The 72089-nt window shown below is 42.9% G+C and overlaps 2 protein-coding genes across 2 annotated transcripts in view; both read right to left on the bottom strand.

The window, feature by feature from the left end:
• The window catches only part of LOC145400667 (uncharacterized), a 17664-nt gene extending 16151 nt beyond the window's left edge, over positions 1–1513 (bottom strand). The window contains exon 1 of the mRNA XM_080273101.1: positions 1394–1513. Coding sequence (XP_080129227.1) covers positions 1394–1463 — 70 coding nt within the window. The 5' untranslated portion in view covers positions 1464–1513. The remainder of the gene's footprint in view (positions 1–1393) is intronic.
• Positions 1514–24468: 22955 nt separating this feature from the next.
• Positions 24469–47409, bottom strand: LOC145400666 (uncharacterized). The gene is made up of 4 exons (XM_080273100.1): positions 47287–47409; positions 42505–42583; positions 40936–40995; positions 24469–24637 (listed from the first exon to the last, which is right to left on the bottom strand). The coding sequence occupies exons 1-4, from the start codon at positions 47354–47356 to the stop codon at positions 24502–24504; spliced, it is 345 nt and encodes a 114-aa protein (XP_080129226.1). The 5' UTR covers positions 47357–47409; the 3' UTR covers positions 24469–24501.
• Positions 47410–72089: the final 24680 nt, after the last annotated feature.

The following is a 72089-nucleotide window of genomic DNA, read 5'->3' as shown; positions in this document are numbered from 1 at the left end:
CCTCGTGTTTCGAGATCACTGACTACTGTTTTTTTCTTTTTTTTTCTTTTTTACGGAAGATGAGAAGAAAAACAAACTGACTGTAAAATTAATCCATACACCAGATTACAGGTGTCCTCCATTCATAAAAAATCTGTAGCAGTTGGACTTGAACAGCTGAAAGTTGAAGTTTGGGGGGAAACAATTCTGGGGAAGCAAGTTCCGAAAAGAAGCAGCTCGGAGAATAAAAAAACTCCGATAGGGAAAAGTTCTGCAATATGACAGTGTGACAGTATAGTTATGAGCGTTACCAGATGCCCATGTAGCACGGGGAAAGGCTTGAAGAGGTGGCCATTGTATGGATCCAATTTCATCTGAGGATTTACCATAAAAGTATCTGTAAAATAATGCAATGGAGGCAACATTCCTTCTTACTTGTAGGGGAGGTAGTCCATTTGTAACTGCATGGTTATCAGTTTTTCTTATATAACTTTGTTTTGAATTTTGTCCAGTTGTTTTAGTGAAGCCTTCTCACATCCACTCCACAAGGGTGAGCAATATTCGAGCTGAAAGTGCACATGAGTCTTGCACATTACAGCCAACTGCTCGTCAGTGAAGAAGTTACGGGTTTTGTACAGTAATTAATGTTTCAGTGAAACGGTTTTAGCAAGTGGTGTAATATGAGAAGTCCAACTGAGGATATTGTTAAGCGAAATACAGAAAATTTCAGTACGTTTAGAAGCAGGAATACCGATTGCACTGAAGGTAATATAGGAATCAGGCAATTGTCTGTCTATTAGTAAATTATAATTATCTGGTTTTCCTAGCATTAAATGAGATAAGATTGTTTTGTCTCCATTCATTGATCTTAAAAAAGTATTGATTTATGGAAACTGCCACACTGAGTTTTGAGTTAGAGATATCAAACTTTATGAATGAGTGTTTAAGTGTGAAGAAGCTACTGTAAAGCCTTCATATATCTGCATATGAATGCATGTGACTGTGGGTGATAGGCAAGATGTCTTTATTATATATTAGCAATAAGGTTGGAGTCAGAACTGGTCCTTGTGGCACGCCACCATTAATCGAGTTGAAACTGATTATAGATCACTTACTTTATCTCTTAAATTTCCTTCACTGAGATATGAGGAAATCGATGGAACAAAAAATGATAGGCTGTAGCAAGGGAGTTTGGATAGCAAGGAACGTTGCCATACTGTGTCAAAAGCCTTAGAAATATCAAAAGCTACTGCATGGGATTCTCCATGTAGTTCATTGGACTGATGAATGGTATGAGCCAAGAGATTGAGTATATCAATAGAGACTGAGTATATATATGTTTGGGTTGTACTACCGTACCTAAAAGACACACATTAACAGTCTTTTGGAATACTTAAAAAACAGAAATACTTACCTTGACAGAGAACTGAGGCTATCACAAGAAAGGAAAGTGTTACTATTACTCTTGCCTGGGACTTCATCATAGATCTCTATATTCTGAGCGCTGTTTGGGAGGAGCAGCTGTTGGTCCGGCTACCAACCGCACACTAAAGGATATGCGACTGACGGATGAGATTAAATAGGTGTACAAGACTATGGCTTTGCTGGCACGCTTTTGTTCTATTGTGTTGTCATTGTTAAGAGTATCAATAATGCCACATCCGGGACCACGAGCATGACATCACAGAAAATTTCATTTAACACACGAAACTCTGCCACACAACATCCTGCACTATATCATTCCATACGACACTGTGTCACGCCACTCAGCACTGTAACACACCACACCAACTTTATGCCACACCGATTCTGTGCCACACTGTAACACACACCACACCAACACTGTGTCACACTGACACTGTACCACACAGACATGTGACACACTGACACTGTACGACAAACCACAGCAAGACTGTACCACGCTGACATTGTGTAGTTTGGTCACTTTGCCACGTATCACACCGACGCTGTGCCACACTGACACTCTGCCACACTGATACTCTGCCACACCAACATTGTGTTACAGTGACACTATGCCACACCAACATTACGCTTCACTAACACAGGGCTACAAAAGCACTGTGCTGCAGTGACACTACCATATCAACACTGTGCCACACCAACACTATGTCACGGCGACACAGCGCTACTGATGTTGTGCCACACCGACACCGTGCCACACTGACACTGTGCCACACCGACACTGTGCCACACCGACACTGTGCCACACCGACACTGTGCCACACTGACACTGTGCCACACCGACACTGTGCCACACCAACACTTAGCCACACTGACACTGTGCCAAACTGACACTGTGCCACACCAACACTGAGCAACACTGACACTGTGCCAAACTGACACTGTGCCAAACTGACACTGTGCCACATCAACACTAAGCCACACTGACACTGTGCCACACTGACACTGTGCCACACTGACACTGTGCAACACCGACACTGTGCCACACTGACACCGTGCCACATCAACACTGAGCCACACTGACACTGTGCCACACTGATACTGTGCAACACCGACACTGTGCCACACTGACACTGTGCCACATCAACACTGAGCCACACTGACACTGTGCCACACTGACACTGTGCAACACCGACACTGTGCCACACTGACACTGTGCCACATCAACACTGAGCCACACTGACACTGTGCCACATCAACACTGAGCCACACTGACACTGTGCCACACTGACAATGTGAAACACCGACACTGAGCCACACTGACACTGTGCCACACTGACACTGTGCAACACCGACACTGTGCCACACTGACATTGTGATAATTATCAGAAAGTTATTCGTATTTAGTATGTGTGTGTGTGTGTGTGTGTGTGTGTAAGAGAGAGAGAGAGAGAGAGAGAGAGAGAGAGAGAGAGAGAGAGAGAAAGTACTTTGGTCATAAGAGTATAACAAGGGGACATTACAACAGAATCTCTCCACCACACCCAACAGCCTCCGACAATACGCTACAGGAAAAAGATGGAAACAGCACCTTGTAGGACTTGAAAAAATAAAATCTGTATATAGGAAAATGGTTCGTAAAAATACAAACTTTCTTCGCTCTGAACATGCATTTTTTTTTTTATTCTTACGTGTTCCGTATATAAACTTACTCCAGACGTGCATCTTCTAAATTTTATATTTACTTATGTTTTCTTCTCTCCGACCTGGATAGCAAATTTTCATCCCAGTTTGTTTGTTTGATTGTTTAATTGATTGTTAGCAGGGCTCTTTTAAAACTAAGAGAGCTTTGGACTAAATTTGGTGGGAAGATAGCCCACGTCTGATTAACTTTCGGGACAGATCCGGATCGTATTACAGATTATGGATCCAGGAAACAGTTTTTGCGAAATTCTAATCAGTGATGAGAAAACCTAACCTATTATAAGTTGCGGCGCGCGACTCTGAGGTTGTTGTTATCATGCCCTGGCAACATATCATTCAAAAGTGCGTCTGATTTCGTGTATAATATGAGACGCATGTGATTTATGTATATGTTCGTGTATAATAATATTCGTGTATAATATATTCGTGCACAATAACATGATTCCTGTATAATATGATACGAAATCGGAGGCACTTTTGAATGGTAGGATGCCAGGGTATGATAATGACAACCTCAGAGTCGTGCGCCACGACTATAGTGGTTTGGAAATTACGTTGCCCTTGTCGGAGAGGTGCGCTCCACTGAGTGCCCCTCTAGTTTTATTATATGTACAAGGAGAACAAAGAAACACGAATCCCACAAATACGGCTTCGTGTTCCTAGGGTATGGGCTACTGTTACAGGTGGACAATCTAGCCTCCTGCCTCCCAGGTCGGCCCAGGCAGAGCTCCTTGTCTGAGATGCGAATTTTCCTCAGTCAACACCGACAGCTGACAAATAATTTTCTAGCCCGCTCCTGAACGTATTTATGGATGTGCTTTTAACAACACATTCCGGAAGCATATTCCATTCACTGATGTCATCACTGGTGTGCAAATTTTTGGAAGTGTCTAGGTGAATTCGATGCCTTTATCATTTTAAGCTATATCCTCTGTAAGCATATCAGGGGCAAATGTGAAAATATTATCTACGTTTACATTGTCGAATCCCGTGGCTATCTTGAAGCATTGTATTGGCGTCCCCCTCAATGGACGCTTAGAGAGAGAGAGAGAGAGAGAGAGAGAGAGAGAGAGAGAGAGAGAGAGAGAGAGAGAGAGAGAGAGAGAGAGAGAACTTTGTGTTATGATATTTATAGTGTTTTTAGTATGGAGGAAATGGTAGTGATTACAGCGCACTGCGGGCCTATACTTATTGTACAGGGGCCCTTATGTTTGTGGGTATATTATATAATGAAATCCTCGGTGTACACTTGAAACATGTTATACGCTGGCACACTGCGCGATAAATTAGTTTCAGTGGCCCCCCAGATACCTGTGGGCCCTAAGCCTATGGCCTACATGGCCTATTGGTAAATCCGGCCCTGCGTGTATGGACAACACACACACACACACACACACACACACACACACACACACACACACACGAAGAAAGATTTTTTTTTTTTTTTTTTTTTTTTTAGGTTCTTTATTTACCATTCATTAGAAGCCCCAACACTCTGGGGAACACTGTCCCTGAAGGCCAAGCAGGGAGAGGTGCATGGGGAAAACAAAATCAGTATCACAGGACATAGAAGGTGCGGAAGGAATTATCATTACAAGCACAATAATGAACAAAGGCATACAATGATACATACATGGCACAGTAATTATCATTCCATGTTTTGACATGAGTGAAGTGGTACATAGATACACACGTATGTACATACATATGCTGAGAGAGGCACATATGCACACATACATATACGTATATATCTATACAAATATGTATATATTCATGCACATTAACAACAGACATACTGCATGTACAGGATAGGTACGTATTAAGATGCGGGTATGTGTACAGGCGTGCATACATACAGTATACATATCCAACATGCACACATATATGATATATTCATATATACATAGACAGGGAGACATATATATACATATACACCCTAAGTAGATACATATACATAGTCACATACACAGGTGGGTAGATAGAGAGAGAGAGAGAGAGAGAGAAAAAAAAAAACGATATGCATTATAAAATTACCTCTTAATTTAAAATCCCAGCACTAGGACACTACATGCACATGCACCTTATGTGTGCGCGTGTACGTGGACACACACACACACACACACACACACACACACACACACACACACCTAAATGTCCGATCATTGTCCTAGTGCCAGAGCATTACAATGAAAGGAAGTCGGGGTGAAGGATGAAAATGTCTTCGAGTGCATCAAGATGTGTGATGAAGTAGGTGCACAAAGAAGGAAACAAGAGTCCAGGGAGTCTGAAGGGGGCAATAACTGAACAGTTAACGATATGTTGGGATAATGCTTCATCCATTGGACTGTGGCAGAGTTTACATGGTCTGTTGGCGGTCGGTCGTCCGGTGATTTCCCCTGGGGAGTGATACCCCAGGCGAATACGGGCGACGGCCACATCACAGCGGCGGGTGTGGGTGGGGTGCTTGCCATAGGTGTGTCCCACGCCATGGTCGGTGTCATAGTGCTGGATGGTGACACTATTTATAGTGGGACGTTCAGCATCGATACGCAGGGCTAGGTCCCGATGGACTCCACCAGAAGGATTCTCCTGACAATTGTCGTGGACACAGGGAGGCAAATGGCAGCTAGGTGGAGGTTGCAGGCAGCTCGGGCTAGCCGAACTGCCTGGTGACTGGGTGAATTGCTTTTGTTTGTGCCCTAATAATGCATAACAGAAAATGCAATTCAATAACAGAGAACCTACCTTTCCTGGAATTTGGTAGGTAAACTATTGCAATGTCGAGGAATTAGGTAATGATACAAAGGTAAGGGTGGGAACATACTCCATGAGGCGCTTAGCCATGGTGCTTATCTCCGTAGCAGGCCTTTGAGCCTGTAGCGGGTTATTCACCCAATAACCTGGCATACAAGGCCACTGCAAACATCCAGGTCACCACACTTACAGTACCTCCCGTTAGGTATTGTAGTCATTTTACCTACAGAACCACAAAGGGTGGATGGACACCTTGTAATGTGACAACACTCTGTAGAGGTCATTTGTAAGTTCTGATTACGACATTTCCCTTCACTCTCTTATCGCCTAAAAATTGGGCACAAAAATATTTGTACCTGCGGTAATATCAAGGCTCCACGAATGTATCGGGCGTGAGATTGGATTCAAACATCCCACCATCCTTAACTCAAACACCCGCGAACCTGACGTCACTCTTCTTCCAGTATGACATCACGTTCCATTTTCCTCTCAGTTCCCTAAAATCCTTGTAAAAAAGAATTATTGACAATCGTAATCGATAACCCTTCTTCTCATATTAACTTCATACTGGCAAATTAGCTAAGGAAAAAGTTGGTAAACGGAATATTCCCTCGTCTCATCCATGTAGCGGGTTGCCCTCGCCTTTGTTTATAACACGACACGGAATAGAGCTGGGCAGGATCCATCTCACATTCATACTTCCAATGGATCCGTAGGTTATTTTTCCCTCCTAAACACGACACAGTTAGGTGCTGGAGGAAAAAAATGCGTATGGAAGGTGCTACTATGATCTCGGTAAAGAGACCCTAGGAGATCTTACGGTGGAGACACCATGTAATAACCAAACTGAAACTTAAAAAATTAATCACTGGTCTGGCCAGGATTTGATATCAGGCCCACATGCTTCATACGCGCTCACGTTACCATTGGGCCAAAGAGAGAATCCCCGCTTTGCCATTAAGCAACGCGGGCCTTTATACACCCCATTACATCAACTTTTTTCTCCACTTCGTGATTAATTTGGTCAGTTTCGAACACACGTGGTAGCGTAGCGCATTGGAGGCCACCATGGGGACAAGGCAGCAGAATATACTGGGGACGGTGCGGACAACACCAGAGAGCTCCCTCTCGGGATGTAAGGCTTTTATCAACAACATCATTGCCCTCAAGACCCTCGCCTCACATTCCACACCGCTGTAATAAACTGAAACTTTACAAATTAATCACTGATCTGGCCGGGATTTGAGCTCAGGGCCTTCACGCTTCATACGCGCACACGTTACCACTGAGCCAAAGATAGGTACCCCGCTTTGTGTCTCAGCAACGCGGGCTTTTATACACCCCATTACAACCATGCCTTATAGCTACCTTGCCACACCTACCTCAGCCCTGCCTCACGCACCCCCACTCACCCGTGTCTTGAGTATTCTTAGTATTATTCAGTAGTGGTGGTCCTAAGTAGGCAGGAGAAAGTGTGTACTTATAAGATTATAACCTAGACTTTTATAAGATATAATTTAAAGTTATTAGCTGTTATATTACCCTTTTTTCTTATGCATGCAATAACGGGAGTTAAGGGTGAGGGTTGTGCTTTTCCTTGGTATTCTGGTGACAGTCGGCACGAAAGAGAAAACGACCCGTCGTCACACCCCACCCCCGTTACACTGGTAGGCAACGGCGTGATTTTTCCTAGGAGTTAGGAATGAGTTGTATTCTAAATTATGAGTGTAATCCCGGACTAAACACGAACTCCTAACCGAAGAGTTTAGTGTCCACGTTACCATTTCTGTGTGTGTGTGTGTGTGTGTGTGTGTGTGTGTGTGTAATTCACCGGGTCACGTGATGGTTGCGATCATCAGCTTTTTACCCTCCCTGAAGAGAGCTGAGAGCTCATATTGTTGGATCAAAGGGCAAAGCCTTGACCCTCACAAACGCACGCACCCATCCTCTTGCTCAAGGAGGACAGTGACCACCCGCTTCGTCAGTGAAACTTCTCGCATCCCTTGCAAGGCGCAAACATCGGTCTTTTTATTTATTTTTTTTTATGTGTTTGACTTTGGGCATAGGCTTCATAGCCTGTTTCCAAGGTCCAGTAGTCCTCCTATATTCCATACACCTCTACATGTCACCACTTCGACGCTAACACCCACCGTCTATATTGAATACATGCTATGGCTGTCTCATGCAGGACTGGTGTATTGGTATTAGCGGGGGTATTTTTACATGTCGGCGAGTCTTCTGGTAGATCGGTAAAGTCTGTTTTTACGAAATTCAAATCCTTAACCTGTTCCCTGACCCACCTGGAATTTGAACCTGGGTCCGGCAGGACTGCCGGACTGCCATCTCTCTACCGATTGAGCCAGATGCTAAGGAATAGCGTTACGACTGGGCCAGCAAGCGGTGTGTGTGTGTAATTCACCGGGTCGGTCAGGATCACTTGATGGTCGTGATCGTCAGCTTTTACCCTCCCGGAAGGGAGCTGAGACCTCATATAGTCCGATCTAAGGGCAAGGCTGTGACCTTCACACACGCACACACCCGTCCCCTTGCTCAAGGGGGACAGTAACCACCCACTTCGTCAGTGAAACTTTTCGCAACCTGAGAGAGGCGCGAACTCCCGTCCACCAGTTGGCAAGCGAAAACGTTACCACTGCACCAGGTGATTGGCCGAGGAAGGATAAGCTAATTAAGCGCAAAATCCTTCAAGGCTTACCTAGTTATGTTCCGGATAAATTGACCTTCATTGGCAGTGATGTGTCTTTAGAAAGGTTCCTAAAAATAATCAACAAAGAACACCAGTTGGATCAGGCACGTCTAGCCAGTAGTAATGATAGTGTATATGAAGTGACGCAGTCAATGAGGCCTGAACCCACAGGTAGCAGAAGATTAGGAGCAGAAGTTACAAGCTTCCCCAAACCAACTATCATATCAAATGAAGACCATGGCTAGACTTCATAGACCCTTATGGTGTACGTACTGTAAGACATGGACACATGATCAACGTAACTGTCCAGTAAAACCTCCACATGGATCCTATTTTGATTGTTTGAGGACGAATTGTCGTAAGGGACAAAGTGACTGTCCGGGATGAGGCAATAAGACAAGGCAACTGGTTACTGAGAGGAAATCCCCTGCCATAACGCTCCTTGTGAATAACATGTCATGCCAAGCTCTGATAGACACAGCTAGTGAATTCACGTAATTAGTGAGACAGTCGCTGTTAAATGAAATGAGTTTACCAATATCTCAATGTAAAACTATACCACTTCTTTCAGGTATTACAGGAACATCACTCAAAATTCTGGGTACAATCTACCTTGACATTTTCATGGGGCCTTCCAAAGTTGCGAAGCATTTAGGAGCAGTGATTACGAATGGATACCTGAGTACAGATTTGTTACTGGGTGTTGCTCTCCTTGGAAGAGCCCCAGTGTCCTGGGATAACAGTCACAAGACCTTCCAGTGGGCTGACTTTACTTACACTGTTCATTTTGTTCACACTAACAGTGGTAGGCTGAGATTTGTTCGTGGAACCATGCCAAAGAAATGTAGCTGGGAATCCTCAAGAAGTAAGTACATCAGACTAGTAACCAGAATCGACCATCCTCCATATCAAACCTGTGTGTTGCCTGTACCAGTAGCAGAGAACCCCCATGACATTCTTGAGATTAACCCTGAGACTAAATGTCTCCAGCAAGAGGCACCCACGTGTGTTAGAGTTAACGAGAAAAGGGAAGTCTGTCTCCCCTTTCATAACCCGAGTAGGCCAAGAATCAGTCTAAAACCTGGCACCTTACTGGCCATTTATATCAAATTATCTAATAACCAAATCGAGGACACACCCTTCCAAGTCAGAAGTACCATAGTGAGCAATGCCATGCTTCCCAGTTGCGACACAGCTTCTGGTCCTAATTCCCGAGAAGAGAAATTGCAGGTCTTCATTAAAAAGTGCAAGTGACATTACTTAAATCATAGACAGTTGACTAATTTTCTCAAGCAGAATCATCAGGTGTTCACCCTTAGCGAAAATGAACTGGGAACCATGAAGTTTCCACCTTCTCACATTGGTATTTCCGACCCTGCACCAACCAGAAGTCCTCTATATAGATGTCCCGAGAATGCGAAGGCAATACCACAAATGTTGGGAGATATGTAGACAAAAGACATAAGTGAGCCATCTACTGCCACTTGGCTGAGTCCAATAGTCCTAGTACCAAAGCCTGATGAGAGTAAGAGCATGTGTTTGGACTATCGACAAATTAACATCAAGTTACGAACCGACTTACAACCGTTCCCTAGGTTAGATGAATTAGTAAAGCAGACAGCTGGAAACCATTTCTATGTAACCCTTGACATGAAGGATGCATATTACCAGATGGTGTTGGATGAAGAAAGTCGAGATGTTACCACTTTCAGTGATGGAATTTCGTTGTATCACTTCAAGAGACTCCATTTTTGGCTGAGTTGTAGTCCGGCAATATTTATCCGTCAGTTAAGATCAGTGTTAACCCCACTTATGAAGGAAGGCTGATAAAAGAATTATCTGGATGATATCATTTCATGGGCACCCACCTTTGATGAGCTCCTTAAGAGACTATCAATGTCATAAAGACTTTGTAGTTACTTGTAGAGAAGTATATTTTAGACTTGTGGTCGAGCGGCTTTTATATCTTGTAGTAGTTTCCCCACCAGATGTCATGTAGTGACGGGAGAGGTAAAGAATAGTATGGGACTATTTTTATTTGTCTTGGAAATATTAAACAGGTATAAGAGTATAATTCCCGGGTAGCTACCTCCCTGTCTCGCTATCTCTCTCTCTTTCTGTTCTAAGGCTAATCTCCGTCTCGACCTCTCTCTAGGGTCGCTTGTCTCCTTCTGTCTAGCCTGTTCGGTGGCTAATCTCCGTCTGAGCTCTCTTTCCTAAATTCTGGTATAGCAGGGGTGGACTAGATCTTTGTTCACGAGAGGACTGCTGACAGCTAACTGCATCATCTCCTTACTGGCCGCTGTCGTCAGCTTTCCTCAGTGTTAAGAGTGTGTAAGCATGCTTAGTACTGCTCGATTCTCGCAGACACAACACCTTCTCATCATTTGACTTCCTGCTTCTATCTGTCTCTCTATCTATCTATCTAGTATGATTTGCAATTATAATATGGAGACCTACCACATTGCTCGGCCGCGCGAAAATGGCGTACCATCGACATTTAAAAATTATAACATATTAATACATACTACATACACATTATAATGAACTTATAAGCTAATTAAGTGAAATACATAATATTGTAAAGTAACATAATTGTATGAATTGTATTTATCCGTCAGTTAGGATCAGTGTTAACCCCACTTATGAAAGAAGGCTGATAAAAGAATTATCTGGATGAAATCATTTCATGGGCACCCACCTTTGATGAGCTCCTTAAGAGACTATCAACCCTGTTTAAACATCTCATTAAAAATGGACTCAAGCTGAATTTCTCTAAATGTCAGTTTGCCCACAAACAAGTAAAGTTCTTAGGACACTAAGTATCAGAAGAGGGATGTAAGCCAGACCCTGAGAACGTTGAAGTGGTGGTTGCTATGAAGACTCCTAAAAATGTTAAAGATGTGAGGCAATTCTTGGGTATGGTTGAATGTTATAGAAAACATATCCCCCCCTTCGCTGAAATTGTTGTCCCATTAACTGAACTGACTAAAAAACATGCTCAGTTTCATTGGTCCCCGTCATGTAAGGAAGCCTTTCAACACCTTAAAAAGGGGGGGAAAGCTGTGTAATGGCGCCAGTAATCTGTAGTACGACGTTTCCCTTCACTCACTTGTCGCCTTAAACAGGCACAATTATATTTGTACTTACTTTCATACTAAGGCTCCATGAATGTAATGGGCGTGAGAGTGGATTCGAACTGCCCGCCATCCTTAACTCAGTTACCCGTGAACCTGACGTCACTGTTCTTCCCCTACGACATCACCTTCCGCTTTCCCCTCAATTCCCTCAAATCCTAGTAAAATTGAATTATTAGAAACAAGAGTGCGCGATGGCAATTGTATTCGATGACCCTTCCTTTCTTATTAAATCCATACTGCCAAATTAGCTCAGGAAAAAGTTAGTAAATCGAATTTTCCCTCGAGTCATTCCTATAGCGGCTTAATTCCCCTCGCCTTTGTTTATAACAGAACGTGGAGCAGAGCTGAGCACGGTCTCCCTCTCACACTCATACTTCTCATGGATCTGTAGGTTATTTTGCTCTTCTAATGAGGTTAGTACTTATATTCCTCACAGACACATTAAACGGAGCCTGAAGCAGCCTTAGCATAAACTGACAAGTGATTAACAACAGAAATGAAGTGAAAGGCATGTTGGAAGAAGCCTTTGTTCACAGGGGCAGAGTTACAGTACAAAATAATTCCTGTTTGCTAGCTTGTATCCCGTGATTACATTCCAACTGGTAAATAAATACAAGGTCGAGTGAGAAAACAGGTCTGATCATTTTGATTCGCCGCTCATCTTCGTGACGTCACACTACGTTTCTCGAGGGTTCAGAGAAAACAGGTAAAGTGGATGGGTAACTTATAAATTACCACAATTTGCTACTTCATGTTCTCGCCCTGGTCAGCATTGTAATATAACTATATTTGTGTTACTCTTACTATTGTTACTGAAGGCTCCCTAATTTATAGCTTCAGTACTGTAAACTTCATAAACTGAGTATATATGAACTTCGAATATCTGAATTCATCATTTATACCAGTCTTATCGTTTCTATCATAATGGTGATGAAACATTTTTGCTGTTCTTTCCTTTGTGTTAATGCTTTTCATCATCATCTTCGTCATCACTAGTAACATACCTCTTATCATCGTCATCATCACTGTCACTACCATAGCTCCCCCAGCTTCTATAAATTTCTTCATCACACACACATATTCCGACAAATAAGGCTGCATAGGACACTAGACACACAAAGCACCATCATCGTCATTACCATGATTACAGTTACCACTGTCACCATCATTATCACCATTATTATAATTACCATCACCATCATCACCAATGCATCACTACCATAATTCCCTCAGCTTCTGCAGTATACCTGTCTTACCGTTATCATCACCACCACCACAACCATCATCATTCATAATCATTACTTTGTCACTTCCATACAGTTATTGCAACACCTGTACCGGTCGTTTTCACTCACACACACAGTTCAAGCACATAAGGGAGGGAATGGAGGGCACTACAAAACACAGAGTGAACATTTCAAAACCTTACTTAAAACATAAGATAAACTTATAACTACAGTAGGCTGATTGGTCCATGCTAAACAGCTCCTGCAAGACTGTGACTACACTAGTAACACACCACCATACCACATCAGATATACCACACCGCACACCACCACATCACATCAGATATACCACACCACCACACCACATCAGATATACCACACCACACACCACCACACCACATCCGATATACCACACCACACACCACCACACCACATCCGATATACCACACCACACACCACATCAGATATACCACACCACACTCCACCACACCACATCAGATATACCACACCACACACCACCACACCACATCAGATATACCACACCACACACCACCACACCACATCCGATATACCACACCACATCAGATATACCACACCACACACCACCATACCACATCAGATATACCACACCGCACACCACCACACCACATCAGATATGCCACACCACACACCACTACACCACATAAGATATACCACACCACACACCACCACACAACATCAGATATACCACACCACACACCACCATACCACATCAGATATACCACACCGCACACCACCACACCACATCAGATATACCACACCACACACCACCACACCACATCAGATATACCACACTACACACCACCACACCACATCAGATATACCACACCACACACCACCACACCACATCAGATATGCAACACCACACACCACCACACCACATCAGATATACCACACCAGATACCACCACACACAACCACACCACATCAGATATACCACACCACACACACCACCACACCACATCAGATATACCACACCACACCACACACACCACCACACCACATCAGATATACCACACTACACACACCACCACACCACATCAGATATACCACACCACACACCACCACACCACATCAGGTATACCACACCACACACGCCACCATACCACATCAGATGTATCACCACACACACCACCACACTACATCAGATATCCCACACCACACACGCCACCACAGTATCACCATAATAGCATCATTTACCTTGTTTTCCCTGAACATGGAAGGGAAGAGAATCGAGGTACTCTTAAAATTTTACTTGGCTGTATTTTGATTTGACCCGAGAATTCAAAATTTCAAATGTGTCTAGACCATCTTATAAACTTTGTAAGGCCCCGTTTTTAAATTAATCTACACAAATACCGTAACTATATTTATTTTATTTTGGCAATCATTTCTTCAGTCAGTTATTGTAACCCTTATTGCTAATTATGACTGCACTCTGACAACCAGTCAGCTGCAAGGTTAACTTTCAGACTTGGTAAGTTGAATTGCTGACATTAATATTAATTCTATCACAAAGATAAATCCACCTTTCTCTTGAATTCCTCATCCTTTGGGAAACGATATAAATGTGTACCTCCATCTTCCCTATTTTTACGTTGCGAGGATGTGCACCCGTAAACTGCACAGGACACCAGTAGCCTAGCTTCGAGTGAAAAGTCAGGAGGAGCTGAGGATCTTCACCCAAGCGGAGTCTAAGTCCAACTAATCTCCTTAACCCTACTGGAGTGACGGGGTCAGGTGCCGCGTGACGTTATGCTCGGAGCGGTCCCATTTTTAGCCAGAAATGATCAGACCTTGTATCCCACTCTACCTTGAATAAATAGAGGTTAAAATCTTTACGTTTTCAAGGTCAAGTGGGAAGACGCTTGAAGTTTAAGGGGAAACTTACCTATTCTGAGTATAACTAGCTAATAAAAATTTCATTACTTACTATTTTTTTTTTTTTCAAACTAAAATGCGTGACTTAAAGAACAGTGCCCCATAAATATACCATAGTGCCCCCGACGACAGGACAAGCCAAACACAGCTCAGTATGCCCGAGGATGCGCCGACACCCCCATACGGACCCCACGGGGTAGCCGCCACCAGTCACAACCACTCCCGGCAACAGTGACATATGTTAGCCCGGGCCGCGCGCCCCTGTGTCACGCAGCCACCGCGCCGTCGCCGCCGTAGGAGAAAGACACTACCTTCACGGAGTGGAATTGTTGAGCCAGCTAGGGATGGAGTTGTCATAGGCACTCCAGACGGCGCCCCTCCGGTAGAGACGATCTATGGTCGCTTCCATTCTCGTGAGACGATCTATGGTCGCTCCGAAAGTGCTCCGGTAGAGACGGCCTATGGTCACTCCGAAAGTGCTCCGGTAGACGGCCTATGGTCGCTCCCATCCTCGTGAGACGATCTATGGTCGCTCCGAAAATGCTCCGGTAGAGACGGCCTATGGTCGCCCCCATCCTCGTGAGACGATCTATGGTCGCTCCGAAAGTGCTCCGGTAGAGACGGCCTATGGTCGCTCCCATCCTCATGAGACGATCTATGGTCGCTCCGAAAGTGCTCCGGTAGAAACGGCCTATGGTCGCTCCCATCCTCGTGAGATGATCTATGGTCGCTCCGAAAGTGCTCCGGTAGAGACGGCCTATGGTCGCTCCCATCCTCGTGAGACGATCTATGGTCGCTCCGGAAGTGCTCCGGTAGAGATGGCCTATGGTCGCTCCCATCCTCGTGAGACGATCTATGGTCGCTCCGAAAGTGCTCCGGTAGAGACGGCCTATGGTCGCTCCCATCCTCATGAGACGATCTATGGTCGCTCCAAAAGTGCTCCGGTAGAGACGGCCTATGGTCGCTCCTATCCTCGCGAGATGATCTATGGTCGCTCCAAAAGTGCTCTGGTAGAGACGGCCTATGGTCGCTCCCATCCTCGTGAGACGATCTATGGTCGCTCCGGAAGTGCTCCGGTAGAGACCGGTAGAGACGGCCTATGGTCGCTCCCATCCTCGTGAGACGATCTATGGTCGCTCCGGAAATGCTCCGGTAGAGATGGCCTATGGTCGCTCCCATCCTCGTGAGACGATCTATGGTCACTCCGAAAGTGCTCCGGTAGAGACGGCCTATGGTAGCTCCCATCCTCGTGAGACGATCTATGGTCGCTCTGAAAGTGCTCCAGTAGAGACGATCTATGATCGCTCCCATCCTCGTGAGATGATCTATTGTCGCTCCGAGGGTGTGCAGAAAGAGGTAAGGAGAGAGACGTCATTACGGCAGGAGACTAGAGCCCAGGCTTCCTGTCCCAGAGTTACCCAGACAGGCCTCACAGCCTCTCCTGGTCTCTGTTCCCTACGTCTGGCTCTAGAGCAGACGCACCTGACGGACCCCAGTGGAAGTCGCTGCCGCAGCCCTCCTCTGTCGGCGCCCCTAGACGCTGGAGACTGCAGCCCGCAGTCTCTCTCGGTTCTCCCCAGGACACCCGGGCGCGATCTCCCTGCGCCCCCATGACGCCGTAAGGCTCTCCCTACAGGCCGAGACTTATCACAGAGGTTCCTGGAGCTATTCAGCCCCAGTCCCGAGGGCCACACTCCTGAGCCCAGCCCGGAAGCCATGGGTAGCCCATGACGCGAGAGGATGCCCTTACGAGTTATCCCGTGCCCTCTTGGCACGCTTCGCATTGGCGGTGCCCCTAGCCCGGCAGGATCGCCGACGACATGTTCCTGCCTATCCCCCTGATGAATACGTGTGATACTACAGTATGAGTGATTTAGGTTAAGTGTGATTTCCCCTAGTATAAGTATTGTGCAGTGACTCCATATAGTGAATATCGGGACAAATAAGATCACAGTGAGAAGCTGAAGGACGAGTGTGTGGAACAAGATCTGATGAACTATGTTTTTGAGTGACGTCCCTTTTATACAATTAGTAAGCCTGTGCCTCTTGGAGATTCCCCTGTAATGACATACTCCTATTACTCTGAGTTCTAAAGGAATATTGTGAAAGGGAGTGTTAATGGTATTCTCTCCCTCCCTCACGCTACCCACAAATCTTGTTTATCACTCTCTCTCGCTCCAATATCCCGAGTAAGTGTGAATCAAGAATAACATCAATTACCAAAGTCCCTTGGCTAGTGGAAACCATATAAACTTCACGGCTAATATCTGCCACTCTCCAGTATTACCATAACTTTCCCCTAGCCGTCACAAGTCACTCCCCGCACCCTCCCCTATCTCCTCCTCGTGAGACTCACCCCCCCTCCCCCGCGCCTCCAGCGTGCCTATATTTACTGCACTCTTGATACACTAGGATTGATTGTGTTGTCATTACTATCAGAGAAGCAAGTATCTTGCGAGATACCCATATCCTAGATAAGGTTTTATATTGTTATGTATTGTGCTGTAATATCTGCTGACTTGTCCTGTGTCTGATTGTGGTAATATACGTGTAAGGGTTCTTGCCTAGAGTTTTTGTGTCCTGCCTCTCTTTATTGCACTAAGCTCCGGTCTCGAAAGAGGACCCCGCTCCACGTTAGGTGTAATAGGAACGAGAAGTCGAGCCTAATTTCACTTAGCATTACACAAACACCATAGTACGTACCCTTTGTTAATGGTGTAATTTGTACTTATTACTGTGAACTTAAGATCACATATAGTATTTTTCTAGCATGAATCAAATATAATCCAGGGCGCAGATGCTGGGAGAAGAAATGCCTAGGTAAGGTGGTACTATGATCTCGATAGAGAGACCCTAGGAGATGTTGCGGTGGAGACACCATGCCTTATAGTTACCTCGCCACACCTACTGTACCTCTGAGTCCTACCTCATGCACCCCACTCACCCGTGTTTTGAGTATTCTAACTAGTTTTCAGTAGTGATGGTCCTAAGTAAGCAGGAGAATGTGTGTATTTTATAAGATTATGATCTAGACTTTAATAAGATATAATTTAAGGTAATTAGCTGTTATATTACCCTTTTTCTCATGCATGCAATAACGGCAGTTAAGGGAACAGGTTGTGCTTTAACTTGGTATAATGGTGGAAGTCGGCATGAAAGGGAAAACGACCCGTTAACAGACCCCCGTTGCACTGTACACTTATGCAGAGCAGTTGTATTGGCTTATTCTGCCACTGAGCTACATGAATTTACCTGCATGAGTATGAAAATCTGGGCTAAGCCAAGGCGAAAAAATTACAGCTGAGAGACAAAGAAAACGGTGACAGTATTCCTGGCCTCTTCAGAAGCATTCAGCAAAATGTATCCTTCTACACAAACTCCTCAGCCAAGGAATTGCCGGTAAATTAGAAGTGTTGACCCATAAAGTCAAAGACCCGGGCAGTACCAGCACATGCAGCTATGTTACACCCAGGCCTAATCATTATGATGTACCACAGTGATTGGTGCCAGACGCCCTATTGTTTTTAGTGTTAATGGGGAACACTGACAATGAAGTGTCGCAGTCCACACTGTCATTCTTTGCTGACAACACAAACTTCTGCAGAGGTATGGAAACCAAAGAGGATTTTGACCAGTTCTATGAGGACCTCAACGCATTTCCAACTTTGCAAGAATAAATAATTATGGTATTCAGTGTCGATGAATTTGAACTCCTAAGATGTGGAGTTCGATATTGAAGAAAATACTACACTACCTACAAGTGACGGCCAGGAAATAAAGGCAAGCACTCAAGCCATTCATTCAGTGATGACGGTACTTTCAAACGCCACGCCGAAGAAACGCTCAGTAAGACCAAGAAAGCCTTGGGATGAATACGACGAATATTCAAAATCCCGAGAGGCAGAATGCTGATGACTTTTTGGAGGGCTTTTATCCAGCCTATGTTGAACTGTTGCAGTCAACTGTGGTCCTTTCACAGAATATCACACATACAGCCCTTGAAGCAGTCCAGCATGCCTTCACCAGACAGATTCGGTGTATGAAGAACCTAATGTACTGGTAGAGACTGAAAAAGATGGACCTCTACTCCTAATAAAAAGAGTAGGGAGAGATATGTTACCATTTACGCATGGAGGGCGCTAGAAAAACTGGAACAATATTCATCAAGCACAAATGACACAGTGGCCATTTCACACCAAAGAACTGGTTGCAAGTGCAGCAGAACACTATCCATGCAGTCACTTGCCATGGATAAAACCCTAGTGACTGGAATGCCATTCTGGTCATAAGATATTGAACTCTCTACCAAGAAGCATTAGGGACCTCGCTGACTGATCTGTAGAGTCATTCAAATCCCGCTTGGACACTTTCTTGAAGACAATTCCAGATGAGTCAACAGTCCGGGGATGCACGGCACTCGGCACTGCTGTCTATAAAAAACACTGCCAGACCTACTGGACCTGCGCTGCAAGAACAATGCTTTTGAAAGCAGAGGTAGATCACCACGACTTTGGGAGAGCAGCCTTAAAGCGTTACCACGTAGGCTATGTATCCGGATGTTGGCAGCTAAGTGACGTCAGCATTTCAGACCTCACAAGCCGTTTATATTTTTTTTGTATCCAACCAAACATTTATAATCTATTACTTTATGTTTTGTAATGATTTGAACTCAGAAGAAAATGGATTTTCACTGGACAGGCCCTTAATTTTCCCTATCCAGTTTTATGATCCATGACTTAGCTTACCTAAATCTCAGCTATGAATTCTAACCACTTTACTCTGCCTTCACCTCCAGGTATCTGACTCAAATGGCTGGGCGTGGCGAGAGAAGACATTAGCTAGTTTCCTTATTCTCCTTTACTGCTTCATAATACATAACTTAATTTACCTTGATCTTCAAATATCTTATTCGGATGATAATGTGTGGGGAGAGGAGACAGTAGCCAAAATTCCGCCAATCCCGAGGCTACTCATTCACTAGGGGACGGTCCAGTGACCAGAGCCTCGAGCCACTCTAAGTAACAGACTTCCAAAGAGTGTATTTTACATCTTGGGATGAGTACGACTGTGACTGCATTGGGACTTTGAAAGCTGGATTGTGTGTTTGGATATCACAGTGCCATGAATTGTACGAAGGGAAAAGGGGATGAACTGGATGGGTGTGATACTCGGGTTAGTGCTGAGATTCTTTATTAATTTTTCTTTAGCGTGTAGCCAGAAACGTTAGCGAAAATAAAGACATCAGGCTGTATACTGTTTATCTCACTTGCCCAATTTTGTCCACTTGACACAATGGATCAGCCACACAGGGAAAAGTGGTTTATTTTAAGATGCAACAGTTTCGGTCTGACTAGGGTATATAATTTTTACAAACATCGATTGTGTTCTACTGGTGTGTAAGTTATTAATCTCTTCCATATGGTGACGTCTTTATTATATTCTTGCTAGCTCTGCGCGATTTGATTAATTTTGAAAAGGTTTTTGAGCAGAAGGTGTTAGATAGGCTCATCAACCCCTTCAACTGAAAAGCCGAATTTAGAACTAGCCACACTGACCAGTAGACTATTACTATATAATGTTTTGCAGCTCGGGAGACATTGAATTGAGATGAAGTTAAAATGAAAATCGGCCAGAACAGTGAACCATACTGGATGATATTATCCAGCACGGAGATGTCTTACCAAATTAAATAACATACGTTATTGAATAAATTCATTCAGTGTTTCTTGACAAAGCTGCCCCTGAGAACATATAACCCCATCAGTCAGAGGATGTCCTTTTCGCTGCCTACTTCCTACCACCTGAGGATTGTATTTAGCTGATATTAAACTGAGAAGGAAGGTCAAGGGAGACTTGTTTAACCCCTCATGGCGGCAGGTTTCCCAAGTGTTAAATACAATAATGTGATGACAGAAAGAACTAAAAAATCATCACATAATCTTGTTTGCTGGTAACGTTCCAAGGTCAGATTGAAACATAGGTATTAGCATCACACAGAGTCCATGCATCGTTGGCGAGTTACAATGGACAATGTCAGTGAGGATGAATGATACTGTTGTTGGTGCTGGTGTTGTTGGTGTTGTTGATGGTGGTGCTGGTGTTGTTGATGGTGGTGCTGGTGTTGTTGGTGTTGGTGTTATTGATGTTGGTGTTGTTGTTATTATTGTAACCCCAGGCTCATCAGAACGTGAACACAGCGGACTGCAAGCTGAAACTGACCTTCTCCTGCAGCCCACCATCCCTCTTCCGGGGATAGGGAGCGAGTTAAGGGACGTTTTCTGTACCGGGCAACGGAGTGCCTGCCCAGTTGATGGCAGAACTAAGAAGAAAGAAATTAATGAAAAAATACGTGTAATATTTACTGCAGCCTTCTCAGTAGTATTTTATATATCTGCGTACTTCAAATACCAACACTGATCCTATACTCTTTATGCATACTAGAAAACTCCCACTGATGACGTAAGGCATCACTAGAGAACACATTAATTTGGAAAATGAAATCCTTGGATAATAATAAACTACAATGTATCTTTGAGCTGGAATTGTTCAAACTGTAGCAGCAGTCTTCACACTTTCTTCCTCTTTTAACGTATGAAGCAGCCGTGTTTAGAGAGAGGTGGACAGTAATAGATGAAACACAGACACACACACACACACACACACACACACTGACAACAAGATGCCACGTGTTTATACACCCATACTAATTGTTAATGCCGAAAGCATGTCCACTGGAGGTCAGGGCCGAACTAAGTAAAAGAAAAAAGAAAAATCCGCTAATAGTTGTCGCACTTAGACACAGGATGACATTACCTCTGATGGTACTTCCTAGGTTATAGTCAGCTTGATCGTATCTGACAGAGATTTGCGTTCTTTCTAGCCAATTACCTGTTACTTACAGACAAAATCAGATGATACTTCATTAACACATTATTTCCTTACCATTTCTTCATAGCCAGCAGCATATTTTACCACTCCTCTCCCATAAAAGCTCAGCATTCAGTGTGGAGAGGCACCAGTTATTGTCAGACGAAAATAAACTATCTATAGCCATCTCTGCCTTCCACTTCCTCTGCAAGGGAAGCAAGCAAAGCTGTGAGCCACTCATAACAGTGCTTGCTACGTAGCCGCGCTGGAATCGCAGCCGTGATGTATAATGTACCTTAGCGATAATTACCATGCAACAGATATTAAAAAACAATAATTTACATCATAAGCTGGTACTATTGTTTTAATACGAGGTACCGCTTGTAGCTGATATTTGTTCTTTTTTAATGAGTTTCGTCGAAACAGTAAGACGCATTATCCTACCCAATGAATTACCTGCATTGATTGGACTACTATCAATCCATAGTAGGAGTTCGATAGTGGCGTGGGTGGTGGGGAGTCGACAGTTACCATTAAAGTGCTGCATACACTTAAAACATCCCTAGACAATTTATTATCTGAAATGCATACTGTGTCGTTGTTGTGCTACCCCAATCTATCTGATCGACTAGACCCAGCAACGACAGGCAAGCAACCGCTTCTGCGGGGCCGTCCCGTGCGGTGAGCTGATGTTCCCATGTGATTGACAGCATCTCGGCACAGCGAGACGCGGCCCTGCGATTGGTGTGGAAGTTTGGTTACTCTGTTTTTGTATTTATTTGTGTGGTATTGATTTACTATAGGAAGCAGAAAACAAAGCTATCGAACTCTGTGTTAGGTTATCATACCAGGTAATGACAATATAGTGTCCATTTAATGATTGGTGAAAATACCATATGTAAAACACTGTCACTGAGGCCTATAACACAGCCTAATATCATTGTCAAGAATATAGTCAACCATCCAAGTACTGAGAAGTTACTTTACACACAGCTTAACGGCACTGAAGAGGAGCCTGCACGTGGTGGCTGTGTTACTCTAAGTGGAGCAGGGGCCAAATCTACTCACACTTCACTGTACCTTGTCTTGGGAAGGACCCTGGCAAGGCGTGTCTGCTACATACAGGTACCGGTTTCTTGCACGGTGTAGGTATTGTTATGTGCCTGTAGAACTGCACCATAGAAGCAGTTTCTTACCTGTGGTCGACGGGTTTGCTCGATCAGACACATTGGGGTTAAGCAATAGCAACATGCCATAATTTTGTCGACAGATATACAAAACACAAATAAGCATCAAATATTTATTGTCACCAGTGACAGTAAACGTGTATGATGGCCAGAGTTTAATTTCCGCCAGACCATCTGTCTTACAACTGCCGAATATCATCACACAAGACATCGTGATTACTAAGCGCTCAGGACCTCAGCTGTAAGAAAAAACTGAGCTATAAGGGTTGACAATATGTTTACTTTATATCCAAAGAACTGACTGTCTTATGTACGATGAGATATACGGTATTATGTTGCTTGTAGAGTGGGGTCTGGCACCAGGTCTGAACACTACTAAATGATGTACTGTTGCAGGTATGACAACTCTCAAAGGCCAGGTGGTAAGTGAAGGGGCTGCTGGGCCTCATCCGTGAAGAGTTGGTGCAGTGGGTGACGAGCCTTAACAATGACGGGTTAGTGCACTGGCTGGCGGGCCCCATCCGTGACGGCTTTGTGTTGTGGGTGGATGGCCTCAACTGTGATGGGTTCGATAAGTGGAGTGAGTGGTGGGTATGAGCCATGAAGAGTTAGTGCAGTGAATGCTTTTTTTTTTTTTTTTTTGTGTCCATGTGTGTGTGTGTGTGTGTGTGTGTGTGTGTGTGTGTGTGTGTGTGTGTGTGTGTGTGTGTGTGTGTGTGTGTGTGTGTGTGTGTGTGTGTGTGTGTGTGTGCAGTGGGCGGCGGGCCTCAGCCGTGAAGGGTCTGGTTAGCATAGTGGGTTGTGGTCCTCAGCCGTGAAAGGTCTGGTTAATGCAGTGGGTGGTGGAGGTCAGCCATGAAGGGACTGGTTAATGCAGTGGGTGGTGGTGGTCAGCCATGAAGAGACTGGTTAATGCAGAGGGTGGTGGAGGTCAGCCATGAAGGGACTGGTTAATGCAGTGGGTGGTGGAGGTCAGCCATGAAGGGACTGGTTAATGCAGTGGGTGGTGGTGGTCAGCCATGAAGGGTCTGGTTAATGCAGTGGGTGATGGTGGTGGTCAGCCATGAAGGGTCTGGTTAATGCAGTGGGTGGTGGTGGTCAGCCATGAAGGGTCTGGTTAATACAGTGGGTGGTGGTGGTCAGCCATAAATGGTCAGCGACAGAAGACTGTGACAGCCTGATAGGTGTGTCCCCCCCGCCTGAACTGCCGTAGTTCTCCGTCACAGCCTCACCCTCACCACCACCCCCACCGCCTACATTACCTGATTACCCACCCACCAGCCCAGGGTCCAAGCCATTATTGGCATTGTTTCCGTTGTTTGTTCCAGTGTTCCATTGTGTCCAGAATTGTTACCGTTGTTTGTTCCAGGGTTGTTTCCATAATTTGTTTCAGAATTGTTTCCGTTGTTTGTTCCAGGGTTGTGTCCGTTGTTTGTTCCAGAGTTGTTTCCATTGTTTGTTCCAGAGTTGTGTCCATTGTTTGTTCCAGAGTTGTGTCCACTATTTGTTCCAGAGTTAGGTCCACTGTTCATTTAGTGGTGGTTCCATTGTTCGTTCCAGAGTTAGTTCCATTGCTCGTTTCAGATGTGGTTCCGTTGTTCAATCAGTGGTGGTTTCAGTGGTCGTTTCAGTGGTTGTTCTATTGGGTGTTCCACCACAGCCTCTGCCTCTGCCTCTGCCTCTGCGTCTGCTTCGCGCCTGCCTTCTCTGCCTCCTCCTGGTTGAGTTCTCACAGCTGAAGTATAAGAAAATTATGCTATTGACTGTCAATGTAGCCATCTTTTTGTATCTCTACCTGTTTTTTGCCTGACAGCATTTAATGAGGTAGACCTCCACCGATCCCTTTGCCTGGGCTCTCTAAGCTGTACTATAGGAGAAAATTGTTTTTTTGGTTCATGTATTTGTCTGTGTATTTACTTATCTGTGTGTAGCAAGACGTAGCGAGTATTGAGGAGTGGCCTGCCGATAATCCCTCTTCTTGGGTTACCATACCTTGCGTGTTTGGAAAAAATGGTATTCTGATTGTGTGTGTGTGTGTGTATTATTTATATATATATATATATATATATATATATATATATATATATATATATATATATATATATATATATATATATATATTGTGTGTGTGTGTGGTGTGTGTGTGTGTGTGTGTGTGTGTGTGTGTGTGTGTGTGTGTGTGTGTGTGTGTGTGTGTGTGTGTGTGTGTGTGTGTGTGTGTGTGTGTGTGTGTAACTATTTTTTTTAATGCAAAGAAGAAGCTACCAATGCCGGGAGCTCGCAAACCATTCCTTCCAAGAAAAAAACAGAAACAATACGAAAGAGAGCCAAATTCAAGATCCGTTCATTTCAAGATGCGTCAACACACTGCATTTGAAAGACTCAGGATCATAAGGTGCAGGAAATGTTGACAGAGGCAGTCAGTTCTAGAGATGACCTGTTGTATATATGAAGGATTGGGAGCAACAGCTAATTCTTGCATGAGAAATCTGGACAGAAAAGAGATGAGAGTTTATTACTAGACGGGTGCTAGGTGACCGTGGTTGTTGTGGAGGGATCCAAACAAATAGATCAGAGGAGCAATGACCATCGAATTAACGATAAAAAAGAGATAAAGATGCAACAGTGCAGTGAAGAGACAGAGCATGAAGGGAGATAATAAGAGAAGGAGAGTTAATGAGACATAAAGCTTTTGACTCCACCTTGTTAATCTGCTATTTCTCCATCTATTGCCAGGTGCCTTAATCCCGTAAGGGGTGGCCATAAGCAAATTGCCTCCATGTCGCCCTGTTCCCCGCCATTTCACTGCCGTACTCCCAGCTCACACCCCCTCTCCCATATACCTCTCCACTCCATTTCTCCATCTCATCCTTGGCCTTCCCCTCCTTATCCCCCCCTCCACCTCACTCACTTACATTCTCCTTGTCAGTCTCTCGTTCTCCATCCTCTTCACATGGCCAAACCACCTCAGTGTGTTTCGCCTAACGCTTCTTATCACATCCACATCCACACCACAATGCTCCTTCAATTCCTCATTTGTCAGTCTGTCTCTCCATGTGACTCCACATGCTCTTCGCAGATAACTCATTTCCAATGCGCTCACTCTTGCCTTGTTTCCCTTCAACAAGGTCAAAGCTTCACTTCCATACCTTAGAATTGGTATCACTGTAGTAATGCAGTGACTTTTTCACTTCCGTGCTCACTTCCCTGTTTCTTATCACCGCTTTCAAAGAGCCAGCAACCTTTTATCCTTGCTGTACCGTTTCAAGCACTTCACTCTCTAAAATTACATCCTTACTCATCACACTACCCAAGTATGTACTTAAATGCACTCACATTTTCCATTTCCTCCTCATCCAACCTCACTGAACATTCGGTGACTTCATGTCTCTCGAAGACCATAACTTTACTCTTCCCTACATTCACCTTTAGATTTCGTTTCTTACACACTCTTCCCAACTCATTCACCAAGCCTTGCAGCTCCCCTTCGTCTTCACTTAACAACACAGAGTCATCTGCAAACAACAGTACAGGGAGTTTCTGAACACTGCCCTCTCTCATTAGGGCCGTTCCAACATCCACTGACCTACGTTGTATCTCTTTCATAACCCCATCCAGATACAGACTGAACAACCATGGAGACATGACACATCCCTGCTTCAGTCCATCCTTCATATAGAGAAATTCACTTATTTCACGAACCACACGCACTCATAGCACCCTCACACAAACTCTTCACGGCATTCAGCAACTTCCTGTCTACTCCATAAATATGCTTAATAGTCTCCACAATCCTTGTCTATCCACCCTGTCATATGCTTTCTCCAAATCCATGAAGGCCGCATACAACTTCTTTCCCTTCTCTAGAAACTTTCCCATTAAAGACCTAAGAATGAATATCTGATCTACACAACCTTTTCCCTTCTTAAAACCTCCCTGTTCTTCTCCAACTAATTCCTCTGTTATTTCTCTAACTCTGTCAATAAGTTTCGTACCATATACTTTCCTATTACACTAAGATGACCAATACTCCTATGGTTACAACACATTTTATTTTCCCCCTTTGCTCTGTACAATGGGAAAAAATATATCTCCGGGACTTTAAATAACAGTAAATGCCAAGGTAAAGGCATAACTACTCGTAATAGTCTGAAAGTGTACTACACAAACAGCCGGAGTTTACGTAATAAAATGGATGAACTGAGGGCTTTAATTTGTATAGAGAAAATAGACATTGCCGTTATTAGTGAAACTTGGATGAATACAGACACTCGAGAATTTTTAGCAGAATATCAGATAAAAGGCTATAATATTTTTTTGTCAAACCGTCAGTGAAGAAAGGGGGGAGGGGTAGCTATTTATTTAAAGGATTCATTAAACTGTTACAATAAAGCAGACATTAAAGTAAATAGGGACACAGAAAGTGTCTGGGTTGAAATTAGTAACAATAGGGAGAAATTAGTCTTAGGAGCAATTTACAGATCTCCTAAATTAAGTAGAGCTGATAGTAAATACCTTTGGGAGGAAATTAGGAAAGCATCACAGTCCAGATTAGTAATAATTGTTGGGGACCTTAATCTGCCAAGGATAGATTGGAGAAATCAGACAGGAGATGCAGAGTCAGAGGAATTTCTTGAGGTAGTACAGGATAATTTCCTTTATCAGTATATCAGGGAGCCCACCAGAGGTAATAATATACTAGATTTGGTTTTAGCTAATAAAGAAAATATCATTAGCGATATAGAGGTTGGTGGACGACTTGGTAATAGCAATCATGAAGAAATTAAGTTCAAATTTATTTGGGATGTCTGTTCCACTGAAAATACCTCCACCGTTCCTAATTTTCGTCTAGATTTCGATTTCTTAAGAGCTTATTTTCGAACGGTATTCCACAGGGAGATTAGCTATTAGAGGGAATGCCAGATCAGTGGGGATCCCCAGGTCATAGGTCAGGCGCAGGAAGCACGTGGGGATGTCCGTCAGGTGTCTGTGAGGGGGGAGGTGGTAGATAGGAATGTAGTCCAGGTGACGGAAATTAACTCAGCTCCAGTATCAAACAGACGTTCAACCAGTGAGAAGTATAACGAGTTAATAAATATAATACACGGAGGCCAAGATAAATATATTCCTTCAAAACCGTTTAGAACTAACAATTCAGAACCAAGATGGTTAAACAACAGATTAAAATCTCTCATAGGCCAAAGGAAAGGAATATATAGAAAAATAAAACGTGGAGAGGAACACTTACGCAACCGGTACACAATTTTAAATAGAGAAGTAAAGAGGGAGATAAGAAAAGCAAAGAGAAGTTATGAAATTAAGGTTGCAAGTGAATCAAAAGATAACCCCAAGAGTTTTTATCAAATGTACCGAACGAAAAATAAAGATAGGATAGGACCACTCAGAACAGAATCAGGTGACATTACCAGTGAAGATAAAGAAATGTGCTCCATCCTAAATAATTATTTCATATCAGTATTCACCAAGGAAAATCTAAGCCTGGTCCCTCAAGCAGCAAATATTTACCATGAGAATACGGAAAATATTCTTAGTAAAATAACCATTAGTAAGGAGGACGTATTGAAAGAAATTAATAAGTTAAAACCTCAAAAATCGCCAGGTCCGGACGATATATATGCAAAAATTATAAAAGAAACCAAAGAAGAATTATGTCAGCCACTTTTAACGTTATTTAATGACTCTTTAAGTTCAGGAGAAGTTCCAGAGGCGTGGAAAACCGCAAACGTAGTGCCCATCTTTAAAAAGGGTGATAAATCAGCTGCGTCGAATTATCGTCCGATAAGTCTAACGTCAATAGTAGGAAAAATGTTAGAGTCAATTTTGGCAAATAGGATTAGAGAACACTTAGAAAGATTTAATCTTATAAACGAAAGTCAGCACGGATTCAGGCAAGGACGATCCTGCCTCACAAATTTGTTGTCATTCTACTCGGAGGTCTATGAGGCAGTAGATAGCGATAAAGCTTACGATGTTATTTATCTGGACTTTAGTAAAGCTTTTGATAGAGTCCCACACGAAAGGTTAGTTAGAAAGGTTCGAGCACACGGTATAGACGGCGATATCTTAAAATGGATAGAATCCTGGCTGAAAGGACGAAAGCAGAGAGTATTAATAAATGGAACTAAGTCGGACTGGGGATTAGTAACTAGCGGTGTACCACAGGGTTCAGTACTCGGTCCCTTATTATTTATCATATATATAAATGATCTAGACTTAGGAGTCAATAGCAGAATCAGCAAATTTGCCGACGATACAAAAATAGGGCGTATCATTAACTCGACTGACGATTGCCATAACTTACAAAAAGACCTCGATACATTGTCCAAATGGTCTAAAACTTGGCAAATGGAATTTAACGTTGAAAAATGTAAAGTACTTAACGTAGGCAAGACCATTGGAGATACTAAATACAGCTTAGATAACAAAGAAATTAGCAAATCGGAATGCGAGAGAGATCTAGGAGTTATGATTAGTAACGACCTTAAACCTAGGCAACAGTGCATTAATGCGAGAAATAAAGCAAATAGGGTCCTAGGATTTATTTCGAGAAGCGTGAGCAATAGATCATCTAAAGTAATACTGAAACTTTATCTAGCATTAGTAAGGCCACATTTAGACTACGCAGTACAATTTTGGTGTCCTTACTATAGAATGGATATTAATTCGTTAGAAAATGTACAGAGAAGAATGACTAAAATGATACATGACGTCCGGAACCTGTCATATGAAGACAGACTGAAAAGACTAAGTCTGCATTCGCTAGAGAGGCGTAGAGTAAGGGGAGACTTAATTGAGGTGTTTAAGTGGATGAATGGTATAAATAAGGGAGATATTAGCAAGGTACTTAAAGTGAGCATACAGGATAGAACTAGAAATAATGGTTTCAAACTAGAAAAATTCCGTTTCAGAAAGGAAATCGGTAGAAATAGGTTTGGTAATAGAGTAGTAGACGAATGGAATAAGCTGCCTAGTAAAGTAGTTGCTGCCTCTTCCATTGAGAGTTTCAAGCATAGGCTAGATAAGCATATGACAAATAAGGGGTGGATATAGAATAAAGAAAATATTATAACCAATACTAATTCAAAAAAAAAATTTCTTTTCAGGTTACACTATGATAGTCTCTATTCTCCTTTCACACTTTCCTGTAAAATGTCCACGCCAGTTTTTCTATATGGCGTGGTGTTCTTTCTGACTTTTTCCTGCCAGCTTCGGCTGGAGGGTTTGGAGGGCGGGGGAGAGCCTTCTTCTTTGCTATCCTTACCTCATTCTAGTAGTTCAGTTACCCTTCTAGGAGCTGCCTAGCATGGGCCAACCGGCCTACTGCAGTTATCCTCTCTTCTTATGTTCTTATGTTTACCTTCTTCCTAGACCAATCTGCATATCTACATCCGTTCTACTACTACTGTATCTCTCCCCCATGCTTCAGCATTTCACCACACACTCCATCAATTCCTGGGGCTTTCCCCATTTTAACTCTCTTCATTGCTTCGACAACTTCCATCTAACTAATTTCTTCCTTTCTTCTCACATCCCTCATTTTCTCAACCATTCCCCAGCCACTTATACTAGCATTACTTTCATTTTCTGTGTTCAACAGTTCCTTAAAGTGTTCTCTCCATCTGCTCAGTTTTTCTCCCACCTACACTAGTAATCTACCATTTCTTTACCTCTTTCAAGAACATTTTTCTACATGCCCTCGATTTTACACTCAAATTCCTTCCAAACTCCTCATCCACTCTCTTCTTATTCTCTTCTATCTTTTCGCCTCTCTCTTCTTCTCTACCTATACTTCTCTCTTCCATCTCTCAACTTCCTCCACACCACTGCTTTTCATCCACACAGATATCTTAACAGAGCCATGTATACTCCACTCACTAAACATGTGTGTCTTCCGGGGGCCAGGGTGGGTAATGTAACAGAGACAGTTTCAAATATCATGAAGGATAGTGGAGACAAACGCACTGTGTGCCTAAGTGTAGGAGGCAATGATATTAGTAGGCGAAAGAGTGAGGTACTGTGGCAGCAGAATAAGGATAAGTTAGAGAAGGTTAGGGAAAGGGGAGGGACCCCTGTAGTACTCGGTGTGCTGCCTAGAAAGCGGGTTAGAAGAGAGTGGTTGAACAGGGCAATAGGTTTTAATTGCCGCCTTGAAAGGTATTGCAAAGATAACGCAATACCTTTCACAGACAGCTGGTACCGGTTTTCTGGTCGGAGTGACTTGAATAGTTGAGATGGGACTTATCTTACCAGGCAGGGAGTTACTGTTTTAGCTGGAATGATATATAGGGAGTTAGAGTTTTTTTTTTCGAGGTTGAGAAGTAGATGTACAAGAAGTTGCGACAATTACACTCAGAAATCAGTATTATCATGTTTAGATAGATGCATGAAGACTTGCAAAAGTAAGAACAACAGTTTAGCCATTAGTGTAGATATATCCACTCAGGCATCTCAAAATGAGCAGACGATGATAGAGGACAGAACAAGCGATGATAGACGGGCGATAAGTGGCAGTACAAAAAATTATTTTATTAGTAAAGAGTTTCCCAGTCAGAGACAAAATAAAAAATAGTAAGTCCCAAGGTAGAGGCATAACTACTCGCAATAACCTGAAAGTGTACTACACAAACAGCCGGAGTTTACGTAATAAAATGGATGAACTGAGGCCTTTACTTTGTACAGAGAAAAATAGACATTGCTGTTATTAGTGAAACTTGGATGAATTCAGACACTCGAGAATTTTTAGCAGAATATCAGACAAAGGGCTAATATTTTTGTGTCAAACGGTCAGGGAAGACAGGGGGGCGTTGTGGCTATTTATGTAAAGGATTCATTAAACTGTTACAATGAAGCAGACATTAAAGTAAATAGGGACACAGAAAGTGTCTGGGTTGAAATGAGTAACAATAGGGAGAAATTAGTCTCAGGAGATATTTACAGATCTCCAAAATTAAGTAGAGCAGATAGTAAATACCTTTGGGAGGAAATTAGGAAAGCGTCACAGTCCAGCTTAGTAATAATTGTAGGGGACCTTAATTTGCCAAGGATAGATTGGGGAAACCAGACAGGGGATGCAGAGTCAGAGGAATTTCTAGAGGTAGTACAGGATAATTTCCTTTATCAGTATATCATGGAGCCCACTAGAGGTAATAATATACTAGATTTAGTTTTAGCTAACAAAGAAAAAGTTATTAGTGATATAGAGGTTGGTGGACGTCTTGGTAATAGCGATCATGAAGAAAATAAGTTCAAACTTATTTGGGATGCCTATTCCACTGAAAATCCCTCCACCGTTCCTAATTTTCGTCTAGGAGATTTTGATGGATTAAGAGCTTATTTTAGAACGGTATTCCATAGGGAGAAGAGCTATTTTAGGGAGTGCCGGTGCAGTGGGGAACCCCAGGTCATAGGTGAGGGACAGGAAATAGGTTGGAATGTGCCCCAGGTCTACAGGGAGGGTCAGGTTCCAGGTGGAAGTGTAGCTCTCGTGATGAGGATTGACTCAGGTCCAGTACCAAGCAGATGTTCGGCCTGTGAGAAATATAACGAGTTAGTAAATATAATACACTGAGGCTAAGATAGATATCTCCCTTCAAAACCGTTTAGAACGAATAATTCAGAACCAACATGGTTAAACAAAAGATTAAAATCTCTCGTAGGCCAAAGGAAAGGAATATATAGAAATATACAACAAGGAGAGGAACACTTACGTAACCGGTACGCAGTTTTAAATAGAGAAGTAAAGAGGGAAATAATGAAAGCAAAGAGAAGTTATGAATTTAAGGTTGCTAGTGAATCGAAAGAAAACCCCAAGAGTTTTTATCAAATGTACCGCGCGAAAAATAATGATAGGATAGGACCACTCAGAACAGAATCAGGTGACATTACCAGTGAAGATAAAGAAATGTGCTCCATCCTGAATAATTATTTCATATCAGTATTCACCAAGCAAAATCTAGACCTGGTCCCTCAAGCAGCAAATATTTACGATGAGAATACAGAAAATAATCTGAGTAAAATAAACATTAATAAGGATGACGTAGTGAAAGAATTTAATAAGTTAAAACCTCAAAAATAGCCAGGTCCGGACGATATATATGCAAAAATTATAAAAGAAACCAAAGAAGAATTATGTCAGCCACTTTTCACGATATTTAATGACTCTTTAGTTTCAGAAGAAGTTCCAGAGGAGTGGAAGACCCCAAACGTAGTGCCCATCTTTAAAAAGGGTGATAAATTAGCTGCGTCGAATTATCGTCCGATAAGTCTAACGTCAATAGTAGGAAAAATATTAGAGTCAATTTTAGCAATAAGATTAGAGAACACTTAGAAAGATTTAATCAAATAAATGAAAGTCAACACTTATTCAGGTAAGGACGATCCTGCCTCACAAACTTGTCGCCATTCTACTCGGAGATCTATGAGGCAGTAGATAGCGATAAAGCTTACGATGTTATTTATCTGGACTTTAGTAATGCTTTTGATAGGGTCCCACATGAAAGGTTAGTTAGAAAGGTTTGAGCACACGGTATAGACGGCGATATCTTAAAATGGATAGAATCATGGCTGAAAGGACGAAAGCAGAGAGTATTAATAAATGGAACTAAGTCGGATTGGGGATTAGTAACGAGCTGTGTACCCCAGGGTTCAGTATTCGATCCCTTATTACTTATTATATGTATAAATGATCTAGACTTAGGAGTCACTCCTCCTCCTCCATTTCATTTGAACCTTGACTCTTACCACCACCAAGTGGTGGTCAGAAAGTCATCTCCCCCAACTTCTAGAAGTTCCTTCATCCATTATACACCTTCTCATCCTATCATCCACACACACAGAACAATCACTGCCGTCCGTTCATTCAGTTCACCACCGACCCGTCTAATCACATGCCACGTATACCTTTGGATCATTTTGTATCTGAAGAGAGTATTGGCTATTTATTTCTATCTGTCTATCTATCTATTGCCAGACGCCTCAATCCCGTCTGGGGTGGCCACAAACAAATCGCCTCCACGTCTCCCTGTCCCCCGCCATTTCACTGCCCTGCTCCCAACTCACACCCCCCTCTCTCATATACCTCTCCACCCCATCCCTCCATCTCATCCTCGGCCTCCATCTCCCTCTTACCCCTTCCACCTCACTCACACTCTCTTCGTCAGTCTCTCACCCTCCATCCTCCCCATATGGCCAAACCACCTCAGTGTGTTCCTCATAACGCTTCCTATAACATCCACATCCACACCACAACGCTCCTTTATATCCTCATTCGTCAGCCTGTCTCTCCATGTGACTCCACAGGCTCCTCTTATATAACTCATTTCCACTGCTCACACTCTTGACTTGTGTCCTTCCAACAACGTCCAAGCTTCACTTCCATACGTTAGAGTTGGTATCACAATACTGTCATGTAGTAACTTTTTCACTTCCCTGCTCACTTCCCTGTTCCTTATCACTGCTTTCAAGGAACCAGCAACCTTTCTTCCCTGCTGTACCCTTTCAAGCACTTCACCCTCCAAACCTCCATCCTTACTCATCACACTACCCAAGTACTTAAACGTACTCACATTTTCTAATTCCTCACCATCCATCCACCCTCTCTGTACATTCACTGACTTCATCTCTCTCAAAGACCATCACTTTACTCTTCCCTACATTCACCTTTAGATTCCGTTTCTTACACACTCTCCCAAACTCATCCATCAAGCCTTGCAGCTCCACTTCGTCTTCAGTTAACAACACAGTATCATCTGGAAACAACAGTACAGGGAGTTTCCAAACACTATCTTCTTTCACCAGGGCCACTCCAACATCCAGTACCCTACCTTGTACCTCTTTTATTTCCCCATCCATGTACAGATTGAACAACCATAGAGACATGACACATCCCTGTTTCAACCCAACCTTCAAAGAGAAAAATTCACTTATTTCACCATCCACACACACTGCAGCCTTAGCACCATCATAAATACTCTTCACAGCATTCAACAACTTCCCATCTACTCCATATATTCTTATTACTTTCCATAATCCTTGTCTATCTCCAAATCCATGAAAGCCACATACAACTTCTTTACCTTGTCTAGAAACTTTTCCACTAAAGATCTAAGAATGAATATCTGATCTACACAACCTCTTCCCTTCCTAAAGTCTCCCTGTTCTTCTCCAACTAATTCCTCTGTTCTTTCTCTAACTCTGTCAATAAGTATCCTACCATACACTTTTCCTATTATACTAAGAAGACAAATGCCCCTATGATTACCACACACTTCTTTTTCTCCTTTTCCTTTGTACAAGGGAATAATTATACCTGACTTTCAATCCTCCGGGACTCTACCTTCCTCCCAGGCCAATCTGCACATCTTCCACATCCATTCTACCACTATCTCTCCCCCATGCTTCAGCATTTCACCACAATTCCTGGCGCTTTTCCCAATTTAACTTTCTTCATTGCTTTCACAACTTCTATCCTACTGATTTCTTCCTGTCTTCTCACCTCCCTCCTTCTCCAAGCCATTTCCCAGCCACTTATATTCGCATTACTTCCATCCTGTATGTTCAACAATTCCTTAAAGTGTTCTCTCCATCTGCTCACTTTTTCTCCCTTCTCCACTAGTAATATACCATTTTCATCTTTCACTCCCCTGCTAACCTCACTTCCACCCTGTCTTACTCTCTTCACCTCTTTCCAGAACATTTTCTTACAGTCCCTCCACTTTACACTCAAATTCCTTCCAAATTCCTCATCCACCCTCTTCTTACTCTCTCTTACTAATCTTTTCACCTCTCTCTTTCTTTCTACATATAACTCTCTCTTCCGCCTCTCAACTTCTTCCATGTCCTTATTTCTCATCCATTCACTGTATGCTTTCATCTTTTGTGCCACAGCCTGTCTCACCTCTTCATTCCACCACGCTGTTCCTTGCACCCCTGTCTTCTCTTCCTCCCACACACCACATCACATGCTGCACATATTTCTTCTGTAAATATCCTGCACACACCTTCCACGTCCCCCATCTGCTCCAATTCATATTTGCCCAATCGTTCCTCCACTTCTCTCTTATACTCTGCCTTTTTCTCATCCTCTTGTAACCTTTCCACTCTCCTTGCAACTACTCCTTCCTCTCGTCTTTCCCTTCTTCTATTCCTCCATCTTACTTGGATCCTAATTCTAGCCACCACCAAGTAGTGATCAGAAAGTCCACTCCCCCAACCTCTATAAGCTCTTGCATCCATTACACATCTTCGCATCCTTTCATCCACACACAAATAATCAATCATTGCCTTCCTTTCATTCAGTTCACCACCCACCCTTCTCATCACTCGCCATGTATACCTGTGGATCATTTTAAGCCTGAAGAGGGTATTGGCTATCACCAACCCCCTCCCAGCACAAATGTCCACCAACGCACTGCCATTCTCATCTGTCTCAGCAGGCACACCCCACTCACCAACTATTCCATCCACCTTCACATTCCCTACTTTACCATTCATATCACCGATCAAAAACACTCTCTCATTCCTTCCAAACTTTTCCATGCACACTTCCACATATGTCCAGAACTCTTCTCTCACTCTGCTAGCACGATCTTGCGTTGGCGCATACACACACACAATCGCCCACATTTGTATTCCAACTTTCAACTTTACCCACACAATTCTTGACCCAACTGATCCATACTGTCTTATGCTCTTCTTCCATCTTTTACTCACAACTATACATACTCCTTCCTTTGCCCTCTCATTCTCACCTATTCCTGCACATATACTCCATCCATATAACCATTCTCTCACACTTTCTCCTCTCCATTTTGTTTCAGTTATTCCACATACATCCACTTTCTCACCCTCAAGCACCTGCACAATCTCACTCTCTTTCACCTCATCATTCGCTCCTCTTACATTCCATGTAGCCATTACCAAGTCCTTTGTCCGGTCCTGGGTCGTCATCGTTAAAACAGTCCTTGTCTGAGGCTTCTTTTTTTTTTTTAGTTAGTTGTTTTCCGGGGAGGGGCACTAACCCACCGCCAACCCTTTTAGTCGCCTTTTACGACAAGCAGGGATACTGGCGGAATATTCTTGAAAAAAAAAAAACTACCCCCAGGGGGACTATTAAATTGTTTATTTAGATACCAAGGGAAATTATTGTTTAATGATCTAAATTCTGAATGCATAAAAAAAAAAAAAAAAAAAGCTAACCACCACGAGAAAAGACCAATTAGCAAGCTTGTCCCCGGGTCTGTCATACCAGCTTATCACAAACAAATGTAAAGTATTTACAGCGAACAAAGATAATATGCCTTCCCACCAGTGTATCACGTTATGCCTCATTTATCCAGCGAATGCTAAGTGCGATTCTTAAGTATGGTATAGGGAAGGCTGATCACATAACTATCCTTTCATTGCACTGAATGAGCTCTCCACGACCCAGCTGTTTCCTCCAGTCTCATGTTACCCTACTATCTACATCAGAATCTCCCTAAGGGGCTGAAAAGGAAGGCTGCCAGAGGTTGGGCAGCGTGGATAGCCGCCATTAGGTGACCAAGGCCGAAGCATGAAAGCATGGTGTAGCCTTTATAAACGATAGAAACGAAACGATCAGTCACAATTTGTCATATTTTCCGGAATATTTTCTCATACATTCGACCTTCACAACGCCTCAAACAATGTCTTTTGTAATCATCAATCACAGTGTCACGTACAATTGCCCTCTATAATTTTCAAGCACAATGTCCACTACAATCGTTCATCACAATTTTGTACCACAATGTCCAGCAAAATAGCTGACACAGTCTATCACAATGCATCTCAGTAATCTGTTCCGCATTCCACATTTCCATCAGCATATCAGTCGCAGTCACCCACAGTAATAATGCAATTTTTTTCACAAACAATTTCAGGTTATCACAATATCACTGTCCCCAAGACTTACGCAGATAGTGTTAAAGTAATTGGCCATCTAATGTATGTGGAGATATTGAATTATATAGTACATTTATGTCATCTTTTAACGAACGAGATACAGGTATTTCTTGCTGTATTTTTTAAAGAGCAATAGTTTATTTTAAGGCTGACGAATATTGGGAGGAGCTAAGTATTATTGGAAGGTAAACCCTTGACTATGAATACTTCTTCTTCGATATGTTCCGGTCACCTACGGATAAGTTAACTCAGGCCAGCAACTATACATTATTTGATTGAGCTGTGCAGCTAAAATGTATGTGGAGAGTAGGGTGTGTTTGATTCGCGGCTGCTGATTGGTCGCCGATGATGTAAATCTATAGCTCTTCTTATTTTAACACACACACACACACACACACACACATATATATATATATATATATATATATATATATATATATATATATATATATATATATATATATATATATATATATATATATATATATATTTTAATTGCTTGCAATATACAGTAAGCGGCCAGTTAAAATTTGGAATAATTTCCGAAGCTAAAGAGGTCAAAATTAGCTTTAAAAGTTTACTGTTATCAAAGAAAATTAATGTTGATTGTGAAGTTTTATATAACGATGAGTGACGTTTGAAGTAAATGATCCACCCACGGTGTACACCTACGTCCGCATGTTGCACTAGTATCCACCCACGGCGTACACCTACGTCCATATGTTGCACGACAGTAAATGCCTGCATTTATGTTAATGACGTGATCGGCAGCCAATCAGCAGCCGTGAATCAAACACCCTACATGCCCTATACATCTCAAGTGCACAGCTCCATCAAATGGACTATAACTATTCCAACTGGGGGGGTTTCAGTACAGTCTTTAGTTAATGCTGTCAGTACGAGAGGTTTCCAAAGCCTAGTAAAATTGTCTGGAGGCATCAAGAGCAATTGTTTAAAGCATTAATGGGGTTAAATGTGGAATTCGTCATTACAGTTGCAGTATTCAAAATAAGTACACAAATATCAGTTAGAAGACTTAGGTCCATATCGTTGTCGGATAAGGAAGGTCTCCAACACCTCTTCTTAAGCAATATATTTTGCTTATTATACCTTGCCGTCCTCTCCAGTCTCAAAAAATTCTAATATAACCATACTCTGCATAAAAATGTACTTAGTGATATCAGCCAGTCAAGTCCAAAAATAAATCGGTAAAGAAGAGGTGTAAGGGAGGTTCCCTAACCAACCAGAATACGAGGTTTAGAGTAATGCCTATCAACTGTGCGGGGGTTATTAAAGCAGACAAGGTTTCTTCAGTCAAAGTCGTTTTCAAGAATACTAGATACAGTAATCGAACTTCTATACAAATTCTCAGTTGTACAGATAAATTAACAAAGACGTGATGAAAACAAACTTATATATTCCTTGTGGAATCCAAAATACATAGAACTGCTAAGTGGCATCCAAATACACAGACCTGCAAGTGGTGTCCAGAACACCGTTAAGAAGCGGGATTTGCCAGTTAGGTGCTCGAGAAGCTTCTCGGCATTTCCCGTATCGTAGGTTTCGGTATGAGTCAGAGTTGCCAGTTTGCCTGCTGTTTGTGAGTGCAGTTATTTCGTAAGTTATGCATCAATTTTTATGCTGTTTTTCTCAATAATGTTTGATTTACGTGATTGTTAAATTTTGTGATTGATATTAAGTTTATATGGTAAATAATTTACAGTGTTATGTAATGTAAGAAAACTCTTGCATGTTTTGGTTATCTCCGAGTTGGTAATTGTGCTCTCGCTCTCTAGAATACACCAGAACTGTGGAAAAGTAGATCATTCTCGAACAATGCAAGCTTACATAAGGATGGATAAGAGACTAGAAAAAGTTCAGTTGGTTTTCAGTTCAGTCTGAGTGTAGTGCAGTGTCAATTTGCAGCCTAAATTTTGGGTACTTGTGAAAACACTGTTGCCAAGCATTAAATGTAATAACAGTGAAGTGTTGTCAAATATTACGTGTAATAACAGCGAAGTGGTGTCAAGCAGTTAGTGTAATAGAAGTTAGTAAAGTTTTTATAGCTCCAGTGCTTGTGAGAACAGTGAAGTTGGAAAGCATTAAGTGGAAATATTTGGAAAATAAAGAGAGTGAACTTTAAGAAGCCACTGTTTAGTTTCGCCTCAGCTGATCTTGTGTGCTCTACACCGAAAGGCTGACCATAAGAACAACTCACTGGGCAACGTCCTTCCTGTACTGAACTACTGCTGTTGGAGTCTGTGGCAGTGTTGGGATGCGTACACAACAATACGTAGACTTACAAGTGGAATTCAAAATACTTATACCTGGAAGAGGACTCCAAAATTCATACACCTACAAGTGGAATCCAAAATACATAGACCTGCACACTGAATCCAGAATACGAAGACCTGCAAGTGCAAAAGAATGGCGCTTCTCAACTACTGTAATTGTACCACAGACCCTTAATATCGTCAGCAAGTTTGTGTGGGTATCATGCTGTACCGTTTAACCAGCATACAAAGAACAGTGAGATTATACGCTACGTTGGCTACGTAACTGGTTGGTGCTTCTTTATCTGGAGTCTAGTACCCTTATGGCAAAATATTTTATCAACAGGTAGTCTTAACTCTTAGGTCATGTCCATAACAAATGCTTGCTGGCACGGGCGGGAGTTCTGCAAAATTTTAATCCAAAGTAGTTCTCGCTGGTCCCCGCCTGTGCTAGATTTTGGAGTGGACGTGGCCTAAGATGACGAATGGTCACTCCTAGCTATATAAAATCGTCTAATGGTAAGAAAGAATGAGATAGTTAAGATTTCTGATGTGCTGAAACGGTTTGATTGAGACATAGAGTTACAGATGTGTTTTTACTCAGGTACGAGGCTGTGAGAGATGAAATTACCATGTGACTGGTTGAGATACAGAGAATAAAGTGCGATAATCTTCCCCTCGTGGGATTTATTTTTACATGAGGGAGGAGGGACGTAGAAAGACTCTATACTCACCTTTCCTTGTCTTTCCTACAACACAAATCTTAGTAACGAAAGGAATGTTACCGTAAGTTATACTGTGGCAGTACAGAGTGACGTACCGGAAGGAGGAGAGTACCGGAGAAGTGGACAGCTGACATTCGACCACACCGTCTTCACACCTGTACAGGGAGGCCAAGAGTTGTACCAGGTTTGGAACTATATATATATATATATATATATATATATATATATATATATATATATATATATATATATATATATATATATATATATATATAATATATGGGTTGTGTTGTTGTTGGCAAAAGGGACATTTTGGCATTTCTATCTGAGCGATATATTTTGCTTATTGCTCCTCAGTATTCCCTTGTACGCTATAATTTGCATCAATAATATTCAAGAGCATGGCGGCCCCTTTATATATATATATATATATATATATATATATATATATATATATATATATATATTCTAACTGACAGAGTATCGGGACAGCACCCATATGGTGAAGTGGTTAATGAAGGGTATATCCAAATCTTCCAGTCCGAAAAGTCTCGTTTGATTTGAATAAAATAGTCTGTGAGAGCAAGAATACAATGGAAACGACGTCATCGAACTGAAGGAGTTAAAAAGTAATGTTCAAAATACATAGTTCAGACTGAAATACAAGAGTTCTCTATGGAGGAAACGACACTACATGAACATCTTCACGCATATACTGCTTAGTCAGGGACAAAACTTGGGTTATAATATTACTCCATCAACTGCACACTTAATATAAAGCATGTCGATCGCTTTCCGCCTTGACTCATCATTCAGAAGTATCTATTGGCAAAGAGACATACCAGATCTCTCTCAGAGTTGGATAATTGGAAGAGGGAAGTGAAACATGAATTGAAAATTTATCCCCTGCACCGGGAGGCCCGGGGGTCAAAACACATTAGCGGGTTGGTAATTAGTGGTAATGGCAATGCTGTCACTAACGAGGGACATTAATGTGGCAGTGAGATTTTAAGTTGATTATAAATGACTCATATGTTCGTCTCTAACACTATACAAATCTTCTTCAGTGGCTGCAATGTAAACTGAATAATTTATGCTATCCACTGAGGTCACTAGCGATTAATGGCAACACAAATGAGACGCAGTCAAAACATTTACACAAAAATACAAAAATACCATTGTTCAAAACATTCATCCACTCACACCTTCTTCGAAGGAATGCAAAGAGGACATAATACGGAAATGATTTCGTGAAGAGGCTGTTTGCAGAGCAGAAGGGAACTGATAAAAATTCCTCTCAGCCAAACTGACGTAGAAGAGTGAGCAAAACTTTCATACGGAATATGAAAATACATGGAATTTTTAGACTGGCAAAGAAGGCAAATTTACTAACACCACCACGCTGATATCACCACATCATCACACTGGCACCCACACCACCAACATACCTATAACTCCACATCACTACACTGACAGCACCACATTACCACAAACAAACCACCACAGTGACGTCACCAAACCGTCGCACTGCCCACATCACATCACCACAACACGACACTTACACAACCACCCTGACATCACAACACCTCAACACGACACTCACACCTGACACCACAACACCACAACACTTACACCACCACAACACCACATTAATACCACCTTACCTACAACAGGAGCCATCAGGAAGGGTCCAGGAGACAGGGTCACTAGATTCCTCACAGGACTCCCCCGGACCTGGCTGGCCTGTGGGAGAGGTCAGGTCAGGTCAGGTCAGCTCATGTAATAGGAGGGAATAGACCACGTAAAGTTAGACTAGGTTAGGGTTGGTTAGGTTCGGTTAGGTTTGGTTTGGTGAGGCAATATCTTCAGGTTACATAACAGAAGGGGTTAAGTTTGATAAGGTTAGGCCTGGCAAGGTTTCATTAGTGTAAGGAAGGTTAGATCTATACTCATTTCATCTTAACTTTGCACAGATTTTTGTCCTTTTTTTAACCTATTTCACAGAGTCCGGTGGCAAAAACCCAATATTACTACTCTACATCGTTTACAAAGCACCTTCTTCTTGTCAGTATCATATTCTAGTGTTACTCTATAATTACAACACAGCATTGAAGATGGTGGCAATTTTAGGTCAGGTTAAAGTAAAAAAAAAAAAAAAAAAAAAAAGAATGGTAATGATGGATCGGACAAGGTTATGTTAGGTCTGGCCCTTTAATAAGTACTATAATAATAAGGTTCGATAGTAAAGTTTATGTGACGCCATCAGTGTGATGACGTATTCCTCGATTTTATTCCTGTCGCCTCCAGGCAATTGTATCTTGCTTGGGAGAGACTTTTCAACCTAGAGGAGTTAGGTAAGTCTCATTCAAGTCTTTCAGTACTCATGTCGAGTAGAACAGTATGGAGATAACAAAAACATATTATAAAGAACATCACTGGATTGATGGATAAAAAAAATAGAAAAAGAAAAAACGGTGATATGAAAATTAATAATACCTTAATACGTAAGAAATATTCACGAATAGGACGGCCGTAATTTGATCTGAATGGACCTGACTTAAGGTCGTATTCTGAGTGGCTTTAGAGCCTTCGTTACACCTCTTCCTCAGCGATTTATTCAGAACATTGCACCTCAGTACGCTCTTATAATTTATTGGTGTAATGCTTAATATTAAAACGAAATAAATAAGCACAGATGAAATTGCTGAAGTGGATTATGGGGAATAAATCGCTAATGAAAAGGTGTTACAAATCTCCTTTGGCACGAGGATAGACGTGAACAATCAGGATAAATCTAAATGACGTGACTGGACCAAATTAGACCTGAGTGGAACTAAGTGGACCAAACTGACCTGAACAGATCTAAGCCAACCTGACTGAGCCTGAGTGAATGGAAACAACACGGGTGGGTTTACGTGAACCTGAGACGGAATAACTGAACCCCGATGAACCTAACTGGGTCTTGACATCTCTGAAAGAAATGTGTATGTGAACTACCTGGTTGGATGTAAATACCATGGACGGACCTAACTGGACCTGGATGGACCTTACTAACTGGACCTGGATGGACCTTACTAACTGGACCTGGATGGACCTTACTAACTATACCTGGATGGACCTTACTAACTGGACCTGGATGGCCCTAACTAACTGGACTTGGATGGACCTTACTAACTGGACCTGGATGGACCTAACTACTTGGACCTGGATGGACCTAACTAACTGGACCTGGATGGACCTAACTAACTGGACCTGGATGGCCTTAACTAACTGGACCTGGATGGACCTAACTAAATGAACCTGGATGGACCTTACTAACTGGACCTGGATGGACCTAGCTAACTGGACCTGGATGGACCTAACTAACTTTACCTGGATGGACCTAAGTGGACCTGGATGGACCTAACTAATTGGACCTGGATGGACCTAATTAACCGGACCTGGATGGACCTAACTACCTGGACCTGGATGGACCTAAGTGGACATGGGTAGACCTTACTAACTGGACCTGGATGGACCTAACTAACTGGACCTGGATGGACCTAACTACCTGGAACTGGATGGACCTAACTAACTAGACCTGGATGGACCTAACTGGACATGCATGGGCCTAACTAGACCTGAATCTCCAAAAACTGACCTGAAATGGATCTTATGGGCCAGACCGGTCTTGAAGTGGAACTGATGACTCTAAATGGCCTAATTAGTACTAAATACTCCTAATTAGTGCTAAATGGTTCTAATTAGTGCTAAGTGGTCCTAATTAGTGATAAGTGGTCCTAACTGGCCTTAAATGAAAGTGCATTTGTCAAAATTTGACGCATAGGACCTCACTGAACAATAATCCTTTCAGTCAAATAACGTGCTTTCATGTTTCATTCTTGCTGTCATCAAATATATATATATATATATATATATATATATATATATATATATATATATATATATATATATATATATATATATATATAAACTCCAGAGGGTTAGATAAAGCCTTAACTAAACTCTTCAACAATATAATCCCACAAAAAAGCTAAATAAAAATCGAGTAGTGGCAGAAAGAATAAAATACAAACTCGGTGATGGGACTGGCGAGGTTATATGGCCCCGATGGACTAAAGTGGACCTGACTGAAATGTACGAAAACTAATCTCACGGGACCTGACTTAGACAAAGTGCACCATCAATGCTGTGAATGGGTCTGCGCATGGCTGATATTATTCAAAACAGCTGATCTCTTAACACCTGGATGGATCAAAACCCACCAGTGGAAGAATGGACCAATTTACTCTTAAGTATATCATGCAGGGAATTCGTGGACTATCTCGACTTGCATTTCTAATGGCAATCCTCGTTGAACATTTATACCCGGTGATGGTTTTGGCAGCAGGACATAGACAGAACGATTGCAAAAGTTCACCGACACTTTTCTGCCAACTGTTTTAATGGAAGGTGTTAGGTGAACCATTTTGTTTGCTGTCAACAGGAATCACGCAACAAAACGGAATAGAAAGGAAAGATATTCTCTGTCATCTGGGGAGGACAGAGAAATATGGAAGGCCAAACACACAACGCTGACAGAGGAATATCGTCGAACTACTATTGCTCATGGCTGTACGCAGTCAACAAATATGCGTGTTCAACGAGCGGTTGAATAATATGTAAAACCTACTCGTTACCTCCGACAGGTACCTAATTGCTCCGTTCAGGAAAAGTATCCCCAACTGGCATCTCCTGGCTACACACAGCGGGAAGTGTACAGGCTGTCGGAAGATCGCCTACTATTCTACTGTGTCTACGTCATATTTAAGGCATGTCAGTCACCTTTCTTCCAGACGTATCATATGAAAGGTGATTAGCTATGGACAGAGAAACAAATCAGGAGTCTCGGGTGAGGAATATCAGCCAGCAAATGAAAGTGAGATGTAGAAGTGGTGAGATATTAGTTTTTTTTTTTTTCTTTCTTTCATTTTCTTTCCACGACTGTACTGAGTGGGGGCGATCGCAGCTAAAGCACTCGCCGTTGATTAGGCATGATAACAAACATACTATACTCCTCGTGTTTCGAGATCACTGACTACTGTTTTTTTCTTTTTTTTTCTTTTTTACGGAAGATGAGAAGAAAAACAAACTGACTGTAAAATTAATCCATACACCAGATTACAGGTGTCCTCCATTCATAAAAAAATCTGTAGCAGTTGGACTTGAACAGCTGAAAGTTGAAGTTTGGAGGCAAACAATTCTGGGGAAGCAAGTTCCGAAAAGAAGCAGCTCGGGGAATAAAAGAACTCCGATAGGCAAAAGTTCTGCAATATGACAGTGTGACAGTATAGTTATGAGCGTTACCAGATGCCCGTGTAGCACGGGGAAAGGCTTGAAGAGGTGGCACAATGGATACAATTTCATCTGAGCATTTGCCATAAAAGTATCTGTAAAATAATGCAATGGAGGAAACATTCCTTCTTACTTGTAGGGGAGGTAGTCCATTTGTAAGTGCATGGTTATCAGTTTTTCTTATATAGCTTTGTTCTGAATTTTGTCCAGTTGTTTTAGTGAAGCCTTCTCACATCCACTCCACAAGGGTGAGCAATATTCGAGCTGAAAGTGCACATGAGTCTTGTACATTACAGCCAACTGCTCGTCAGTGAAGAAGTTACGGGTTTTGTACAGTAATTAAAGTTTCAGTGAAGCGGTTTTAGCAAGTGATGTAATATGAGAAGTCCAACTGAGGATATTGTTAAGCGAAATACAGAAAATTTCAGTACGTTTAGAAGTAGGAATATCGATTGCACTGAAGGAAATATAGGAATCAGGCAATTGTCTGTCTATTAGTAAATTATATTTATCTGGCTTTCCTAGCATTAAATGAGGCAAGGTTGTTTTGTCCCCATTCATTGATCTTAAAAAAGTATTGATTTATGGAAACTGCCACACTGAGTTTTGAGTTAGAGATATCAAACTTTATGAATGAGTGTTTAAGTGTGAAGAAGCTACTGTAAAGCCTTCATATATCTGCATATGAATGCATGTGACTGTGGGTGATAGGCAAGATGTCTTTATTATATATTAGCAATAAGGTTGGAGTCAGAATTGATCCTTGTGGCACGCCGCCATTAATCGAGTTGAAACTGATTATACATCATTTACTTTATCTCTTAAATTTCTTTCACTGAGAAATGAGGAAATCAATGGAACAAAAAATGATAGGCTGTAGCAAGGGAGTTTGGATAGCAGGGAATGTTGCCATACTGTGTCAAAAGCCTTAGAAATATCAAAAGCTACTGCATGGGATTCTCCATGTTGTTCATTGGACTGAAGAATGGTATGAGTCAAGAGATTGATCATATCAATAGACACTGAGTATATATATGTTTGGGTTGTACTACCGTACTTAAAAGACACATATTAACAGTCTTTTGGAATACCTAAAAAACAGAAATACTTACCTTGACAGAGAACTAAGGCTGTCACAAGAAAGGAAAGTGTTACTATTACTCTTGCCTGGAACTTCATCATAGATCTCTATATTCTGAGCGCTGTTTGGGAGGAGCAGCTGTTGGTCCGGCTACCAACCGCACACTAAAGGATATGCGACTGACGGTTGAGAATAAATAGGTGTACAAGACTATGGCGTTGCTGGCACGCTTTTGTTCTATTGTGTTGTCATTGTTCAGAGTATCAATAATGCCACATCCGGGAACACGAGCATGACATCACAGAAAATTTCATTTAATACACGAAACTCTGCCACACAGCATCCTGGATTATATCATTCCATACGACACTGTGTCACACCACTCAGCACTGTAACACACCACACCAACTCTATGCCACACCGATTCTGTGCCACACTGTAACACACACCACACCAACACTGTGTCACACTGACACTGTACCACACAGACATGTGACACACTGACACTGTACGACAAACCACAGCAAGACTGTACCACGCTGACATTGTGTAGTTTGGTCACTTTGCCACGTATCACACCGACGCTGTGCCACACTGACACTCTGCCACACTGATACTTTGCCACACCAACATTGTGTTACAGTGACACTATGCCACACCAACATTACGCTTCACTAACACAGGGCTACAAAAGCACTGTGCTGCAGTGACACTACCATATCAACACTGTGCCACACCAACACTATGTCACGCCGACACAGCGCTACTGATGTTGTGCCACACCGACACCGTGCCACACTGACACCGTGCCACACTGACACTGTGCCACGCTGACACTGTGCCACACCAACACTATGCCACGCCGACACCACGCTACACTGATGTTGTGCCACACCGGCACTGTGCCACACCGACACTGTGCTACACTGACTTTGTGCCACACCGACACTGTACCACACCGACACTGTGCCACACCGACACTGTGCCACACCAACACTTAGCCACACTGACACTGTGCCAAACTGACACTGTGCCACACTGACACTGTGCTACACTGACACTGTGCCACATGAACACTAAGCCACACTGACAGTGCCACACTGACACTGTGCCACACCGACACTGTGCCACACTGACACTGTGCCACACTGACACTGTGCAACACCGACACTGTGCCACACTGACACAGTGCCACATCAACACTGAGCCACACTGACAATGTGCAACACCGACACTGTGCCACACTTACAATGTGCCACATCACCACTGAGCCACACTGACACTGTGCAACACCGACACTGTGCCACACTGACATTGTGCTACATACAACATCAACATGGGATCTGCTAGGGCCATATCTAACCTCTCCAATTAGGAAACCCTATCTTGCTCAAAATATAATAATAATAATAATAATAATAATAATAATAATAATAATAATTTAAAAAAGTAAAACTATAATGAAAAAGACGTCCAAGGATTCAGTGGGTTAGTGAAGGCTACACTGAATCTCTCCAGTTCTAAAAGTTCCTCACAGGATGTATAAAACCGTCTGCTGGTGGCCAGGAGAATGAAATACAAATGACGTACTCGTAGTTGTTGTTGTTGATCAACCCCAGTCTGACTGGCCGAGCAGACCCACCAACCCTCGGCAAGTACCCGCCCTTGCTGGGCTGTCCCATGCAGTAGACCGATGTTTCCTTACATCTAACAGCGCCTCTCTCTCTCTCTCTCTCTCTCTCTCTCTCTCTAATATGTATGTATGCCACACTGACATTGTGATAATTATCAGAAAGTTATTCGTATTTAGTATGTGTGTGTGTGTGTGTGTGTGTGTGTGTGTGTGTGTAAGAGAGAGAGAGAGAGAGAGAGAGAGACAGACAGACAGAGAGAGACAGAGAGAGACAGAGAGAGACAGAGAGAGAGAGAGAGAGAGAGAGAGAGAGAGAGAAAGTACTTTGGTCACAAGAGTATAACAAGGGGATATTACAACAGAATCTCTCCACCACACCCAACAGCCTCCGACAATACGCTACAGGAAAAAGATGGAAACAGCACCTTGTAGGACTTGAAAAAATAAAATCTGTATATAGGAAAATGGTTCGTAAAAATACAAACTTTCTTCGCTCTGAACATGCATTTTTTTTTTTTATTCTTACGTGTTCCGTATATAAACTTACTCCAGACGTGCATCTTCTAAATTTTATATTTACTTACGTTTTCTTCTCTCCGACCTGGATAGCATATTTTCATCCCAGTTTGTTTTTGTTTGATTGTTTAATTGATTGTTAGCAGGACTCTTCTAAAACTAAGAGAGCTTTGAACTAAATTTGGTGGGAAGATAGCCCACGTCCCAGGAACCAATAGATTAACTTTCGGGACAGATCCGGATCGTATTACAGATTATGGATCCGGGAAACAGTTTTTCCGAAATCCTAATCAGTGATGAGAAAACCTAACCTATTATAAGTTGCGGCGCGCGACTCTGAGGTTGTTGTTATCATGCCCTGGCAACATATCATTCAAAAGTGCGTCTGATTTCGTGTATAATATGAGACGCATGTGATTTATGTATATGTTCGTGTATAATAATATTCGTGTATAATATATTCGTGCACAATAACATGATTCCTGTATAATATGATACGAAATCGGAGGCACTTTTGAATGGTAGGATGCCAGGGTATGATAATGACAACCTCAGAGTCGTGCGCCACGACTATAGTGGTTTGGAAATTACGTTGCCCTTGTCGGAGAGGTGCGCTCCACTGAGTGCCCCTCTAGTTTTATTATATGTACAAGGAGAACAAAGAAACACGAATCCCACAAATACGGCTTCATTTTCCTAGGGTATGGGCTACTGTTACAGGTGGACAATCTAGCCTCCTGCCTCCCAGGTCGGCCCAGGCAGAGCTCCTTGTCTGAGATGCGAATTTTCCTCAGTCAACACCGACAGCTGACAAATAATTATCTAGCCCGCTCCTGAACGTATTTATCGATGTGCTTTTAACAACACATTCCGGAAGCATATTCCATTCACTGATGTCATCACTGGTGTGCAAATTTTTGGAAGTGTCTAGGTGAATTCGATGCCTTTATCATTTTAAGCTATATCCTCTGTAAGCATATCAGGGGCAAATGTGGAAATATTATCTACGTTTACATGGTCGAATCCCGTGGCTATCTTGAAGCATTGTATTGGCGTCCCCCTCAATGGACGCTTAGAGAGAGAGAGAGAGAGAGAGAGAGAGAGAGAGAGAGAGAGAGAGAGAGAGAGAGAGAGAGAGAGAGAGAGAGAGAGAGGACTTTGTGTTATGATCTTTATAGTGTTTTTAGTATGGAGGAAATGGTAGTGATTACAGCGCACTGCGGGCCTATACTTATTGTACAGGGGCCCTTATGGTTGTGGGTATATTATATAATGAAATCCTCGGTGTACACTTGAAACATGTTATACGCTGGCACACTGCGCGATAAATTAGTTTCAGTGGGCCCCCAGATACCTGTGGGCCCTAAGCCTATGGCCTACTTGGCCTATTGGTAAATTCGGCCCTGCGTGTATGGACAACACACACACACACACACACACACACACACACACACACACACACAAAGAAAGATTTTTTTTTTTTTTATGTTCTTTATTTACCATTTAGTAGAAGCCCCAACACTCTGGGGAACACTGTCCCTGAAGGCCAAGCAGGGAGAGGTGCATGGGGAAAACTAAAACAGTATCACAGGACATAGAAGGTGCGGAAGGAATTATCATTACAAGCACAATAACGAACAAAGGCATACAATGATACATACATGGCACAGTAATTATCATTACATGTTTTGACATGAGTGAAGTGGTACATAGATACACACGTATGTACATACGTATGCTGAGAGAGGCACATATGCACACATACATATACGTATATATCTATACATATATGTATATATTCATGTACATTAACAACAGACATACTGCATGTACAGGATAGGTACGTATTAAGATGCGGGTATGTGTACAGGCGTGCATACATATACATATCCAACATGCACACATATATGATAATATATTCATATATACATAGACAGGGAGACATATATATACATATACACCCTAAGTAGATACATATACATAGTCACATACACAGGTGGGTAGATAGAGAGAGAGAGAGAGAAAGAAAAAAACGATATGCATTATAAACTTACCTCTTAATTCAAAATCCCAGCACTAGGACACTACATGCACATGCACCTGATGTGTGCGCGTGTACGTGGACAAACAAACACACACACACACACACACACACACACACACACACACACACCTAAATGTCCGATCATTGTCCTAGTGCCAGAGCATTACAATGAAAGGAAGTCGGGGTGAAGGGTGAAAATGTCTTCGAGTGCATCAAGATGTGTGATGAAGTAGGTGCACAAAGAAGAAAACAAGAGTCCAGGGAGTCTGAAGGAACTGAACAGTTAACGATATGATGGGATAATGCTTCATCCAGTGGACTGTGGCAGAGTTTACATGGCCTGTTGGCGGTCGGTCGTCCGGTGATTTCCCCTGGGGAGTGATACCCCAGGCGATTACGGGCGGCGGCCACATCACAGCGGCGGGTGTGGGTGGGGTGCTTGGCATAGGTGTGTCCCACGCTATGATCGGTGTCATAGTGCTGGATGGTGACACTAGTGGGACGTTCAGCATCGATACGCAGGGCTAGGTCTTCCCTGGACTCCACCAGAAGGATTCTCCTGACAATTGTCGTGGACACAGGGAGGCAAATGGCAGCTAGGTGGAGGTTGCAGGCAGCTCGGGCTAGCCGAACTGCCTGGTGACAGGGTGAATTGCTTTTGTTTGTGCCCTACTAATGCATAACAGAAAATGCAATTCAATAACAGAGAACCTACCTTTCCTGGAATTTGGAAGGTAAACTGTTGCAATGCCGAGGAATTAGGTAATGATACAAAGGTAAGGGTGGGAACATACTCCATGAGGCGCTTAGCCATGGTGCTTATCTCCGTAGCAGGCCTTTGAGCCTGTAGCGGGTTATTCACCCAATAACCTGGCATACAAGGCCACTGCAAACATCCAGGTCACCATAATTACAGTACCTCCCGTTAGGTATTGCCCGGGGTAGTCATTTTACCTACAGAACCACAAAGGGTGGATGGACACCTTTTAATAGTGACAACACTCTGTAGAGGTCATTTGTAAGTTCTGATTACGACATTTCCCTTCACTCTCTTATCGCCTAAAAATTGGGCACAAAAATATTTGTACCTGCGGTAATATCTAGGCTCCATGAATGTATCGGGCGTGAGATTGGATTCAAACTGCCCACCATCCTTAACTCAAACACCCGCGAACCTGACGTCACTCTTCTTCCAGTATGACATCACGTTCCATTTTCCTCTCAGTTCCCTAAAATCCTTGTAAAAAAGAATTATTGACAATCGTAATCGATAACCCTTCTTCTCATATAAACTTCATACTGGGAAATTAGCTAAGGAAAAAGTTGGTAAACGGAATATTCCCTCGTCTCATCCATTTAGCGGGTTGCCCTCGCCTTTGTTTATAACACGACACGGAATACAGCTGGGCGGGATCCATCTCACATTGATACTTCCAATGGATCCGTAGGTTATTTTTCCCTCCTAAACACGACACAGGTGCTGGAGGAAGAAATGCCTATGGAAGGTGCTACTGTGATCTCGGTAAAGAGACCCTAGGAGATGTTACGGTGGAGACACCATGTAATAACCAAACTGAAACTTAACAAATTAATCACTGATCTGGCCAGGATTTGATATCAGGCCCACATGCTTCATACGCGCTCACGTTACCACTGGGCCAAAGAGAGGATCCCCGCTTTGCCGTTAAGCAACGCGGGCTTTTATACACCCCATTACATCAACTCTTTTCTCCACTTCGTGATTAATTTGGTCAGTTTCGAACACACGTGGTAGCGTAGCGCATTGGAGGCCACCATGGGGACAAGGCAGCAGAATATACTGGGCACCGTGCGGACAACACCAGACAGCTCCCTCTCGGGATGTAAGGCTTTTATCAACAACATCATTGCCCTCAAGGCCCTCGCCTTACATTCCACACCGCTGTAATAAACTGAAACTTACAAATTAATCACTGGTCTGGCCGGGATTTGAGCTCAGGGCCTTCACGCTTCATACGCGCACACGTTACCACTGAGCCAAAGATAGGTACCCCGCTTTGTGTCTCAGCAACGCGGGCTTTTATACACCCCATTACAATCATGCCTTATAGCTACCTTGCCACACCTACCTCAGCCCTGCCTCACGCACCCCCACTCACCCGTGTCTTGAGTAATCTTAGTATTATTCAGTAGTGGTGGTCCTAAGTAGCCAGGAGAAAGTGTGTACTTTATAAGATTATAACCTAGACTTTTATAAGATATAATTCAAGGTAATCAGCTGTTATATTACCCTTTTTTCTTAGGCATGCAATAACGGGAGTTAAGGGTGAGGGTTGTGCTTTTCCTTGGTATTCTGGTGACAGTCGGCACGAAAGAGAAAACGACCCGTCGTCACACCCCACCCCCGTTACACTGGTAGGCAGCGGCGTGATTTTTCCTAAGAGTTAGGAATGAGTTGTATTCTAAATTATGAGTGTACTCCCGGACTAAACACGAACTCCTAACCGAAGAGTTTAGTTTCCACGTTACCATTTCTGTGTGTGTGTGTGTGTGTGTGTGTGTGTGTGTGTGTGTGTGTAATTCACCGGGTCAGTCAGGATCACGTGATGGTTGTGATCTTCAGCTTTTTACCCTCCCGGAAGAGAGCTGAGAGCTCATATTGTTGGATCAAAATGCAAAGCCTTGACCCTCACAAACGCACGCACCCATCCTCTTGCTCCAGGAGGACAGTGACCACCCGCTTCGTCAGTGAAACTTCTCGCATCCCGTGCAAGGCGCAAAACACTTTTTTTTTTTTTTTTTTTTTTTTTTTAATGTGTTTGACTTTGGGCATAGGCTTCACAGCCTGTGTCCAAGGCCCAGTGGTCCTCCTATATACCCTACACCTCTACATGTCACCACTTCGGCGCTAACACCCACCGTCCATATTGAATACGTGCTATGGCTGTCTCATGCAGGACTGGTGTATTGGTATTAGCGTGGGTATTTTTACATGTTGGCGGGTCTTCTCATAGATCGGTAAAGTCTGTTTTTACGAATTTCAAATCCTTAAACTGTTCCCTGACCCACCGGGAATTTGAACCTGGGTCCGGCAGGACTGCCTGACTGCCCCCTCTCTACCGATTGAGCCAAATGCAAAGCAGTAGCATTACCACTGAGCCAGCAAGCGGTGTGTGTGTGTGTGTGTGCGTATGTGTGTGTGTGTGTGTGTGTGTGTGTGTGTGTGTGTGTGTGTGTGTGTGTGTGTGTGTGTGTGTGTTTGCAAATTTCATTAGGAACGGTGCTTATTTTATTACTAACTGTATGCCCCCTAAAATATACAAGATGGAACATTCGTACAAATCTGAAGCAGAAGACTGCTTTCCCAATGATGTCAATAAAATTAACACAACTCTGGAGAAACAGGAAGCAGATGTGTTGCCTGATAAGTCTGACCAGCTTAGGAACAACGAGATTAACTCACCAGGGTTGTAGTGTTACAGCAGGACATACTTCAACAATTAATAGTAGAACTTAGAGCTAGAGGTAACCCCACACAACCAACTGGTAATGCCCCAAACCCAGTAAATCAGTCCCTTGGTATAAACAGTAATCAAGGTTGCTACCAGATCTTACAAAATCCACAAAAGCCTCCATCTACCACGACTTTCAAAGAAGCACCTAAGGTAACACCTAAATATTCCCGGAGAGTTTGCTCAGTCTTGAAGCCACGAGACACTGCCTTGCTAGAATTGGAAGAATTGCATGGATTACGAGCGGAGAGCCGCCTAACTCGTCTCTTTGAAAATGTTGAATGTCGTGCCGCTATGGATCATGAGAGAATTGCTGTAGCTAGAGCCAGGGTAGACTCAGATATTGCTGCCTTATTACAGACCGAGAAATCCAAAGGCAATCTTAATTCCTTGGCAGATCTGAAGAAAATTCTCACAAAACAGTTTTCTAGTCCATATGACGAGCAACAAGGATGGAAGAGCACTGAATCCGAGGTATACGGTATTTCGGAAGACCCGAGAAAATTCATGAACAGGCTGACCTGTATCATTTCCACCTTAGAAGTAAAATTCCCCACAGGTGATTGGCCGAGGAAGGATAAGCTAATTAAGCGCAAAATCCTTCAAGGCTTACCTAGGTATGTTCTGGATAAACTGACCTTCTTCATGGGCTGTGATGTCTCTTTAGATAGGTTCCTAAAAATAATCAACAGAGAACACCAGTTGGATCAGGCACGTCTATCCAGTAGTAATGATAGTGTATATGAAGTGACGCAGTCAAAGAGGCCTGAACCCAAGGCTAAAACCCCAACCCAGCAACCGCAGTCACTACATTCTCAAACGCCACAGGTAGCAGAAGATTAGGGGCAGAAGTTACAAGCTTCCCTAAACCAACTCCCATATCAAATGAAGACCATGGCTAGACTTCAGAGACCCTTATGGTGTACGTACTGTAAGACATGGACACATGATCAACGTAACTGTCCAGTAAAACCTCCACATGGATCCTATTTTGATTGTTTGAGGACGAATTGTCGTAAGTGACAAAGTGACTGTCCGGGACGAGGTAACAAGACAAGGCAACTGGTTACTGAGAGGAAATCCCCTGCCATAACGCTGCTTGTGAATAACATGTCATGCAAAGCTCTGATTGACACAGCTAATAAATTCACGTAATTAGTGAGACAGTCGCTGTTAAATGAAATGAGTTTACCAATATCTCAATGTAAAACTATACCACTTCTTTCAGGTATTACAGGAACATCACTGAAAATTCTGGGTACAATCTACCTTGACATTTTCATAGGGCCTTCCAAAGTTGTGAAGCATTTAGGAGTAGTGATTCCGAATGGATACCTGAGTACAGATTTGTTACTGGGTGTTGCTCTCTTTGGAAGAGCCCCAGTGTCCTGGGATAACAGTCACAAGACCTTCCAGTGGGCTGACTTTACCTACACAGATATGTTCGTGGAACCATGCCAAAGAAATGTAGCTGGGAATCCTCAAGAAGTAAGTACATCAGACTAGTAACCAGAATCGACCTTCCTCCATATCAAGCCTGTGTGTTGCCTGTACTAGTAGCAGAGAACCCCCATGACATTCTTGAGATTAACCCTGAGATTAAATGTCTCCAGCAAGAGGCACCCACGTGTGTTAGAGTTAAAGAGAAAAAGGAAGTCTGTCTCCCCTTTCATAACCCGAGTAGGCCAAAAATCAGTCTAAAACCTGGTACCTTACTGGCCATTTAAAACAAATTATGTAATAACCAAATTGAGGACACACCCTTCCAAGTCAGAAGTACCATAGTGAGCAATGCCATGCTTCCCAGTTGCGACACAGCTTCTGGTCCTAATTCCCGAGAAGAAAAATTTCAGGTCTTCATTAAAAAGTGCAAGTGAGATTACTTAAATCATAGACAGTTGACTAATATTCTCAAGCAGAATCATCAGGTGTTCACCCTTAGCGAAAATGAACTGGGAACCATGAAGGTCCCCCCTGTTCACATTGGTATTTCCGACCCTGCACCAACCAGAAGTCCCCTATATAGATGTCCCGAGAATGCGAAGGCAATATCACAAATGTTGGGAGATATGTAGACAAAAGACATAAGTGAGTCATCTACTGCCACTTGGCTGAGTCCAATAGTCCTAGTACCAAAGCCTGATGGGAGTAAGAGCATGTGTTTGGACTATCGACAAATTAACACCAAGTTACAAACTGACTTACAACAGTTCCCTAGGTTAGGTGAATTAGTAGAGCTGACAGCTGGAAACCATTTCTATGTAACCCTTGACATGAAGGATGCATATTACCAGATGGTGTTGGATGAAGAATGTCGAGATGTTACCACTTTCAGTGATGGAATTTCGCTGTATCACTTCAAGAGACTCCATTTTGGGCTGAGTTGTAGTCCGGCAATATTTATCCGTCAGTTAGGATCAGTGTTAACCCCACTTATGAAAGAAGGCTGATAAAAGAATTATCTAGATGATATCATTTCATGGGCACCCACCTTTGATGAGCTCCTTAAGAGACTATCAACCCTGTTTAAACATCTCATTAAAAATGGACTCAAGCTGAATTTCTCTAAATGTCAGTTTGCCCACAAACAGTAAAGTTCTTAGGACACTAAGTATCAGAAGAGGGATGTAAGCCAGACCCTGAGAACGTTAAAGCGGTGGTTGCTATGAAGCGTCCTAAAAATGTTAAAGATGTGAGGCAATTCTTGGGTATGGTTGAATGTTATAGAAAACATATCCCCCCCTTCGCTGAAATTGTTGTCCCATTAACTGAACTGACTAAGAAACATGCTCAGTTTCATTGGTCCCCGTCATGTAAGGAAGCCTTTCAACACCTTAAACAAAAACTGATCAGTGCTGCTGTATTAGTAAAAGCTAATGTTAATATTAAATTTATCTTGCACGCTGATTCTAGTAATATCCATGTGGGAGCCGATCTCATGCAAATGAAGTTGGATGGGTCACATAAATCAGTGGGTTACTTTTCTAAGAAATTAAAGCCCGTAGAAGCGCGTTACTCCGTCCCTGCTACATGTGCGGTAGGCTTGTTATTTCAACATTAAGACTGATTACCAGCTTCAAGTAACTGCATTAAAAAAGAAAACGAAGTCACCTAGAATGAACAGGTGGATGCTGGAAATGCGCGAGTGCTGGTTTGACATTGACTGCAAGACGGGTAGGAAGAACGTGGGTTTAGACCAGTTAAGTAGACCAGTGAGAGTGCTAAGATGGAAACCAGACGAAAGATGGCTAGGGAAGGCTCAGGAAGAGATGAGAGAGGCTCAGTGTAAAGAGGCTAAGTGGAAGGATATGATAGATTACCAAGAAAGCGGTGCAGTCCCTAAACATTGCTATCCTGGCGCCACCCTATATCAGTATGCTGTAGAACAATGAATTTTTATTGGCTAGTACCTAAGAAGGATGACAGCCTACATTAATTACCAGTAGTCCCACAGGAGTTAAAGAAGGCTCCTTTGAGTTTAGTACATGATCAAGAGTCAGGACATTTGGTCCGGAAAAAGTCAACTGACAAGGCTGAAACATTGTTCTGCAGGCCAAACCTTAGAGAGGAGATGAGTACCTATGTATCATAATGTAAAAGCTGCCAGCAATTTATGGATACCTCTGGGTTACAACAGAAGTGGCAAGAGTTGCTCCCTGTGCACAAGCCCCTTGACCGGATCAGTATTGATCTCACTAATATGTGTGCTGGAACCCAAGGGTACCGTTATATGCTGACAGTTCTGGACCACTACAGTAGGTTTGTCAAATATTCCAAAATCAGGACTAAAACTACGGGTGAGGTGTTTCCTAACTTCTCAGAGTATTTCTGTGACTATGGAGTCCCAACCCTTCTTCTCATGGATAATGGAGGAGAATTTACACCGCAATAATTCACAGACCTTTGCTCCTCCTACAACATCAAAGTAGGTTATGCGACTCCATATCACCCCCGTGGGAATAGCTGTCAGAGAGAATGCACAGAACCATGCAAAGTGTGCTGGCAAACCTGTATAAAGGTCATCCCCTATTATGGCCCGATTTCTTGGGTGAATGTCAACGTCTCCTAAACGGTGCTGTGCATACCTCAACTGGCGAACAACCCCATTTTGCTCTTTTCTCAAGGCACGCCACTAGACATGTAGATGTCAACTTACCAGTGTTAGAAAATGATGAACGTCAGGAGGCAGTGATTGTGGCTCGTGATCTGATACATCAAACTTCTGTGAACAAGGCTCGCACGTTCCTTGAAGTAGCCAACTGGTAACGAAAGAACCAATTGATCGAGTGTGGAGACTTAGAATGGGTGAAAAATGAAAATCCTGAGCCAGGTACGAGCCATAAACTGAACGCGAGATGGGAGGGACCATATAAAATGGTAGAAGTGATACGTGATGGTGGTGCTTATCACTTGAAAAACACGTTTGACGACACTCTAATGCAGAGAGCAACTTAGAAAGTGAAGCCTTATATAGAAATGGAACAGTGGCTGATGGAGTCATCAGCCGTGGTGGAAGATGATGAGGATTGTCAGCTTGAGACCTTGCCACCCAGAAACCGCAGACATGCCCGTAGATATATTGAGGATTGTTAAATGTGCAATGTACCACTCTCTGGTCCCGTTCGTGAGCTTCATTCTCCCTGTCAAACTCCTGTCACTGGTGTTACTTTGCCATAAGGCGTCCTGAGTCGGATGCAGTATAGGTGTTCTGTGTATGAGGATGTATCTGAACACATGAGGACATGCTGAGTAGCTCTAAGGAAACCATAGGAAGACTATGTGTACGAAAATGTGTGGATGAAGAGAATGTGTTACATGTTAACCACTTTCCTCTTTGAGGCTTACCTACTGCAAAAAGTGTGTAGGACAACCTAGTCTGGATGTCCACGATAACCTCTATGATAGGCATCTAGGGTCTCACAAGTGACTTAAGGTGGGTGGGAGATTTGTCTGTGTGTTACATAATTGGTGTCGGGTTGACATCAGTGTTCGTGGACCAGGAGGAGAGTGAGGTACTCCACCTTAAGTGGAGTAGACTGTAGCACCAGTCGAGCAGGGCAGTACTCCCGAGGTGGATGGAAAGCTGATGACAGGGAGTGCTGGAGCTCCCGTTTCATCAGCCCTCAGGACTAGTTCCTGACCATCCCCCTTTGCTGAACTTTTTCAGTGTCTCAGTTACACAGAGAGTAGGCCAGCATGCTCTCCAGTACAAATTTCTCTATCTATCTTCACCAAACTACATGCACAGTACACACTACACTTCCTATTCAAAATTTACCAAAATGGCGTCAATTCACCTAGCCTCGGAGTCCCCAGGGGGGGGGACCATAAATGCCCCCGCCATCTGCCCCTCTCCCGGTGACGACTGGAGGTGCCTGGAACCACTGTCTGACTCTCTTCTTCTTCATTTCTGCAACATTCGCGGCCTTTCATCTAACTTTCGCTCTGTTGAGCACCACCTCTCCTCCTCTAAACCTCACCTTCTTTTTCTAACGGAGACTCAGCTGTCTGAGGCAACTGACAGCAAACCCTTTTCTGTATCCTCCTACTTTCTCTATACTCATTTCAAAGCCAAAGGTGGCTGTTGTGTATACATACGCAACGACTTATCTTGCTCTCGTGTTCCTGAACTTGATTCTTCTGAATTCTCCACTCTCTGGCTTCGGCTTTCCTGTCATTCTCTGACTAAATATATCTGTGCTGTTTACTTATCCCCTAATTCTACTGACTATCAAAAATTCTTCGACTATCTTACTTCTACGATGGAACACATTCTGTCCATTTCTCCTTTCTCTGAAATCTCCATTCTTGGAGATTTCAATGTTCACCACCACCTTTGGCTCTCCTCTCCTTTCACGGATCCACCTGGTGAACAAGCCTACATCTTTTCTATCCTTAATGACCTAGAGCAGCTTGTACAGCACCCTACCCGTATCCCTGACCGCCTTGGAGAGAGCTCCAACATACTTGACCTCTTCCTCACAACTAATCCTTCAGCTTACTCTGTTAATCTTTTCTCTCCGTTGGGCTCCTCCGATCACAACCTTATTACCTTAACCTGTCCTATCGCTCCAGTACGGCCTGCGGACCCTCCAGGGAAACGTCGTCTCTGGCATTTTGGAGCTGCGGACTGGGAGGCCCTCAGGCAGTACTTCTTTGATTTTCCCTGGAATGATTATTGCTTCCATGGCCGTGAGCCATCTGAGTGTGCCTTGCGCATTACGGAGGTTATTCTCTCGGGCATGGAAGCATACATTCCTTTCTCATATCCTTTGACTAACGCAAGAAAGCCTTGGTTTAATCACGCTTGTTCTAATGCTGTCCGCAACAAGGAGAAGGCCTACAAAAGGTACCAGAGCCAACCCACCCCTGAATCACATAATCTTTACGTTTCTGCCCGGAATCGTGCTAAGTCTGTTCTTCGCTCTGCTAAAAATAATTTCATCCATACTAAATGCTCTCAACTCTCCAACTCGAATTCTTCCCGCTCCTTCTGGCACCTTGCCAAAAATCTTTCTAACAACTTTACCTCATCATCCTTCCCTCCTCTTTTCTACTCTGATGGTTCTGTAGCTATTTCTTCTACTGATAAAGCAGATCTCTTCGCACAGACTTTCTCCTCCAATTCCACCTTAGACGATTCCGGTGCTGTTCCTCCATCACTTCCCCCCTCTGACTTCCTCATGGCTGACATTAAAATTTCTTCAGTTGATGTATTTTCTGCCATTACTGGCCTCAGTACTAGCAAGGCATATGGGCCTGATGGGGTCCCTCCTGTTGTTCTCAAAAACTGTGCTTCTGTGCTTACACCCTGCTTAGGCAAACTATTTCGCCTTTGTCTGTCAACTTGTACCTTTCCTTCTTGCTGGAAGTTTGCTCTCATTCAGCCAGTCCCAAAGAAGGGTGACCACTCCCAACCCTCCAACTACCGTCCAATTGCTTTAACGTCCTGTATTTCAAAAGTTTTCTAGTCAATTCTTAATAAAAAAATTTTAAGGCATCTTTCCTATCACAACCTTCTTTCCGATCGTCAGTATGGGTTCCGTCAGGGACGCTCCACTGGCGATCTTCTCACCTACCTTTCAGACTCCTGGTCATCCTCCTTTCGGGACTTTGGCGAAAGCTTTGCCATTGCACTTGACATCTCAAAGGCTTTCGATCGAGTCTGGCATAAATCTTTAATTTCCAAACTGCCCTCCTACGGTTTCTATCCTTCTATCTGTACCTTCATCGCTAGCTTCCTTTCTGGTCGTTCTATAGCTGCTGTCGTAGACGGCCATCGTTCTTCTCCTAGATCTATCAACAGTGGTGTTCCTCAGGGCTCTGTCCTATCACCAACTCTCTTCCTTTTATTCATCAATGATCTTCTAAGCTGTACATCTAACTCTATCCACTCATACGCTGATGACTCCACCCTTCACCTTTCCATTCGGTTCCCGCAACGCCCATCTCAACAGTTACTTCAAGAAACAAGGGATGAGGCTATGGCACACCTAATGTCTGACTTGGCTCATATCTCTGACTGGGGTAAAAATAATATGGTTGTCTTTAATGCTTCTAAGACTCAGTTCTTACACCTATCAACCCGACAAAATCTTCCACAGGTATACCCACTAATGTTTAATAATATTCAGATTAATCCTGCATCATCCTTGAACATGCTTGGGGTTTCATTTACTCGGGACTTATCTTGGAAAGATCATATTGCATCTCTTGTAAAATCTGCTTCCAAGAGATTGGGTGTGCTAAGCCGACTCCGCTCTTTCTTTACCCCTGCATAATTGTTGACTCTATACAGGGGTTTTATCCGCCCCTGTGTGGAGTACAACTCTCATGTGTGGGGAGGCTCCCCACATACAGCTCTTCTCAATAGGGTGGAGTCAAAGGCTTTTCGTCTCATTAACTCTCCTCCTCTTACTGACTCCCTTCAACCTCTGTCTCTTCGCCGCACTGTTGCATCTTTATCTCTTTTCTATCGCTACTTAATGGTCACTGCTCCTCTGAACTGTCTGCTTGCATTCCTCCACCTCTACGACGTGCGCGTAGCACCCGTCTGGCAGCAAACTCTCATCCCTTTTCTGTCCAACTCTCTAATGCAAGAGTTAACCGTTACTCCCAGTCTTTCATTCATGCAACAGGTCAGCTCTGGAACTGTCTCCCTCTGTCTGTATTTCCTGCTGCCTATGATCTCCAGTCTTTCAAACGCAGTGTGTCCAGGCATCTCAAAATGATCGGATCTTGAATTTGGCTCTCTATTGTATTTTGTTTTTCTCTTGGAGGGAACTGTTACTGCGGGCTCATGGCCTTTGGTTCCTTCTTCCTCGCATTAAAAAAAAAAAAAAATGTATTGGTGACAGTTTCTTTGGGTCGGCATTGTCTCTCGTTGTCACTCTATAGTTATAAGTAAGAATAGTTTCCCAGTGTCATATGTATTTGTAGGACAATTGATTGAGGTAAAAGTCTTTAAAAAGGGGAGGAAAGCTGTGTAATGGCGCCAGTAATCTGTAGTACGACGTTTCCCTTCACTCACTTGTCGCCTTAAACAGGCACAATTATATTTGTACTTACTTTCATACTAAGGCTCCATGAATGTAATGGGCGTGAGATTGGATTCAAACTGCCCGCCATCCTTAACTCAATTACCCGTGAACCTGACATCACTGTTCTTCCCCTATGACATCACCTTCCGCTTTCCCCTCAATTCCCTAAACTCCTAGTAAAACTGAATTATTAGAAACAGGAGTGCGCGATGGCAATTGTATTGGATGACCCTTCCTTTCTTATTAAATCCACACTGCCAAATTAGCTCAGGAAAAAGTTGGTAAATCGAATTTTCCCTCGACTCATTCCTATAGCACGTGGAGCAGAGCTGAGCACGGTCTCCCTCACACACTCATACCTCCCATGGATCTGTATGTTATTTTACTCTTCTAAAGAGGTTATTACTTATATTCCTCACAGACACATTAAACGGAGCCTGAAGCAGCCTTAGCATAAACTGACAAGTGATTAACAACAGAAATGAAGTGAAAGGCATGTTGGAAGAAGCCTTTCTTCACAGGGGCAGAGTTACAGTACAAAATCACTCCTGTTTGCTAGCTTGTATCCCGTGATTACATTCCAACTGGTAAATAAATACAAGGTCGAGTGAGAGAACAGGTCTGATCATTTTGCCTCCCCGCTCATCTTCGTGACGTCACACTATGTTTCTCGGGGGTTCAGAGAAAACAGGTAAAGTGGATGGGTAATTGCGATAAATTACCACAATTTGCTACGTCATGTTCTCACCCTGGTCAGCATTGTAATATAATTATATTGGTGTTACTCTTAATATTGTTACTGAAGGCTCCCTAATTTATAGCTTCAGTATTGTAAACTTCATAAACAGAGTATATATGAACTTCGAATATCTGAATTCATCATTTGTACCAGTCTCATCGTTTCTATCATGATGGTGATGAAACATTTTTGCTGTTCTTTCCTTTGTGTTAATGCTTTTCATCATCATCTTCGTCATCACTAGTAACATACTTCTTATCATCGTCATCATCACTGTCACTACCATAGCTCCCCCAGCTTCTATAAACTGCTTCATCACACACACATATTCCGACAAATAAGGCTGCATAGGACACTAGACACACAAAGCACCATCATCGTCATTACCATGATTACAGTTACCACTGTCACCATCATTATCACCATTATTATAATTACCATCACCATCATCATCAATGCATCACTACCATAATTCCCTCAGCTTCTGCAGTATACCTGTCTTACCGTTATCATCACCACCACCACAACCATCATCATCATCATAATCATTACTTTATCACTTCCATATAGTTATTGCAACATCTGTATCGGTCGTTTTCACACACACAGTTCAGGCACATAAGGGAGGGAATGGAGGGCACTACAAACACAGAGTGAACTTTTCAAAACCTTACTTAAAACATAAGAAAAACTTATAACTACATTAGGCTGATTAGTCCATGCTAAACAGCTCCTGCAAGACTGTGACTACACTAGTAACACACCACCATACCACATCAGATATACCACATCGCACACCACCACACCACATCAGATATACCACACCGCACACCACCACACCACATCACATATACCACACCGCACACCACCACACCACATCAGATATACCACACCACACACCACCACACCACATCAGATATACCACACCACACACCACCACACCACATCATATATACTACACCACACACCACCACACCACATCAGATATACCACACCACACACCACCACACCACATCAGATATACGACACCCAACACCACCACACCACATCCGATATACCACAAAACACACACCACGACACCACATCAGATATACCACACCAGACACCACCATACCACATCAGACATACCACACCGCACACCACCACACCACATCAGATATACCACACCACACACCACCACACCACATCAGATATACCACACCACACACCACCACACCACATCAGATATACCACACCGCACACCACCACACCACATCAGATGTGCAACACCACACACCACCACACCTCATCAGATATACCACACCACACACCACACCACATCAGATATATCACACCACACACAACCACACCACATCAGATATACCACACCACATCGGATATACCACACCACACACACCACCACACCACATCAGATATACCACACTACACACACCACCACACCACATCAGATATGCCACACCACACACCACCACACCACATCAGGTATACCACACCACCCACGCCACCATACCACATCAGATGTATCACCACACACACCACCACACCACATCAGATATACCACACCACACACCACCACACCACATCAGATATACCACACCACACACCACCACACCACATCAGATATACCACACCGCACACCACCACACCACATCAGATATGCAACACCATACACCACCACACCACATCAGATATACCACACCACACACCACCACACCACATCAGATATATCACACCACACACAACCACACCACATCAGATATACCACACCACACACACCACCACACCACATCAGATATACCACACCACACACACCACCACACCACATCAGATATACCACACTACACACACCACCACACCACATCAGATATACCACACCACACACCACCACACCACATCAGGTATACCACACCACCCACGCCACCATACCACATCAGATGTATCACCACAGACACCACCACACCACAGCAGATATCCCACACCACACACGCCACCACAGTGTCACCATAATAGCATCATTTACCTTGTTTTCCCTGAACATGGGAGGGAAGAGAATCAAGGTAATCTTAAAATTTTACTTGGCTGTATTTTGATTTGACTCGAGAATTCAAAATTTCAAATGTGTCTAGACCATCTTATAAACTTTGTAAGGCCCCGTTTTTAAATTAATCTACATAAATACCGTAACTATATTTATCTTATTTTGGCAATCATTTCTTCAGTCAGTTATTGTAACCCTTATTGCTAATTATGACTGCACTCTGACAACCAGTCAGCTGCAAGGTTACCTTTCAGACTTGGTAAGTTGAATTGCTGACATTAATATTAATTCTATCACAAAGATAAATCCACCTTTTTCTTCAATTCCTCATCCTTTGGGAAACGATATAAATGTGTACCTCCATTTTCCTTATTTTTACGTTGCGAGGATGTGCACCCGTAAACTGCACAGGACACCAGTAGCCTAGCTTCGAGTGAAAAGTCGGGAGCAGCTGAGGATCCTCACCCAAGCGGAGTCTAAGTCCAACTAATCGCCTTAACCCTGCTGGAGTGACGGGGTCAGGTGCCGCGTGATGTCATGCTCGGAGTGGTCCCATTTTTAGCCAGAAATGATCAGACCTTGTATCTCACTCTACCTTGAATAAATAGAGGTTAAAATCTTTACGTTTTCAAGGTCAAGTGGGAAGACGCTTGAAGTTTAAGGGGAAACTTACCTATTCTGAGTATAACTAGCTAATAAAAACTTCATTACCTACTTTTTTTTTTTTTTTCAGACACCATAATATGTACCCTTTGTTAATGGTGTAATTTGTACTTATTCATTACTGTGAACTTAAGATCACATATAGTATTTTTCTAGCATGAATCAAATATAATCCAGGGCGCAGATGCTGGGAGAAGAAATGCCTAGGTAAGGTGCTACTATGATCTCGATAGAGAGACCCTAGGAGATGTTACGGTGGAGACACCATGCCTTATAGTTACCTCGCCACACCTACTGTACCTGTGAGTCCTACCTCATGCACCCCACTCACCCGTGTTTTGAGTATTCTAAGTATTTTTCAGTAGTGATGGTCCTAAGTAGGCAGGAGAATGTGTGTATTTTATAAGATTATGATCTAGACTTTAATAAGATATAATTTAAGGTAATTAGCTGTTATATTACCCTTTTTCTCATGCATGCAATAACGGCAGGTAAGGGAACGGGTTGTGCTTTAACTTGGTATAATGGTGGAAGTCGGCATGAAAGGGAAAACGACCCGTTAATAAACCCCCGTTGCACTGTACACTTATGCAGAGCAGTTGTATTGGCTTATTCTGCCACTGAGCTACATGAATTTACCTGCATAAGTATGAAAATCTGGGCTAAGCCAAGGCGAAAAAATTACAGCTGAGAGACAAAGAGATCGGTGACAGTATTCCTGGCCTCTTCAGAAGCATTCAGCAAAAATGTATCCTTCTACACAAACTCCTCAGCCAAGGAATTACCGGTAAATTAGGAGTGTTCACCCATAAAGTCAAAGACCCGGGCAGTACCAGCACATGCAGCTATGTTACACCCAGGCCTAGTCATTATGATGTACCACAATGATTGGTGCCAGACGCCGTATTGTTTTTAGTGTTAATGGGGGACACTGACAATAAAGTGTTGCAGTCCACACTGTCATTCTCTGCTGACGACACAAACTTCTGCAGAGGTATGGAAACCAAAGAGGATTTTGACCAGTTGTATGAGGTCCTCAACAGCATTTACAACTTTGCAAGAATGAATAATTATGGTATTCAGTGTTAATGAATTTGAACTCCTAAGATGTGGAGTTCGATATTGGAGAAAATTCTACACTACCTACAACTGACGGCCAGGAAATAAAGGCAAGCACTCTAGCCATTCATTCAGTGATGACGGTACTTTCAAACGCCGCGGCGAAGAAACACTCAGTAGGACTAAGAAAGCCTTGGGATGAATACGACGAATATTAAAAATCCGGAGAGGCAGAATGCCTGATGACTTTTTGGAGGGCTCTTATCCAGCCTATGTTGAACTGTTGGAGTCAACTGTGGTCTTTTCACAGAATATTACATATACAGCCCTTGAAGCAGTCCAGCATTCCTTCACCAGACATATTCGGTGTATGAAGAACTTAATGTACTGGTAGAGACTGAAAAAGATGGACCTCTACTCCTAATAAAAAGAGTAGGGAGAGATATGTTACCATTTACGCAAGGAGGGCGCTAGAAAAACTGGAAGTTTGCTCTCATTCAGCCAGTCCCAAAGAAGGGTGACCACTCCCAACCCTCCAACTATCGTCCAATTGCTTTAACGTCCTGTATTTCAAAAGTTTTCGAGTCAATTCTTAATAGAAAAATTTTAAGGCATCTTTCCTATCACAACCTTCTTTCCGATCGTCAGTATGGGTTCCGTCAGGGACGCTCCACTGGCGATCTTCTCACCTACCTTTCAGACTCCTGGTCATCCTCCTTTCGGGACTTCGGCGAAAGCTTTGCCATTGCACTTGACATCTCAAAGGCTTTCGATCGAGTCTGGCATAAATCTTTAATTTCCAAACTGCCCTCCTACGGTTTCTATCCTTCTATCTGTGCCTTCATCGCTAGCTTCCTTTCTGGTCGTTCTATAGCCACTGTTGTAGACGGCCATCGTTCTTCTCCTAGATCTATCAACAGTGGTGTTCCTCAGGGCTCTGTCCTGTCACCAACTCTCTTCCTTTTATTCATCAATGATCTTCTAAGATGTACATCTAACCCTATCCACTCATACGCTGATGACTCCACCCTTCACCTTTCCATTCGGTTCCCGCAACGCCCATCTCAACAGTTACTTCAAGAAACAAGGGATGAGGCTATGGCACACCTAATGTCTGACTTGGCTCATATCTCTGACTGGGGTAAAAATAATATGGTTGTCTTTAATGCATCTAAGACTCAGTTCTTACACCTATCAACCCGACAAAATCTTCCACAGGTATACCCATTAATGTTTAATAATATTCAGCTTAATCCTGCATCATCCTTGAACATGCTTGGGGTTTCATTTACTCTGGACTTATCTTGGAAAGATCATATTACATCTCTTGTAAAATCTGCTTCCAAAAGATTGGGTGTGCTAAGCCGACTCCGTTCTTTCTTTACCCCTGCACAATTGTTGTCTCTATACAGGGGTTTTATCCGCCCCTGTGTGGAGTACAACTCTCATGTGTGGGGAGGCCCCCCACACACAGCTCTTCTCAATAGGGTGGAGTCAAAGGCTTTTCGTCTCATTAACTCTCCTCCTCTTACTGACTCCCTTCAACCTCTGTCTCTTCGCCACACTGTTGCATCTTTATCTCTTTTCTATCGCTACTTTAATGGTCACTGCTCCTCTGAACTGTCTGCTTGCATTCCTCCACCTCTACGACGTGCGCGTAGCACCCGTCTGGCAGCAAACTCTCATCCCTTTTCTGTCCAACTCTCTAATGCAAGAGTTAACCGTTACTCCCAGTCTTTCATTTATGCAACAGGTCAGCTCTGGAACTGTCTCCCTCTATCTGTATTTCCTGCTGCCTATGATCTCCAGTCTTTCAAACGCAGTGTGTCCAGGCATCTCAAAATGATCGGATCTTGAATTTGGCTCTCTATTGTATTTTGCTTTTCTCTTGGAGGGAACTGTTACTGCGGGCTCATGGCCTTTGATTCCTTCTTCCTCGCATAAAAAAAAAAAAAAAAAAAAAATGAGACAGTGGCCATTTCACACCAAAGAACTGGTTGCAAGTGCAGCAGAACACTATCCATGCAGGCACTTGCCATGGATAAAACCCTAGTGACTGGAATGCCATTCTGGTCATAAGATATTGAACTCTCTACCAAGAAGCATTAGGGACCTCGCTGACTGATCTGTAGATTCATTCAAATCCCGCTTGGACACTTTCTTGAAGACAATTCCATATGAGTCATTAGTCCTGGGATGCACGGCACTCGGCACTGCTGTCTATAAAAAACACTGCCAGACCGACTGGACCTGCGCTGCAAGAACAATGCTTTTGAATGCAGAGGTAGATCACCACGACTTTGGGAGAGCAGCCTTAAAGCGTTACCACGTAGGCTATGTATCCGGATGTTGGCTGCTAAGTGACGTCAGCATTTCAGACCTCACAAGCAGTTTATATTTTTTTTGTATCCAACTAAACATTTATAATCTATTACTTTATGTTTTGTAATTATTTGAACTCAGAAGAAAATGGGTTTTCACTGGACAGGCCCTTAATCTTCCCTATCCAGTTTTATGATCCATGACTTAGCTTACTTAAATCTCAGCTATGAATCCAAACCACTTTACTCTGCCTTCACCTCCAGGTATCTGACTCAAATGGTTGGGCGTGGCGAGAGAAGACATTAGCTAGTTTCCTTATTCTCCTTTACTGCTTCATAATACATAACTTAATTTACCTTGACCTTCAAATATCTTATTCGGATGATAAGGTGTGGGGAGAGGAGACAGTAGCCAAAATTCCGCAAATCCCGAGGCTACTCATTCACTAGGTGACGGTCCAGTGACCAGAGCCTCGAGCCACTCTAAGTAACAGACTTCCAAAGAGTGTATTTTACATCTTGGGATGAGTACGACTGTGACTGCATTGGGACTTTGAAAGCTGGATTGTGTGTTTGGATATCACAGTGCCATGAATTGTACGAAGGGAAAAGGGGATGAACTGGATGGGTGTGATACTCTGGTTAGTGCTGAGATTGTTTATTAATTTTTCTTTAGCGTTTAGCCAGAAACGTTAGCGAAAATAAAGACATCAGGCTGTATACTGTTTATCTCACTTGCCCAATTTTGTCCACTTGACACAATGGGTCAGCCACACAGGGAGAAGTGGTTTATTTTAAGATGAAACAGTTTCGGTCTGACTGGGGTATATAATTTTTACAAACATCGATTGTGTTCTACTGGTGTGTAAGTTATTAATCTCTTCCATATGGTGACGTCTTTATTATATTCTTGGTAGCTCTGCGCGATTTGATTAATTTTGAAACGGTTTTTGAGCAGAAGGTGTTAGATAGGCTCATCAACCCCTTCAACTGAAAAGCCGAATTTACAACTAGCCACACTGACCAGTAGACTATTACTGTATAATGTTTTGCAGCTCGGGAGACATTGAACTGAGATGAAGTGAAAATGAAAATCGGCCAGAACAGTGAATCATATTGGATGATATAATTCAGCACGGAGATGTCTTACCAAATTAAATAACATACGTTATTGAATATATTTATTCAGTGTTTCTTGACAAAGCTGCCCCTGAGAACATATAACCCCATCAGTCAGAGGATGTCCTTTTCGCTGCCTTCTTGCTACCACCTGACGATTGTATTTAGCTTATATTAAATTGTGAAGGAAGGTCAAGGGAGACTTGTTTAACCCCTCACAGCGGCAGGTTTCCCAAGTGTTAAATACAATAATGTGATGACAGAAAGAACTAAAAAATCATCACATAATCGTGTTTGCTGGTAGCATTCCAAGGTCAGATTGAAACATAGATATTAGCATCACAGAGTCCATGCATCGTTGGCGAGTTACAATGGACAATGTCAGTTAGGATGAATGATACTGTTATTGGTGTTGTTGTTGGTGGTGCTGGTGTTGTTGGTGTTGGTGTTGTTGTTATTATTGTAACACCAGGCTCATCTGAACGCGAACACGGCGGACTGCAGGCTGAAACTGGCTTTCTTCTGCAGCTCACCATCCTTCTTCCAGGGATAGGGAGCGAGTTAAGGGACGTTTTCTTTACCGGGCAACGGAGTGCCTGCTCAGTTGATGGCAGAACAAGGAAGAGCGAAATTAATGAAAAAATACGTGTAATATTTACTGCAGCCTTCTC

This window comes from Coenobita brevimanus, chromosome 53 (genome assembly GCF_032717465.1).
Source record: "Coenobita brevimanus isolate Jiangsu-jjx chromosome 53, ASM3271746v2, whole genome shotgun sequence".
NCBI classification, from domain to species: domain Eukaryota; kingdom Metazoa; phylum Arthropoda; class Malacostraca; order Decapoda; family Coenobitidae; genus Coenobita; species Coenobita brevimanus.
The sequence above is the reverse complement of the archived record's forward strand: the minus strand, read 5'-3'. Positions and strand labels throughout refer to the sequence as shown.

Bases quoted from the DNA above. Each gene is read 5' to 3' on its own strand.
- LOC145400666 (XM_080273100.1), bottom strand. From the start codon at position 47,356: ATGATGAAGTTCCAGGCAAGAGTAATAGTAACACTTTCCTTTCTTGTG. The intron at 42,584-47,286 runs GTAAGTATTTCT...CCTCTCCCACAG, and splicing joins AGCCTTAGTTCTCTGTCAAG to GCCAGCCAGGTCCGGGGGAG. The intron at 24,638-40,935 runs GTACGTCACTCT...CTTATACTTCAG, and splicing joins CCGGTACTCTCCTCCTTCCG to CTGTGAGAACTCAACCAGGA.